General features: G+C 34.8%; 2 protein-coding genes across 2 annotated transcripts; both read right to left on the bottom strand.

The window, feature by feature from the left end:
- Nucleotides 1-13,745: 13,745 nt before the first annotated feature.
- Nucleotides 13,746-38,367, bottom strand: APOBEC1 (apolipoprotein B mRNA editing enzyme catalytic subunit 1). The gene is made up of 7 exons (XM_031940193.1): nucleotides 38,344-38,367; nucleotides 34,774-34,828; nucleotides 31,605-31,656; nucleotides 18,149-18,211; nucleotides 15,871-16,268; nucleotides 14,652-14,770; nucleotides 13,746-14,145 (listed from the first exon to the last, which is right to left on the bottom strand). The coding sequence occupies exons 1-7, from the start codon at nucleotides 38,365-38,367 to the stop codon at nucleotides 13,996-13,998; spliced, it is 861 nt and encodes a 286-aa protein (XP_031796053.1). The 3' UTR covers nucleotides 13,746-13,995.
- Nucleotides 38,368-39,696: 1,329 nt separating this feature from the next.
- GDF3 (growth differentiation factor 3) lies at nucleotides 39,697-47,227 on the bottom strand. Its single transcript, XM_003771207.2, has 2 exons — nucleotides 46,963-47,227; nucleotides 39,697-40,979 (listed from the first exon to the last, which is right to left on the bottom strand). The coding sequence occupies exons 1-2, from the start codon at nucleotides 47,225-47,227 to the stop codon at nucleotides 40,156-40,158; spliced, it is 1,089 nt and encodes a 362-aa protein (XP_003771255.1). The 3' UTR covers nucleotides 39,697-40,155.
- Nucleotides 47,228-72,089: the final 24,862 nt, after the last annotated feature.

Below are 72,089 nucleotides of genomic sequence, written 5' to 3'. Positions count from 1 at the left end.
ATTTAACTCCGTATTGTAGCGCCGAATCCAATGGGGTTGCAGGGGAGCTCTATTTGACTCCCTATACCCCGAACCTGCCACTAGAGCCCAATTAAACCCTAATTTCATTTAGGTACCCCATATCTAAACCTCATCACAGTCAGACTCTTCCTGTACCAGACCATCAAAATGATGGGGTTACCTACCAAATGATGGACTATGGACTGTTATCCTCAAAATATATTGGGGTTGCAGGCTGATTTCATGGATTGTCTCAAGTGAATTTGTGGACTTAAACATCCTCCAAATCAAGAGACAAAGATTTTTATTACGATTGAATTTTGGGGAAGAGATAGGGTGCAGGGAATGTAATCAAAAGTTTATTTGAATAAAAATCTACTTAAAGCCTAATATAATCCTATCAGTGCTACTTCCTGCTTGCCTTGAGGAATAGCTAGGCTTTCATATTGTTTATAGTGACTCAGGCTTTCTCTGTTGAAGACCTTAGCTTAAAAAAACCAAGGTCTCCCAGTGTAGCCAGAGCCATCCTCAATTGTCCTGATCTATATATGGCTGCTGGACCCAGATGGCTCTGGAGGGGAAATTGAGACTGGTGACCTTCACCAACTCTGCCCCACTTAAATCCAATTCATTTGTATGTTAATTTGCATGTCATAGCATCATCTCCTTAGTCCTCATCAAAAAAAAAAAAAAATCTATTTATGGGCCCCAAGATATTTTTTGAGCTTTCAGCTATCAAAATTTATATTCCTTTAAGCAGAGCACCTGCAGATAAGGGTATGATGTCTTATATGGACAGAAGGAAGGGAAGAGAAAGAAGAAAGAAAAGGAAAGCAAAGAACTGTGTTGAGCAACTGGCCAATTCCAATTGAATTCCCAGTGAGGTAACTCCTACTACTTACTATTCAAAAGGTGTTTGTCCTTTGCTCTCAAAGAAGACCAAGATATCAGGGAAGTGATCCATGACATATAAGTAAATTGGATTTGAGTGAGGGAGGGCTTTGCAAAGTCACCAGCCTCAGATTTCCCTCCTGAGCCAACTGGGGCCAGTGTTAAGATATAGATCAGGATGACTGGTGCTGGATGTAGCCAGAGACCTTGGCTTTTTTAAGCCAACAGGTTTCAGTTTGACTGAGGATAATGCTCAATCAGCGATTTAAGGCTCAAAATCATAGTGCATGAGACTCACCACTGATATTACTTTTCCAAGCCAGGCAGATAACATATTCAAAATAAAGACATTAAGTGAAATAAGAAAAATAGCAGGAGAATACTTCTCCCTATAAGCAAATATATATATCAGCACTGGGAAGAGTATACTCACCTAATGAATACGTGTGGCCATGGCTCATATGTGTGGAATCAACTCACGCCTCTAAGACTGCAGGACTACTACTTGTGGTGAATTCAAAGTCTCTAATCCAATTGAGTTTGCTTCATACTCTGTGTACTTTATAGTCTATATACTATGATGAGCATTGCCCTTGCTGGTCTTACCTGGTCACTATCAGTCAGTGTTTTGTTGGTTCTATAGTCACAACCAGGCAGTCTGGATGTTGTTAATCAGTTGTGACTCTTTGTGACCCCATTTGGGGTGTTCTTGGCAAAGATACTGGAATGGTTTGCCATTTCCCATACTCTGTTAGGTATGTGGTTATGGAGCTTATCTCGCTTATTAACTTCAACTGGATTCTTTAATTGATGTTTCTCCATAAAAGGATCAATAGGTTATAATTTCACTATTTTAGCTTATGCTTAGATGCTTTTATCAGTAAGGGAGATCGTCCCTTCACACATTCATTCATCAGAGTACGAAGAAAAACTATTTTTTCTCTAATAAGAATGGTATCTATTGTTTCCCAAAACTTTAGCTATATATTACTTTCCTCCCTCTAGGGATTAGGATTTTTTAAAATAAAGAATACCTAGGCAGCTAAATAGGGCCTATAGGCATTCTTTTAGATTATCTTTAAACCTTCTTCCTCCAATTTATTAGGAACACCAGCTGTTTGAAGTTTTTATTTGACTTGAAGTTGAAAATCCTTTTTAAAGTCTGTCAGTGGTCAATGTGAATACCTAGGATCTGCCTTTCAACAAACTGTCAAGGAGTGCCCAGATCTGAGACCCTGTTGTTTCTTTTAGTGTTTCAAGATCTTTTTGTTCTTTTACGCAAATGAAGCTAAAAGGGAAGGCAAAAATAACAACCAAAAAAGTGAAAGATAAAGTGGTATGGTAGAAATTGTGATATGTTTGGAATGAAAAGACTTCATTTTGAATTGTTGCTCTCTCTTCTAACCTGTGTGATCTTCAGCTAGATACTTGAAAGGAAAGGCACAAGCATTTATTAGATGTCTGCATATACCAAGCACTATGCTAAGTATTTTACAAATATTATATCATTTAATTCTTAATTTCTCTGGTTCTCTATTTCCTAAAATGTGAAATGAAGGGATTGGAGTAGGTTTACTTCTATGATTTCTTCCAGTTCTAAATATAGGATCTAAGTGGAGTTATTGTGAAGCATCACCTTCTGCATCAAACTCTTATTTCATATTCCTACTTTTACATTGTAATGTATAAAATGTTTGAGAGTTATAATTTCTGCATAATTAATCATTTTGTTAATCATGCTAGTGGGTAATTAATAAAAGGGGTCAGTAGCACTCTCAGATACCAAAGACCCTTGATGGAACCCACTCAACTGCTCCTGAGGATGGCAATCAACTTTGATTGGTTAATAATCAGTGAGAATGAATGAATATTATAATGAGAGGTGGACTTATTCTAATGGAGAGCTGAAGGAATGTAACTTACTTCCAGACTACCCTCAGCTTCAGGCAATATAGACAAAGGATCTACCACCCACTCTCCAACCCTTCCCAAGACTGAGTTGGACCTCACTTTGATGGGATCTGAACAAAATTGAAGACAAAGTTAACCCAATCTCATTATCAGCCACTTCTTTCAGGTGCTGACTTGACCCAGTAGAGAATGAGGCGATAGGAAGGGGAAAAACCCTGCATCTACCCAATAAGTGGATATTTAATAATCATCTCTCTCAACATATATGTATCTATCTATCTATATATATTTGAAAATCATACATACACACATATCTATGTATATACACCCAACAAAGCTCTAAGGCTTTGAGCTGCCATAAATTAGTATTTATCTTATTTGTCTTCATATACTCATATCAATGGGACATAAAAGTTCTTTATCCTCCTTTGACAAAGATTCTGAAGCAGATTAAGTTTATGTATATTGCCCAAGGTTTTACAGCAAAGCAGTAACTAAACTGGGGTGAAAACTCAGGTCTGACTTCCCAATTAATGCTGGATCCATTAGGTAGATTTTAGCTATCAGAAGGATTGTTTACAATCTATGTGAATGTTTCACAAGGATACTGTTGTTCCTAGGTTTATTTTATAGAGCTTCATAGTTCCAGGGCACAATTTAGTGGTTTCCCTTTTACCTCAGAAACCATTTCGAAACAATCCCAGGGGGTCTGCCCCACATATTTTGTTCATTAGGGCATCTCAACATTCTCTAGAATCCATTAAAAAAGTCTTTGAGAGCTGTGGATGCTAAGAACCTGTGATTTTTCCTCTTTTGCAGATTGGCAGACTAATGCAGACAATTAGGGAAAGAGCTTTCTTCAGCTCATACACCAGGGAGCTAGGGAGACATCAAGCCCAGCTAACCTGGTACACAGCTGGCTGTTCTAATCCTCAGACCACAAACTCTGCATGACGTAAACATCTTCTAGTTGAATGCATAGTCAAATGATCTCTCACCCTAAGGGTTTTTAATGTGTCATGGACCAGGGGATAAGTTTCCTTTTGCTACTCACTTAAATCCCAAGAGCTTCATGTATCTTGATTCAGACCTTTGGGTTCAAACAACTGATTCAGAAATATCTGAAACATTTATAGATATGAAACAGAAAACAAATCAAGAAAATGAAATACTGGTTCTTACATTTTAGAATCACAACCATAAATTGTAGCCCTGGAAAAAGTCTTTATAAAATTTTCCAAAAGTCAGTGTAATTGTGTTTACTTCATGGGAATAATTGGAGTTGACTATCAGTGCAATTCCACTCCAGTGAGTGAAAGTCAGGGGGTGCATGAAGTTATGAATGCTCGAGGTGGTACAGAAATAAGGAGATTGCAAGAAGCACATCATGAAGATTGTATCATAAGAATGTCTCCCACTTTTGTCATTGAACAAAAGATTATTAGGATTATCAAACCTGGCAGCAGTTAGAAAGCACTAGAGCATGACAACAATAATTTTTGGTAAAGAAAGTTCATGATAGAACAAGAAATATAAAAGGTTTTCTGAGAATATTGAGTGAAGATGAAATTGACAGCATTTACATTTTTTTTTAAATATAGAGGAATACCATGTTCATAATTGTGCACAAAAATAGTGACTTGCAATTTAAATTAGAAAGTATGTTTGAATTATGAAAAAATATATTTCAATACTTCACTGGTTCTGTGATCCCATTACTGTAGGTATTCACTATATTGGTACAAATCACAACTCATTCAGGCCTTCTGAAAATCATGCTGTCCATATTGTCTCTTATTCTTGCTACTTGATAATCCCAAATACTTTTTCATTCATATATTTCTTTTCTGATTATTTTTTTCTATAATGAATAAACTTCATCTTAAATCTGTTTCTTTTTCATTCCTTCCATTTTATGGCCCTCATAGAGGTATGATTCCTTCCTAGCATTAATAATATTTTTCCTAATACCCTTTTTAGTACTGCCTACATTTTCTCTCCCAGTTCCTGACTCACAGATCATGGTGGGACAGTTAGAATACACTTTGCTTTCATTTCCACTTTCAGATCCTTCCTAGACCACTTCACCAAAGAACCTCTCCTTTGAAGTTCATGCTATCAAAATTCATTACTTAATCCAGATCCTGGTGGCTGTTCTCTGTGGTATACTTTACACCAAAATAGTTATCTATGGTCTGCTTCTTTTCCCTTGCTTACTCATCTTTATTTATTTATTTTTTAGTAGCTTATTATTAAAATCAGAATTTAATTCTGAATTGTGGGTGCCCTAGGCTTCAATCCTCCTTCCTGTTATTTTTTGAATTCTGTTTTGGACTCAATCTCAGGAAGTTCTCTCCCTCCCAAATCACATTTAGGGTCCCCAGCCTTGCTATACCCAAAATATTCTTCCTCCCTGAGGTACCACATCTACCAGATGTGTGCTTGATCCTCTCTGCCCACAGTCACAGTCCATAATAACTTGGCAGTACCACTACTGGCAGTTTCTCTCTATGGCCTGCCCTTATATTAGGAAATTTCAACATACATTTTGATATTCCTTCAAATATCCTGCTTTGTCAGTTCTTCAATCTACAATTTCCATGATCTAGTCCTTCATTCCATCTCAGTTCCATATAATGATGGTCATTCTCTTGACGTTGCCATTAACTAAAAGTACTCCATCTCTTTATTTCTTAATCTGTTCATAATCTTTTTTGTTCCATCTTTCCATCTGCCTTAGGATACTTAAACCTGTTTTTCATCCTCATCTGGACCTTCAATCCCTTCACTTTCCAGTTCTTTTCCAGATTATTATCCCTATAGTGATTGCTTTCCTCTCATCCTATATAGATCCATTGGTGAACCAATATCTTTATTTATTTATTTATTTATTTTTTAATAGCCTTTTATTTACAGGATATATGAATGGGTAACTTTACAGCATTAACAATTGCCAAACCTCTTGTTCCAATTTTTCACCTCTTACCCCCCCACCCCCTCCCCCAGATAGCAGGATGACCAGTAGATGTTAAATATATTAAAATATAAATTAGATACACAATAAGTATACATGACCAAAACGTTATTTTGCTGTACAAAAAGAATCAGACTCTGAAATATTGTACAATTAGCTTGTGAAGGAAATCAAAAATGCAGGTGTGCATAAATATAGGAATTGGGAATTCAGTGTAATGGTTTTTAGTCATCTCCCAGAGTTCTTTTTCTGGGCATAGCTGGTTTAGTTCATTACTGCTCCTTTGGAAATGATTTGGTTGATTTCGTTGCTGAGGATGGCCTGGTCCATCAGAACTGGTCATCATATAGTATTGTTGTTGAAGTATATAATGATCTCCTGGTCCTGCTCATTTCACTCAGCATCAGTTCGTGTAAGTCTCTCTAGGCCTTTCTGAAATTATCCTGTTGGTCATTTCTTACAGAACAGTAATATTCCATAATATTCATATACCATAATTTATTCAGCCATTCTCCAACTGATGGACATCCATTCAGTTTCCAGTTTTTAGCCACTACAAAAAGGGCTGCCACAAACATTCGTGCACATACAGGTCCCTTTCCCTTCTTTATAATCTCTTTGGGATATAAGCCCAGTAGTAACACTGCTGGATCAAAGGGTATGCACAGTTTGATAACTTTTTGAGCATAGTTCCAAACTACTCTCCAAAATGGTTGGATTCGTTCACAACTCCACCAACAATGCATCAATGTCCCAGTTTTCCCACATCCCCTCCAACAATCATCAGAACCAATATCTTCTACATGATTCCCTTGGCCTTTGCCCTATTCCTGATCATGTCTGACCAAATCCCACCTTGTATTGTTCTTATCATATACCCTTTTTTCTTCTAGTCACATATTGAAATTATGACTTGGAAGAAATTATGAAACCATGTTGACTTTTGGCCACTACAAATTCACTTTATATAATCTCAAGTGGGCCCTCATTTAAACAAAACAAATATTTTATTGTTTCTTAATTGATTTTTTACCCAGTTTTTTTCCAGCCATTGTTCTGAACCTTTTAGTCTTTCCTAAAACTTCCCATGGCACTCATGTTCCTGTCTTGTTATCTGAGAACTTGACCAGAGCTATCTCTCCTGAGGGAAAAAGCAACATTTATAGAATATGGCCAAAGAAGTCAGGATGTCTCTGCTATAGATCTGACTTAATGGTTTTAAAGGTGCTATTAACCTTCTAAAGTGGAATCTAGTCTGAGTTTGCGAGAAAGCATATATATGTGTATATATACACACACGGAGCAAATATGTTTAATATAGTGAATATATGTATTATACATTCTCCTTTCCTCCCCCATTTCTGTCTATCTGTCTGTCTCTGTCTCTGTCTTCTCCCTCTCCCAATCTGTTTCTCTGTGGCTGCCTCTTTCTCTCTCTTTCTGTGTGTGTGTGTGTCTTTCTGTCTCTGTCTCCCTGTCTTTCTGTCCCTTTCTCCATTCCCATTTTCTCTGACTGTCTCTTTCTCTTCCTCTCTTTTTTTTCTGTCTCTGTCTTTATCTTTCCCTCTCTCTCTTTTTTCTCTTTGTTTCCCTCTCTTCCCCATTCTCTCCCTCTTTCTCACTCTTCCTCTCTCTTTTTCCCCCCATCCTTTCCTCTTTCCTTCTCTCTTCCTTCCTTTCTTCCTCTCCCAATACCCGATGGATTGGGTTAGCTTTTCTTCACAATCCCTCTCTGACCATGTGTAATTGAAATGTCTACTGATTTGTGTCTACTGCACTAGACAGACACAAAAAGATGGAAGTGACAAACTGGGTCACTCAAAGAAGAGAATTCCAGAAAGATGCATCAGCCAAGGTGCATGGACCAGAGTCAGGAACAGATATATGCTGGTAAATATTTAACAACTGGAATACATTTAATAATGTATGCAATTTTTAAGTTTAATCTGCCCTAATGATATTTTTCCCATTATTTTCTTGTCTAGACATTCAATAAAACAACATCAAGCTGTGATTTGCATTAATTATAGATTTCTAAGATGGATGAGAGACAGAGACACTCAGAGGCACACATGAACCACAAAGAGACCCTGAGAACTATGAGAGCGAGATATTGATACTGTAAAAGTCAGGATTTACAGTCTTTTGACAGTCTTTAATATTAGGAAAATTCTGTCAATCATAAGAACTATGTTGTGGAATACTCAGAGGAGGATACTTTTAAAGGGGAAAGAAATTATATTTAATCCTTATGTACTCAAGTACAAAACCTTTCTGTATTCCTTATTGTGTAAATTGATCTTTTATATGCATGATGCCTTTGTTAATTGGAGGACTTGCAGGAGAATTGATGGCAATTTTTTTTTTTTTTTTTTTTTTTTTAGTAGGGAGAGTAGATCCCAAGAAGAAAGTCCTATGGGATGGGAACTATAAATAAGACTAATTTACAGTTATCCCTAGACATTCATAGGTTTTATATTCCTGGTTTTGGTTATTCCCAAGTTGGCCATTGATAATTAGTTGGAGATTTGGAGTTTAGTAGAGAAAACTGCAGAGAGCTGCAGATGTAAAGAAAACAAATAGAAATCAGTAAGTCACAAATTCATAAACACTATATATTATTAATCTAGTTTATAATTTACTGCTAAAAGTATATATACATAAACAATTACATTTTGTTAAAAGTTTGTGCTCTAAAGAAATATGGCCTCTGCACTCTTTGAGAAAACCTCTTCTTTGTCATTTTACCAACCAGACTCAGTTGTTTGTTTTTCTTCCACAATGATCATTATATCTTCCGCTTTTCATGAGAGAAGGAAATCCATGAAGAAATTATTAGAGGTACACTGAAGGCTTGAAGACTCAGCATAGTATGTAGGGTACTAATCTCTCTCTCATAGAAACTGCAACTTCTTTATGGGTGTAGTGTGTTTTATTTGTTTTTTTTTTTTTGGGGGGGGTGTTAAATATCAGAATTATTGAAGATAAAGGTTTGGGTGGGGCCTAGAGTTATTGTTATTTTTTCACATTGGAGGAAATTCTCTGCCCTAACCTCTGTCAATGTCAAGGGTTGTTGTATTGTTTCATATACAGTAACAATTGTCTTGTTTTTTTTTTTTCTCCTCTTAAAAATGTTTTTTTTTTTTTTTTTTTTGGGGTATATTTGTTATTGAACTCCCAAATGAAATTTATCCCAATTTCCCCTGGTTGCTAGTGCCATCCCATTGAGAAATAACCTTGTATTTATTTTTTAGAAATTTTATATTGATATATCTGTGTCCATGTTGTGCCCTTTCAATTAATTCCTTTCCCCCCAGCAATAGAATGCAAACTCCCTGAGAAAAGGAACTGATTTATTTTTCTCTGTGTATCCACAATGTTAAGTGCCACATCTGGTACATAGTTACTGCTTAATACATTCTTGTCAAATGAATGAACAGACACTGAATATATATTAAGAAAACCAACAAAACAAAAGGCTTCCTCAGGTGGGCAAATTCTAACATTGCATATGTGTGTGTGTGTGTGTGTATGTGTGTGTGTGTTAGGTAATTAGGTCCTGACCACTTGATCTTTGGTGACAATTTTCAATTTAGCAATCATTAAAAAAATACAATGGAAGAAAATCCATATATGATAGCTCTCTTTGTCCAGGGAACTCTTTTTAATGGTTGTTCTTCTGTTTAGATTATGTCTGACTCTTTGTGACTGCATTTGGGATTTTCTTGGCAAAGACACCAAAGTGATTTCCCATTTCCTTTTCTCTTTTTTTAACTTCCCTTTTACTCTTCCTCTTTTGACATCTTTCCTTTCCTTTAGCTGAGAAGTTTCTAAAATAAAACTCAAGATTTGTTGATGATGATAATGGCTTAGAGGGCCACTTTAGAGGCCTGGGTTATAAAGAACCTTAGCGTGCTTTGTCACAAATGCCTTCATTCTTATTCTTTCTGCAGAGAAGCTGTGTGACCCTTTCAACAAATGACAATATTTATAAAGCACTAAGCTCTATGCTTAGAACATAGAAGGTTCTGAATAAATGCTTGCCTTTCTATCCCTTCCCCAACTGCATACTCCCAGATGAAATTATGGGGAGACTTTACAATAAAGATTATGTTATATCAGATAATAAATATAAAATTCTAGGAATTCTTCCAGTTTGATGCAATTTGACAATATATTCTTTGGATGTGACCAGATAGCAAATTTCAGGTACAGAGCTTCTGGTTGCTTATTGAATTATTCAGCAAGTACTCTAAATAGTTCATCAACAAAAAAAGAAACTCAGGGATTACCACTTGGGTCTGTTAACAAAGAGGTAGCAAAAAAAAGCAACTATGTCAACCTCTTTGTTAACATTTATTGCCTTTCATGGAAATTTCAGTTGAGTTATGCTGTACCTTTGATATGGGTTGTTACTTTCATTGTTGCCCTGAAAGTTTATTTTTCCTATTTGCCTCAAATTTTGCTCTTAGGCTCACTCAACTCAAATTTATCCTGAATCATACATGATAATGAAAAGATTATGTGATGGCCAACTGTGATGTGACTTAAGATTTTCGCAACAATGTAGTAGTGATTCAAGGCAATTTCAATAGACTTGGAATGGAAAATGCCAATCTCATCCAGGGAGAGAATAATGGAAAGTGAATGTAAATTGAAACATAGTATTTTTTACCTTTTTTGTTTATTTGTTTGCTTATTTTTTCTTTCTCATGGTTCTCTCCTCCCACCCCCTTTGGTCTGATTTTTCTTGCATAACATGACACATATGGAAATATATTTAAAAGTATTGCACTTATTTAACCTATATCACATTGCTTGCTGTCTTAGGGAAAGGGGAGATAAAAGAAGGAAAGGAAAAATTTTAAAACACAGTCTTATAAAAATGAATGTTGAAAACTATGTTTACATGTATTGTGGGAAAATACTATTAAAAATAGATATAAGGAAGTTTTTCCTTATATGGACTTTAAAAAAATGTAGTTTCCTTGCTTATCTCTTTTAATCATGTTTATTTTTTACTGTTGTCTTCTCTGAAATTGTGATTGCTACTCTTGATTTTCTTTTTCTTTCTTTCTTTTTTTCTCCCCTGAAGCAATTAGGATTAAGTGAGTTACCCAGGGCCACACAGCTAGGAAGTGTTAAATGCCTGAAGCTAGATTTGAACTCGGGTTCTCCTGACTCCAGTTGCCCCATTACTCCTGATTTTCTAAGTTCATCTATAGCAAAATGGATTTTATTCTAGCTTTTGATTTTAGCTTTGTGTGAATGTTTATGTTTTGAGTGTATTTTTTTTTGCAAGCGATATATTGTTGGATTATATTTCTTAGTCCGTTTTTGTATCTTTTTCTGTTTTATGAGTACTCACCTCATTTACATTTGCTGTTATTTAATTTTAATTTTGTAAATTTAGTTTAATTTTTATTTTGTATTTTCCTCCTTCCTGTATGCTTAGATATTTTCCTCTTTGCCAAAAAAAAAAAAAAAAAAAAAAAAAAGAAAGTACTGAAAGAGGAATACTTTGCTTAATACTAGTGATCTTTAATTAATGTGTCCATTTCTGTTCTATTTTCTTCCTCTTTTCTTTCCCTCTCTCCCATCTTTGGTTTTTGTTTCTTTTTAAAATTTCCTTTTAATTCTCTTATCATTCTTTACTCTTTTGATGTTGGTTTGTTTTGCTTATGACTACTGCTTCACCTAACCTTCCCTCCCTTATAATGCTATATCTACCTGTTCATCATTTCCCTTTAAAGATTAAGATATTCCTACACCATAGTTTTTGTATGTCTCGTTATCTGGTTTAAGTGAATATTAGGTTCATAGGGTGCCCAATCTCCCACCTTTTTCTACATGTTTATGTAGTGTACATTTCATATGTTCCTATTATAAAGGATAATACATTCTCCCTTTTCTCCTGCTTTAATCCCCAATACATTTCCCTATTCCTCCCATTTCCTTTTCCTAACACCATCAATAGAAAATAGAACCATACCCATGTCCTTTGCTTATTTTATTTAATTTTATATCTTTTCTTTAAAGATTCTATGAGGAGACTTATTTTTCTTCTCTCTTATTTAAATGTAACCAATTCATTGCTATTATGTAATTCTTTCTAATTGATTGATTGTCCCTGTATGTGTAGTAGATCCCTTCCTTTAGGGAAATTCCTAGGTTTTGGCTCAGTTTCCTGATGACCCAACTTAGATTTTGGCCTTGGTTCCTTCTCTCTCTTCTTCCTGAATAATTTTGAACAGAATTTGTTTTTGTTCCTTGGTGTGAGCCTGATAGATCCCACCCAGAGGTTGCTGATGGTGATGGAGCCAGCTTAGGAGGTACTTTGCTTCCCAGGTACTTCAAGGCACTTTCTTCTGTTATGCCTTAAGCATCAGCTAGTGGGTGCTGGGTTTCCTCTATTATATAGTACTGCTTAAGTGCTGAGCCATTCTGGTTTATCTGTTTGTGCCTCCCTTGGAGCTTCTTAGCCACTAGGAGCTGCTTTGGTTTCATTTCTTTCTATGACTTTGTTGATGTTGCAAGATCACTGAGTACTGAGATACTGAGACACTGTCAAGGTAGTGATCTGGTCCTATCTGCTGTTGTATTTTCTGAAATCTACTCAATTGTTAAGCTGACTGGGCACAGAGCTAACCTGGATGTTGATACGTGCTGTTTTTCCTAAATTGTGGTTTTGTCTCTTAGTCTAGGTCCAGACTCTTATCTACACAGTTTTCTTTCTGCTCTAAGCTTCCAGTGGATTCTAGCAATCTCTGTGCATTCCTAGACTGAATGAATCGATTAGCTTATAGCTGTTTCATCTTTGATTTTATTTGTCATTCTTCCTTCTGGTGCATTTTTATAAGTTTTCTTGGGGTGTTTGAAGAAAATTTGGGCTCTTTTAAATCCTAATATGACAAAGTTTCTTCATAATTCCGATGAAATTTAATAGGAATAAATTTAAAGTCTTTAAATAAAAAAAAACAAAATTCTTAAATACAAGATTGGGAGTAAGGTGGTGAGGAAACCTGACTATATTTAAATTCAATCAAAAAACATCTTGAGATTTTCATGATTTATTTATTTATTTATTTTTATTTTCATGAATTTTAAACTCAATATGAATAGTCAGTCAACTAATATTTATTAAGTCCACATTATATACTAGCTACTGTGCTAAGCATTGGAGTTACAAAGCAAAAAACAGTCCCTTCTTTCAAGGGACTCACAGTCTAATAGAAGACACTTTGTACAGGTAATATATAAATAGGATAAAATGGAGGTAATTTCAGAGGGAAAACCTTTAAATTAGGGCTTGGAAATGGTTTCTTTAAGAAGATGGGACTTTAACTGAGATCTGAAGGAATATAGAGAAGCTAAGAGATAGATATGAGAAGGGAGAGATTTCCAGGCATGGACATTACTTGTCTAGAATGTCATGTAGTCATAATTTGTAGTTGGATGAGGGAGAGCACATTCTATGCCCACTCCTCTGGATAACTCAATGAATTATCCTTGCATTTTGAAACTGGGAGGAAAAGAAAGGCCAAGGATGTGTAAGCAGCCCTGTGGTATTTCAAGAATTCTGGCTCAGCAGCCAATTTAAAGACTTTTCCATCAGTGTGCACTATGAACTCCTAAATCATTGTGGCCAATAGGCTATGTATGAGAGATATCAGAAAAAGTTGGTTATATGTATCTGATATCTATAGATGCCTTTTGATATCTACACATTCTCTGAGGTGTAGTGATGGTGGTGGTAGAGATAAAGCCCTTCTATTATGTATGACTAATACTATGCTTATCTTAAGCTTTCATATGTTTGCTTGGGATCCAGCTAAGCATCCCCCAGATAGAAGTCTATAGAGGTATTATACTCATATTTCCCATTAATATTAAATCCTTGAGGACAGAGACTATTTTTCTTGGTACCCCCAGACTTTGAAAATAGCAAATATATAATAAATGCCCTCTAAATTGAATTGAATTAAAAAGAAAACAATGAGAATATTAATGAATTTTTTGTGGCTTCTTAAAGTTGACTCCAGAATGTATTAGATGTTTTATCTAAGAAACGTATCCCAAATTGTGTGTGGTATTTGTGATATTACGGTTTGCTTTGTTTCTTGTTTGTTCTCATTTCCCAACTCTTTGTCAAGTCCAGGCATTAGTAGATCATCAGTACTGTGGTCTGAGATAAGAACACCAAAAACCCCCCATTTTATTCACCTCCAGGTTACAAATGGCCGGATTATTCCTGTGGCTACAAGAACATGATATGGAATCTTTTGATAATGGCAATCTTGCAAATCAAGGCTGAAGAGCACAAGCTGATCAGAATGACGCACTGAAATCTTTAAACATGGTGGAAGCCCCTGCAAGCAAAATAAAATAAACAGAAAATTAAGATCATATCATTATTGTTCCTATTCTTGTTTAATGTTTTACATTTTAATCATCGTTTAATGTTTGACTTTTAATCATTATTTTGTGTTAATTATCAGAAAAACATAATAATAGCTATTAGTAGTTGATCTAACAAATTACACACACATGCATACACACACACAGAGGAAAGATATTAAATATCAGAAGTAAAAATGGTTCCAGAACCTGATTTCTTTACTGTAGGAAGGGGTGAAGTACTCACTTATAGTTTATTCTGCATTTTCCATCCAATTATTCCCCACAAGAAGTTTGTTCCACTCCTACTTCTATGTCCCAAGACAGGTTAGCATGTCAAATAAATGGACCAGTCTGGTCCTGGAACTAAGGCAACTGAAATTCTGGGTATCATGAATACCAAGAATCTCAGAAAAAGATAAGACACAGGGATTTTTTTCTCTACATTTCATCCCTCTGTCTAAGTAGGATAACTCACTAAAATTATGCAGTGGAGCTCCAGGACATATAACATAATCCAAAGAGTGGGGTATTTAGGCCAGTGGTCTTCTTCCTCAGGTAGATAGTCAACAAAATTTCTCCAACAGTGACGATACTCTGAGGAAACAGAAATCTTGGTTAAGTAATATAAGTTACCACAAAGAGCTTAATATTATAAGGGTTTGCTGTTATGTCTATCCCTCTAAGATAAAAACAAGATTGAAACTCAAAGTTAGATCCCACTTAGAGAGGCTTTTTATCTTTTTCAGATGGCTATGATAAGCTCCCCCAAAAGTTCTGGAGCAGGAATATTCCCTGAATTATTGTTATTCATTTTTTATATTGCCTGAAAGAATGATTCCAAGAATACAATAGAAAAGGGGAATATATGAGATACAATCTTAGTACCACTACATTTCCTTCTTGAGGTATAGCAGCCTGATTCTTCCTCATGTCTTTTTTTCCCCTTTTAGGGTTAGGACAGCAATTTTTTTTGACAGAGTGAATATGATACCCAAAGTCAATTCCTCAAAAGGCTGGGGGTGACTCACATCTCAAAGTTCATTATAGCCACCTAAGCCTAAAAAGATTATCAGCGTCTTGGCCCTTACTCCTGGTTTTTAGCTTTGTCCTTGATTTCTAAAGATGAGGATCTTAGCAAGTACCTAGAATGTATAGCGATTGTGGTCTTACGTGGGAATTTATAGCATTGTTTCTATGGGGAAAGACACACTCTAATTTCTTAACAACTGATTTACAAGCAGGATTATGCGGGTAAATGTTTAACAACCAACTCTTGAGATGAGAGAAGAGGTTTTGGAAATGTCTGCATGGCATGTTTATAAGTTTCACTGGCATTTTAAAGATTATCTCCATCCCTTTCATAAGTCCAGAAAATAAACTAAACAATAAATCAGATCCTGATTTGTAGTGGATTTCTGAGATGAACATGACTACAACTTTAACACTACAAATTTATCAGTTATAAGCTGGTATGAGCTACCTCCAGCACATCCCTGCTTAGAATAGTAATTTGGAAACACAATTCTTTTGTAAATAGGCAAAGGGCTAATCATGCAAACATCCATTGATACAGATTAGATCAAATACAATTATCTCATGATTCCTCCTCTAAAATAGTGACTCTGTGGTATTCTTTCCTTCTATCCCTAGAAATGTTCCCTTTCAATTCCCCTTCAGGATCATGATCTTAATACCTGAGTAGTTCATAATTTGGATAGTCACACCAGAGCAGACAAGTTCCTTGAGTTCTTGACGATGTTGTTGTTCCATGTGCCAGTAAAGCCGAGATACAAAAATGACCAGGGTCACATTGGGGTATTGATTTAAAAACTCTCTAATGGCCTTGGAACATCTCCAACAAGGACTCCAGGAGAGGAACCAGGTAATGGAGCATTTAACAGATGGTTTAAAATTTCTTTCTGAGGTGAATTTTTCCATGAAGTTGATTTCGGCATGTTGAGTTGTGTTTTGATTTGAGCTTCTCCAGATATTGTGACTTGCACCCCACTTGATTTCATAGAGTAGACATGTCTCCTTACGGAGTTCTTGAGGGTTAAAGAAAGCTTCAAATTCCCAGGATTTGATTCTCCTCCTGAAACAAAAGAAGCAGCCCCATGTTGATATAGAATTTTTGAAAGGACACTGGTGTTTTTTATTCTCCTTCTGAACCGACTGTTTCAAGGAAATTTGCAATTATCCTAATATAAATTTCTCTGAGAAATGCTATTCAGAAATATCATTATGCCATTAGTCAAAGCTAGAATTTTTGTGTCAAAGTTTTCCAGTTGTTGTGTCCTCTCACTTTATTGGAGAAAAGAAAGGAATTTATTGTGAATCAAGTAATTTTTCAACATGGCAACAACAAAACACTGTAGAGATGAATGTTGACTTTTTTGAGGATGGCTGCTAACTAAAGTACTCTGACATCTCTCAGCATAGCAGTAACTTTTGTCACCCTCACCAATTCCAGCATGGTCCACATGACAATCTCCCTCATAAGACTCTACAAACTTTTAAAATGTGCATGTATATCTAATGCAGACTAATCTAGGCTGAATGATGTCACTGTACTAAGGTATTCACACATAGCTTTTGGATATATGTAATCCAAAGAATATTTCTTTAAGTAAATAAAAATTCTTCAGCCCCATGCATTGCCAGAGCACAAGTCCCAGCATATATGAGACTAGCAATGAGAAAGGTAGTTTTATTTTGTTTTGCATTTGCTGCAGGAAGAGATCGTCAGTATTCACTATAGTATCCTTTCATGGTTATCTATTCCCAATTAAATCTGTCTACCCAAAGCAGAGAAAGAAGGACAAATCAGTTCACTTAAGGAAAGGTACTAGGGAAATATAATCCAATAGAAGTCAAGACATAGCATTGAGAGAATGCTGTAGAGATTGCAGTTGATCTTAGTTTGGGAAGTGCCAATCTCTCAGCTCTATCTGCCACTTCTGTTAATTCCTATGTAGTCCTCTGTACTCTTCCCACAACCTCCCTTTTGAGGCTCCTTAGTTATTTTAAATTGCAAATTATAAACATCTTTGAGTAATCAAGAGTACATAGCAGGTGATGTCACAATGTTGTAGAGCTCACACAAATACTTAGAAAGTGTAGTACAAAGAAAAAATTTTTGCAGGAAACATGGCTCACTCAACCCCAAGCTTTGTAGGCCAAATGTGAACACAAAGCCCTTCACAAATATTTCATTTGTTTGAATTCAGATTTCTTAGATAGCTCTTCTATATGATTCCAACTCTAATCATTTCCATTACTACCCATTTGACCCTTGGTCTTTTCAGGCCGTGAAGCTCCACATTAGGTATCAGGTTCTAACAGGTTCTGAAGAATGGTTTTATGATTCCTCCACATTATACCTTTGTTTAAACAAAGTTCTTTTAAAGCTTGAAGACAATTTTGTCTTTGTAGCAATTTCAGCTTTAACATCCCCTGTGTATCTCAAAGTTTCAATTCAGGCAAGTCAAGATAGTTCTAACTAGCATACAATGTAATCAGAGAATGATCTTGCTGTGTCCCAAGAGTTTTTACTCCTCTCATTCTTGAAACAGATAATTTGTTTTGCTCATCATTAGATAATGCTTATTTTAGACACCACTTCTCTGTGATTCTGACATTTTAGAGGGACGGCTTTAGGGGAAAGTGGGTTCTGAGGAAAATGAATAGAAAGTGAAATAGGATAAGGAAGTTTCCAGGACATTTCAGATTGTGAAAACAAGAACTAGAGTAAGAAAGATAGTAAAGTAGATGAAGCATTAATTGTTTAAACAGAGTAAGAAGTGTAAAAACAGATGTAGATAGTGAAGAAAATGATTAAATAGCGTGAGATAGGAAACAATAAATGGAGAAAGGAGGATGACTGAGGTAGGAAAGACTGTGGAAATGCATTTGACTTTTGTGGCACTGAAATGTCCTTTAGTCCTTAGAATAACTGAATATTATTGTCCTCACCTTAGAGTGGCATCTCCCATTGAAGGACCTGTTGGCAAAAAGATAAGGAGTATTATATAGCATCTTAGTGAGAGGAAGATTATTGATAAGGTTCTTATATGATCTTTATGTCATTTTTCAGTAATACCATTAATATTATAAAACTGAGTTTGAGCCGGCACATATGTACTAACCCAACTTTCCATTCCCCTGCTTATTTTCATTTGAAAAGATATTGATAATCTTGCATCTAGTATTCTGAGGAGATGCTTTATCAACTATCATCTAATGCAAGGGTCAGAACTATAACCAGGGCAGGGTATTGAAATTTAGAGGGTACTGACAGGTCTTATCCTCTGTTAGCAAGTTATGAACATCTGAGATTAGCACTTAGTAAAAATGAGTAATTAAAATAAAAAGCCATCAGATAATATACTTCCTTCTTTGTGGCTGTATCCCTGACTTTGTCCCTCCAGAATTCTACATTGGGTGGCAAAGCAGTGGTTCAATGGCATACCAGGGAATTCCTCATCTATATCAATTGATTGCATCTTTTCAAATTGATTTGATAAGGGAAGACTTGTATGAACTGATGCTGAGTAAAGAACCAGAAAAGTAATATTCATAAGAATTACAATGATGTAAACCAGGAGTGAGGAATCTTTTTTTCTGCCAAGACAGATTTGGATATTTATATTATCATTTACTTATATTACTTGTATTTATTTAAATATATGAATAATATATAAATATATATTATATTATGAATATAATACATACTAAACAAACATTTATTTTAATATATAAATATTATTTATATTATATTTATAATATCATTTGCGGGCTATATAAAATTATCAGCTTAAAAACTCAAGCAATGAGAGGTGGTTGTATCTTGCTTTCAGCTCATCATTGCTTTGGCAGGGCCAGACCAAAGGATTTAATGGGCCTTATGTGGTCCACAGGCTGGATATTGCCCATCTCTGATGTAAACAGAAAGAATAATAAAATGAAACTAAAAGTCCTATGATGATAATAACAAAACCTGGACTTAAAGGAGAGTTGAGAAAATGCATCTGTCTCATATCTTTGCTTAGGTGAGAACCCATAGATGTGGAACATTGAATATAATGGCTGATATGGTGCCTGCCTTTGCTAAATTGATTCTTTTAAAAAATCTTTGTTACTTTTGTTATAAAATCTTAATGTTTTTTGTTTGTTTTTTGTTAGGGGAATGAGAAAGCACTTATTTGGAAAAGAATCTAATATAAAAATAAGAAAATGTATTATAAAACTTTGATTTAAGGGATTATTTCATTTTCCTGTTCTTAGGTATCTGAAGGATTAGTAATGGCTCTGGCAGGGGCAAATAAATCCAGACATGGATGCCATTCACTAATACTTAGAGCAACTTTTGGTGATCTATTGCAACTTCTACTATTCTATAAGCATCTTTTCTTTCCCCTTTATGTTTGCCATTCTTTTCTGTTTTTGTCCTTTTTCTTTCACTTTTTTTTCTTCTCTGTTTTTCTTTGTCTCTGCCTTAGGACTATTAGTGGCATCCCAAAGTATCATAAAGCAGTGCTTAGATGTGTTACAAATATTAGAGATAGAAAATCTAGAGCAAAAAATATTGGACTGGGGAGAGGAGAATGATCAGAAAACCTGTTTTCTAGTTCTGGTTGATCTCTAGATGCCTGTAATACCATTGGGAATGATCTTTAATTTGTCTATGTCTTAATATCCCCATCTCTAAAATGACCACAATATCTATCTTAGCTTTCTCACAGGCTTTTAATGGGGATAAAATATAACTGTTTAGAAAAGTGTTTAGAAAAATAAGCTCCTTATTATTATTATATTATTCATGCTTGTAAATATGATTATTCTATGTGTTTCCATGTATATGATTATAGTGTACTCATGGGAACTCAGTTCCCACACAAAACTCTTTTTTTCCATTTGAGAAAATATTTAGTTTTTATATGAGTCTCAAAATGCCTGTTACACAAAGGATGACAATAGTAAAGGAATTTATTTTCTTTAACAGTGCCAGATACTTAGAAAACGTTCTTGTAAGAAACTACATTCAGTCTAAAAACTGATCAGGCAGAACAATAACCTACAGAGCTTATATGCCTTATCTGTACAATGTGCAAAGGCTAGCCCTTAAATAAAATATTAGCTTTATGCTCCAAAGCAATTAATTGCCTTTATGTTGTCATCAAATATTTTCACTTCTTCCTTCAAAATAGTTATTGAAATCCATCTCCCACTCTCTTAGGTTCAGAGCTATGGAATTGTAGAGCTGGAAAATAATTCAGGGATCATCTAATCTATATTCTTATTTGACAAATAAAGGAAACAGGTTCAGAAGTTTAGTTATTTTCCCAATTTTATACAAATAGACGTGGCAGAGGAGAGATCAAATGCCACATCTTCAGATTTCAATCTTCTTTCTATATATTAAGCTTGAATCCTTAGAAGATAAATGCTTGAGATTTATGATTCTAAAAAGATTTTCTAAACTTTTTGCTATAACCTTAGGCCTGGATATAAAAGCATGTTTTATAAAAAGAATTGGTTTTTTTGGGGATAGAATCGTATCAAGAAGCTACCTTTCCAGATTACTTTTCCATTTGAAGTGAGAGCAAAAACTCTTTAGTCTCTGATCTTCACTACTTCCCTTACTTAGAATGACCTTGGAATATAGGTCCCTAAAAGTATGAATGAATCCTCCTAGTTCTATGCTAAAACCTCTGAGTACAAAACTGTCAATTATAGCAATTATATACTGTTTGTATTATTATTTAATATATTTCATATTTGTCTTTCAATTTCATATTATTTTACTATTTACAATGCAAGATTCCCAAGTTGATCACCTTTCTTCCTGTTTCTTTTCCTTTAATCCACCTTTAGTCACAAGATCATAGATCTAGATTGGAAGAAACTAATTTCAGAGGCCATCCATTCCTGTGACTTCCTTTTATGGATAAAAAAACAAAGGCCCATGATGTTAAGTGACATAGCTAATTTCATATAGCTCGTGCACAAAATAAGATTTAAATCTAGCCCTTTTAAATTCAACAGCACTATTTCCCCCATTTTACCATGCTGCCTCAACCGGTAGGTATTTTCAAGCATAATGTAGAGCAATGAGCTAGGTGTCTAGGATGACACAAAGTGAAAAGGAATCATATCTAAAACCATCAAAGTTAGCAATACAATTTTACATGATGATTACATCATAAAGCTCCAAAATATTAGAGACAAATGAAGTAAAACATACATCTAATACAGCTTTAAATGTGAATGAATTAAATAATCCAATCAGATGAAAAAGTAACAGATTGGATAAATAAACAAAACTTCACAATTTGTTGCTTACAAGAAACACATTAAAAAAAAACCAAACTACCTAGAATAAAAATAAAGAGCTGGAAAAGAAACACATTATTTATGAGATAAATAAAAAAATGCAGGAATTTTAATCATGCTATCAGACAAACCAAAAACAATAATTTAAAATATTAAAAAAGATAAACAAGGATGCTGAACAACCCCAAATCCATATTATGTCTAAATTCATAAAGGAAAAATTAACTTAACTATAAGAAAACATAAACAATAACAGAGTAATGGTAAGAGATTCCACTATTTCTCAGTTTTGGGATAGCTCTAATAGAAATAAATGAAATAAAAAATATAGAACTGAACAAATTGGAGGAAAAATTAGATCCAAAAGACTTCTGACATCTTCTAAATGAGATTGTTAATATGTATGTACGTGTATGTATATATGAATATGTGTGTGTGTGTGTGTGTGTGTGTGTGTGTAAACACAGAATTTAAAGAAGTCATAAGCTCTCTGCTCAAGAAGCTTGTAGCCATCCAGGGGAATCAAATATCAGCAGAGATAGCTATAATAAACAATCTTATGTGATAGTTGCATTAGAAAGCTTCAAAATATTAGAGACCAGAGGAGGAAAATATGAGCCTAATTTTCATAACTTTAAATTTGAATGGATTAAACAATCCAGCAAAATGAAAAAGTGACAGATTGGGTAAGAAAACAAAGCCCCACAATCTGTTGCTTTTGGGACACACATTTAAAAAGAAAGACATACACAGAATAAAAATGGGGGGCTGGATTTAATGACGACATTGAGACAGCTTCAAAGATTTACCAACAAGCTGTCCAATTGATTGCTTTATTTTCCTGGCCATAAGCTCCCCAAAGCTTACCAATACTAAAAGAATAGAATCCAGAGAAACCTGGAATTTAAGGATCTCCATAATGTATTATCAATCTGCTTTAAATTGTGTGCCTTATTTCTCCCCTATACAAACTCTTTACTCCAATTAGATTAGTTCATTTTCTCTCTAACACAATTAGTGGTTTCATGCCATACTTTTGCTTCTGCCATTGAATTCTCCTGAGATGGTCTCCCTTCTCATTCAAATTTTACCCATTCCTCACTGCACAGCTCATGTTCTCTATTCCCACTTTCCTCCTTAACCACTCTAGTCTCTGAACACTTAGAGTAATTATCTATATAATTCATTAAGCAATTGATGTATTTTATGACAGTCTATTATTATTTTGAACTATTTTTTTTTAAATTTTCACTGACTTTTTTGTATATGTGCCCTATAAAGTAGAGGTTATGTCTATATTTCTTTTTAATCTCACTATAAAAACTTGCATAAAGAAGACACTCTGATATTTATTGGCTGGTTTATTCAGATTCATTTAGTTTTTGTCAAACATGGTGATCATTGGAGAATAATAAATGTCAATGACAATAGTGACAAACATCAATATACCTAGAAAAAAACACACCTAATCAAGATATGCCCAGATGAAGTTTAAAAACTGAACATGAGTACAGAGTGCCACAAAGTTCTCTCCCTGATCCCTACACAAGAGGTTCTATGAGTTACCTTTTTTTTTTTTTTTTTTGAATCCGTGGCTTCTTTCCACTGGGATTGTTTCTGGAGCTGTGAGCTGAGTTGACTGTCCCTGCCAGCAACAATATGAACTTTGACTCTCTAGAAGCACCCAGTGCCACCTTCCTAGGCAGAGGAAGGTGACTCATTCAAACTTACCAGGATAATCAAATGAGACACAAATGAGGAAAATAATTAATGAGAGGGGGGAGGAGGCAGGGATATCATTTGGTTGCTAATATCATGATGTCTTTTAATGTCTAAATAAGAATACTTTTCACACTGAACATTAAGAATGATGACACTTGAATTTAATACTTTCTTCTTCCACTAAATATAGGTGAGCTCAGTTTTGCCCATCTGAATAATTAAATGACAGGGAACTAAAATTAAAACTAAAAACAAGGAATAAGGTTGTTTTCTGTTTCTGTTTTCAGAATATTTCAAGGCACTGATATTGTCAAGTAATAAAAAGAAAAAAAAACTTCTAATTTTTAACTAGAATTAATGTTACATTTTTTTGCTCACCAGGTATCACTCATCCTATTTTTTTTTTCATTCTTAAGATTTTGTCCTTTGACCGAATGACAGAAAAGAGTAAGGGAGGGGCATTGCCAGATGTACAACCAGAAGGACCTTGATCTTTGTGATAGTTTATCAGTTTATAATAGCCTTTAGAATTCTTGCTGTTCTTGTCTATAGTTGAAGTTAAATGTGGGAGTGTGTAATATGCCTCCTTCTGGTTTTTATATCCTGTGAATGATTGAATGCTATAGTACACATCTCCTGTCATTTTCCCTTTGGCTTGCCCAACTACATTTCTTCCCATTGCTATATGACAAATATCTTGTTTATTGTTGGAGGACTTGATTACTATCTTTCCCAATCAAGATAAATATAATGCTTGTGATTCAGTTATGTCAAAAGGAATATGACATGAAGCTACTGGTTTGTATGGGCATTCTGAAAAAATAGAACTCTTGGTTTCTGGTTTGTGCCATTTTGGCCAGATTTCACTCATTACAATGCCAATGCACTCAAATGATTAAGTTACTTAGACTGTTTTCTGAGAATCACAGTCCTTCCCTTAATCCCTCCTATCCAGAGGATGACAACCGAATTAGCCTTAAATAATCAGTGAAGATCCAGACATCATACTTTTACCATTTGGCGTAGGATCAATCCTAAACTCCTGCACACTCTTCCACTATTATAATACCTTCCCCTCAATAGAGAAAATCAAATCAACATCTCATTTTGGGGCCTAGGGCTCAGCTATCATTGCTTTTGCTAGGGAATAGTGCCATAGATTACTCTCCTGTCAATCTATTAGTCAATCAATAAACATTTATTAAGTGTGTATTATATGTCAGGGACTATGCTAAATGCTAAAGATACAAAAAAAAAGTCAAAAGATAGGCTCTGCCTCAAGGAGCTTACAGTGTAATAGGATAGATAACATAACAACTGGTATATAAAAAGCATACCATATGTGAAAAAAAATTAACAGCAAATCCCTTAATCTCTACCTGCTTTAGTTTCTTCATTTGTAAAATGAGGGCAATAATAGTATCTCCTTCAGAGGGGTTTTGTGAAGATCAAATGAAGTATTATTTATAAATAATACCTATACTTGGAAAATTTTTCTTCTTCTTCTCTAAATCCTTGTGATTCAAAGGCTCCTTAGGCAAAAATTTTCTTCCTATAAGACATCATGTATCAAAATAAAGTTAAAAAAATGGATGTAGGACCTAGATATAAAGATATTATAAGAAAATTCAAAGAACACAGAACATAGTATTTATTAGACTTATTGAGAGGCAAACAATTTATGAATCAACAAGTGACAGAAAGCAGGGGATGGTGTAAAATGGTTAATAATGAATACATTAATTTTAAAAGGTTTTGTTCAAATACACAAATGTAGCTAAGAAAATTGATTGAAAATTGAAAGCAGAAAATTGAGAAGAATTATTTTTATTTATAGACATTTTCTTTAAGGTCTCATGTGTCAAATACATAAAGAACTTTGTCAAATCTATAAGAATATGTCATTCCTCAATTGATAAATGGTCAAATAATATGAATAGGCATATGATGAATACAGTTTATAGTTATATGAGAAAATTCTCTAAATCATTATATTAGAGAAATGCAAATTAAAACAACCTTGAGATGTCATTTTATACCTATCAGATTGGCTAAAATGATTGAAGGAGGAAATGATAAATGTTGGAGGAGACATGGAAAAATTGAGGCAGAATTCACTGTTGATGGACCAGTGAACTGATTCAACCATTTTGGAGAGTGATCTGGAATTATGACCAAAGAATTATTAAACTGCCTATACTCAGCAATACTACTACTAGGTCTATTTCCAAGGATGATTAGGGGAAAAGGAAAAGAATACATATGTTCTACAATATTTAAGCAGCTCTCTTCTTGGTGGCAAAAAAACTGGAAATTGTGGGGATATCCATCATTTGGGGAATGGCTAAATAAATTATAGTATATGTTTGTGATGGAATAATATTATGCTACAAAAAATAATGATATTAGAAAAACATGGATTAATTTGCTTGAAATAATGACTAGAAGATTGAAGAGCAGAACCAAGAGAACATTATTTAGGGTAACAACAATATTGTTTTAAGAATAATTTTGGTTGAATGTTATTTTAACTGTTATAAATAATTATATATACCTAAATTAACTACAAAGGATACTTGAAGGAAGATGCTATCTGCATCCAGAGAAAAAACTGTTAGAGTATGCAATAGAATGATTTTACATATATATGTAAACACAGATATTTGTGGCTAAAGTAAGCCATATTTAGTGTGGGGCTGGGGAAAGGAAAAAAAAGAAAAAAATAAATTTTCATGATAATTTTATTATATATTTAAAAAGAATAGCAGTTGTATATAATGTTTGTATTTTCATGTACAATCATCTTTGTTTTATCATACTGACTTATGGAAAAGCTTGTTTTATTCTATAAAATAAAATAAGATATTCTAAAGGGAAAAATATATATATCTAGACAAAGTTCTCAGAATTGCAAGATAAATCAATTCATTTTTCTCAATATTTCTTGGAATTAAGGCATAGGAATACTTTTTGCTAAGTGTATATTAGTTGAAAAATTATTTCCAAAGGTTTAATCTGAGATTGCTTTTCTAATTTCTTTCACAAGAAATAATTTTAATAATGTCAAAGCAAGCAAATCCTTCCTGGCCCTGCTCTCCCTCTTACCCACACACCTGAACCTTGACAATAAAAGCATTAAGAAGCAAGAAAAAAACTCCTTCCCCAAGGGTAGCATTGCCAACACTTTACTGTGGCACCTGCAATTTCATTCTTTATAAACAAACTGCTTCTCACATTAAATATTTTTCGCTTAAACTCTTTCAACTTTCCTGAAATAGTGGAAACATGGCTCCCCCTAAAAGATGCTGAATGATGGATCAATCCCTTCTAGAACTGGATGCACATGTACATTCTTTCAGGATCACAGGACACATGTGTCTTGCTCCTCTCTGTTACTTATACAACCACTTATTCTCTCCATTACTTCGCAATCTTTGTTTAAGCTTCACTACAATTATATCCTGGTGGCTAATATCTAATCTCTAGACATTCCCCCTCCTTTCTGAAAAAGGCTCAGTACTTGGATCACTGTTTTCCTTTCTACATCATATCCTGCCCTTCTACTTGGAGATTTCATTATAAATATTAATATCCCCTCAAAAATTCTTGCTTCTCATTTCATCAGCTTCAACTCCCATGATTTGCATCTTCACTGTGCATCAGTGGTTTCCTGGGAAAGTCATAGTTCTGATCTCATCATCACCCAGAAGTGTTCCAGCTCTATTATCCAAAACTCTAAAATTTCCCTGTCTCCCTATAATTTCCCATCATTTCATATCTGCCTATGACTCATTATGACTTCTAAATTCATTCTTACTGTTCACTACCATGGTAGTCATTTGATTCCTCTTTCATTGTTTTTATTCTAGATTTACTTTTCAATCTCTTCCTAATCTTGAAACTCTAGTTAACAAATTTAACCCAGCATCATTACTGTCATTCAACATGTTCAAGTTCACAGTATTGTCTACTATCAAGTCCCTTTCCCCCTTTTCTTTTTGTTGCCCATTCCTTTTCAAACTCCAGTATCAGATTGCATCTTTTCTCAGTCTTCGTTCAGCTCTGTTAATAAATGATCAAAGAGTCATAGAGGTTCTGAACTGTTGTTAACTCTAAGACTGTGCTGACTTACATTTGTCTTTCTATCTCTAGTATTTAACATAATGTCTGACACTTGGTTCATGGAAGATTTGGCTTTAAGTCCTCACTTCATCCCTTACAAGGTGTAAAATCTTACATGAGACCCTTGGCTTCTCTCTCTCTCTCTCTCTCTCTTTTTATTATAGCTTTTTATTTACAAGATATATGCATGGGTAATTTTTCAGCATTGACAATTGCAAAACCTTTTGTTCCACCTTTTCCCCTTCTTCCCCTCACCTCCTCTCCCAGATGACAGGTTGACCAATACATGTTAAATATGTTGAAGTGTAAGTTAAACACAATATATGTATACATGTCCCTACAGTTATTTTGCTGCACAAAAAGAATCAAACTTTGAAATAATGTATAATTAACCTGTGAAGGAAATAAAAAATGCAGGCAGACAAAGATAGATGGATTGGGAATTCTATGTAGTGGTTCATAGTCATCTCCCAGAGTTCTTTTGCTGGGTGTAGCTGGTTCAATTCATTACTGCTCTATTGGAACTGATTTGGATCATCTTAGTGTTGAAGAGGTTGGCTTCTCTTTCAAATGAGGAAAAATCTGTACTTTTTCTTCTACCTCTGGCATTCTATAATTCTAGCAGATACTCATAAATACTCATTAAGTGATAACTAATATTTATGTTATCTCTTTAAGTCTCAGCTCTAAAATATTAAGCATTGTCTTGGAATAAAGGAGTCCACACTTTCAGATAAATGAGGAACTAAAGGCACTCATGGCATTTTCTCTGTCATTAAAATTGTAAAATGTATATTGTGCTCACAGGAACAATTTGCTTTAAATTGGCAGTAAAAGGGGTAGGGAAGGGTGGGGAGGCTAAATAACCACTCTGTATGCCATGCTTAGACAAGCCACCAGATGGCAAGACAAGCACTAAGTGATCAGCTCAAATAACTATGCAGGTGAGAACAGTGCCTTGTTGCTCTCAGTCCCCCAGACTCTTTTTAATTTCTCTGAAATGTGTTTTTGAAACCTGCATTTTCTACATGGTCCCCAATGTTTCCTTTAAGTATCTTACTAGGCTTTATTTAATCTAAAGGTATGAATTAATCTCCTTAAGATTTATAATTCACTTGGCTCACTTGTCCCCTGTCCCATAAAATCTTATTTTCTTTTTCAATGTGGTTACAAAAGATTAATCTTTCACATATAGATCCAAATACTTTTACTAAGAGAAATTGAAATATAAGCAGTCTAGATTTAAAGCCAACTATACTTAAATGAGCCATAGCCAACACAATTAGGGTCTGAATTTTCTAATTCCCTCTACTCAGCTATTTCTGCCTGATTTTTCACCAACTCAGCCAGAGACCATATTGATAGTGGGTTAAAATTACTCCACTCAAAAAGTTTTTGGTCTCAAAGGGGAAAAGACTTAGAACAAACATTCTCATCTCACCATATCAGTCTCCTAGAATCTGACTTTTCCTGTAATAGATGGCCACCATTCAAATTCCTAGACATATATTTGCCAATCAAGTCTTCCATGAGATACTTCAGCCAAGGGATGCAGTCAAGATCCTTCCCTGAATTTCCTCATAATGTGTAACAATTGCTCTCTGGAGTTTTCAGGGAAAGACATGTATCACTAATGTCCTAATTCTCCATTGAACTTCTTTCTGGATGGCCATCAGGCTACTGATATGAATCCCTGGGAAAGCACACTATCAACTCAGACTCCCAGCAGATTGAAAATCATGGTTCTGTGTTTGAGGAGGTAAGCATCTCTCTGGTTAGGGTTGAGGGAGAGTTGGGAGAGTTAGAAATGGAGAAATAGAGAGGAAGAAAGGGAAGGAGGAAGAGAGAGAGGGAGAAAGAGACAGAGAAATGGAGGGAAATAGAATTACAAAGTATTGACTCCTTTTAAATTCCCAATAGGGAATGACTTCTCATTTCTCTGTAGTTTGGTCCTTAAGAGTAGCCAAGAAGTTTTTTTTCCCTGCCCTTTCTCTCTTTTTATCTTCTTCCTAGTAGAAAATAAAGATAGCTGGGGTTGCAAGAGGCTATACAGTTAAATAATTCTATAGGTCTAGAGATTTTGGGTTTTCCTATTTTTTTTCCCTCAGTGTCCCAGAATCTTGACTGTGGCATCCTGGGGCAGATAAATTCTGAGGGGCACACCAGTTGTAACTGGGAGAAGAGAAGGTAAGTTCTATATTAAAAAAAAAAAAACTGCAGTATTGGAAAGCTGTTTGGAAATAGGTACATTATTTAATTTAAGGGATAGCGAGAAGATAATGACACCATTATTTATATAAATAAGAAAATGACCACAATGTACAAAACTGCTCATTCAAACATGGTTCTTGCCATGAAAAGCTTTGCCTAAAAATAGTTTCTCAAGCTTGTTGCAGCTTTACATGAGGTTTGTTCAGGTTTTACCTGTTAAGTTTCAACTTGCCATGACTTGAAAGAAGTTTGTGTGACTATGTTTCCATGTCACTGGTATTTTGTCCCTTCCATCTGTACCAATGAAAATTAAGTTGTAATCAATGGATGACAAAGGATATCACTTCAGTGTTCAAGTTTGCAGACTATTTGAACTATGTGAAAGTTTCAGGATTTCACAATAATTAATAAGTCCATTTAAAAGACAGAACAGTATGGTCAGTGAAGAATAGTGTTTTCTTTATGAAGTCTTTTCTGGCTTCAGATCACAGTATCCTTTGTTGTCTCTGAAATCTTATAGCAATTTTAGCACCCAATTGAGCATTTCAACACATATTGTCTTATGCATTATATAATGGTTTTATTAGTATTTTCTTCCCAATTAGATTGTAAACTCTTTGAAGTTAGAGACTATTTCTTATACTTATATAGCCTTCACAAGGGTGGCGCAATGGTGGATACAAATAAGTTCTCAATAAATGTTTGTTGGTTAGACTGTTATTGACAAGTAAAATTCAGACACTCTAAGCAAATTAGGAGAGCAAGGGGTAGTTTCCCCATCAGATCTTTGGAGAAGAGAGAATTTTATGGCCAAAGAAGAATTAGAGAACATTATGAAATATAAAACAGACAACTTTGATTATCTTAAATTAAAAAGCTTTTGTACAATCATAACCAACATGAGCAAGATTAAAAGGGAAACAGAAAACAGGGAACATTTTTTATTATAGCTAGTGTTTATGATAAAAGGCTTCATTTCTAAAATATACAAAGGATTGAGGTAAATTTATAAGAAGACAAGTCAATTATCAATAGATAAATGGTCAAAGGATACAAACATAATTTTCAGATAAAGAAATTAGAGCCACCTATAGTCATATAAAAAAATGCTCTAAATCACTATTGATTAGAGGAATGCAAATTAAGACAACTCTAAATACTATCTCATACCTCTCAGATTGGCTAAGATGATGGAAAAAGATAATGATAAATATTGGAGGGGATGTGGAACAACTGGGACACTAATGCATTGTTGATAGAGGTGTGAAATGATCCAACCATTCTGGAAAGCAATTTAAAATTATGCCCAAAGAATTGTAAAACTGTGCATACCCTTTGACCCAGCAGTGTCACTACTGGGTATGCATCCCAAGGAAATCAAAAAAAGAGGGAAAAGAACCTACGTGAGCAAAAATGTTTGTAGCAATTCTTTTTGTGATGGTAAAGAATTGGAAAATGAGTAGATGCCTATCATTTGGGGTATGGCTGAATAAGCTGTGGCATGTGAAAATAATGGAATATTATTGTTCTATTAAAAATGAGGAACATTTTAAAAATGAGGCTGATTTTAGAAAGGCCTGGAAAAAGTTAAATGAATTAATTTTGAAGCGAAACAAACAAAACCAGGAAACATTGCATACAGCAAAATTGTGTGATAACCAACTATGATGGACTTGCTTCTTCTCAGAGGTTCAGTAATCCAAAACAATCCTAATAAATTTTGGATGGAAAATACCATCCAAATAGAGATAGAGAACTATGGAGACTAAATGTAAATCAACACATGCTATGTTCACTTTTTTTCTTTTTCTTTTTCTCTTTTGATTTTCCTCTTTTGTTCTGATTTTTCTCTCCCAATATGATTCATAAGGGAATATGTAAAAAATAAATGTACATATATAACTCTCCCAAAATGTTATTTCTACATGTAAATGGAGAAAATAAAAATTTTAAAAAGTAAAGTACAATTCAGGGGATAGCTAGGGGTTGCAATGGATAGAGCACTAGCCCTGATACCACATCACCTGAGTTCAAATCTGACCTCAGACACTTAATATCCATCTGATCCTGAATACTCACTTCATCCTTACTGCCTAAGAAAATAAAAGAAAGAAAAAAACTTTCCAGAAAGACAGCACAAGGAAACATAAGTATAGGTACTGCTTCAATTTTCAGAGGTAAATTATGGTTGTTCCATTACCACCACCAAGTATTCTATCTCTCAGTTTTCTTACAGCACTTTGTCTGATTCTTCCTTTGCACTATCACACCTTACTTCGTATTATGCTTATTTTTGTCTGTTTCATATCTCTTAGAGTAGAAGGTAAGGTCCTCAAGGGTAGGAGCTGTTTCAATATTTCTTTTTATACTTAATATAATTCTTTGTAGTTACATAGTAAATTCATAGGATAATTGATTTAGAGCTGAAAAGGATTGCAGAGGCCATTGAGTCCTCTCATTTTACTGATGGAGAAACTGAGGTATAAAGAAGTTGAGTAACTGGCCTAGTGTCACAAAGCTAGTTAACATCTATGATAAAATTCAAATTCAGTTTTTCCTGAATCCTGCTCTCTAAAACTATGTTATTTAGCTGTCTACATTTAATAAATATATGTTAAATTGAGTTGAATTGATAATATCAGTATCCTTTGGATAGAGCAGGTCCAGAGGTACACAGCAAAAACACAGGGAAAAAGGGGTTTTTCTTTTGAAGTCCCTAATCCAATCTCTGTTTTGCTTTTCCCTAATCTGTGACAGAGAGTCTAGAGCAGAGTCAAAGAATTTTAAAGATAGAAGAGATCTTAAAGAACAATTAGACTAGAGTACAGACTCCACAATTTACAAAGGAAAAAACTGAGACCCATAGATGTGAAATATTTTCCTTGAGGTCAACAAATTCTTTGGTACTAGAGCTGGAATAAGAATGAAGGGCTTCTATTCAGTACTCTTTGAGCTAAATAATGAGACCTGATTCTAGTGCACTGATGACTTAGAGGATTCAGGTTTTTCATTTTTAAAAAAGACAACTGTAGAAATTCTCACATTCAGGACTCAGACAATTTTAAGGCATAATCACTGTGACATTTCTATCTGCCTCTAAGATAGGAAAAACATAAAAGAATATGAATCCTACATCTTAGAATGAAATTCAAGAATAATTGTTCTATTTCTAGTTTATGTATTGGAATTCTACACTACTAAAGTAGTCCTCAACATCTTGTACCCCTTTGCAAAATGAAAAGATTACAGAATCTGAAAGATGCGTATATTTTATCTTACACCCTGATATATATATATATATATATATATATATATATATATATATATATATATACATACTTTGATTACTGAGTTATTACATGACTGGAAGCAATCAGAGGATTCATCATCTTGAATCATCATCATCAAATGCTGAGTCACCATGTCCCTGGAGTCCCCAGAAGTTTCCAGGGAGAACTCTAGGCAAACATTCCATAGGATGGCCCCTCTGGGGTAATTCACTTATTGCTATACAAGTATGAGGGAAATCTCATATAAAGCCATGGAGATAGAAGATGGACTGTTATATTTGAAGAATAGAAAATAGGCTAATCTATACATATAGAGTATATAAAAGGAGGTAATGTGTAAAGGTCTGGAAAGCTAGACAGATTATAAGCTTTGAATACCAAGACAAGTACTGGAAGCAAAAGGAAACTATTGGACCTTTCAAAGAAGGGTCTGAAGTCCAATTTGTGTTTTAGGAAAATCCCTTTGGCATTTATGCAAAGAATGAATTATTGATGCCCTCAACTTTCTTGAGATATTTTGACATAAACTAAATCAAACTTTCTTCTTAAAAATGGCTGTAGAAATTCATTAAAAGGAAAAGTATATGTTAATTGTACTCTTTAAGTAAATAAAAAACACAAAAATAGACCTCAAAAATTTTATACTAAAGAAAATAGTTATCTCTTAAGGAATAATTATTTTGTTTAATACTTATTTTAAACTTCCTGCTTCAAATCAGTTAACCTTAACAATGGCAACTATTTGTCAAGAAAATCCCAGAATACATTGAATAAAAAAATACAGGAGGGAAACAGTACATTTTCAACATTTCTAATGATCTCATGATTACATGTATAATTAATAACATCTACTTTCTTGCAAAATTTGCTCATTTAAAGTTTGCTTTCTTTTTCATATTTATTCTTCATGTGGCAAAAATCATGCCACATGTATATTCATTCTGGAACAGAATATACAATTTACAAAATACTAGTTTGTAATGTCCAACATAAAACTGGTAATTAAAAAAAATAAATTCACCAAATTTTGATATAACTTTTGTAATTTGTTCACATGGAGATTTGGGGGCATACATGGTAGAGAACATGTCCTGATCATGACAAAGGAGTAAGCCAAAAAAGAGCACTGAAGAATCTTGTGTTATATGTAACCTAAAGAGAGAGAGTGGAAAAACGGTACTGTGTTTTACAGCTTGTGACTTTCATTGCACTGTCTTGGCAAGACTGTGATATACTACTTGGACTTGTCCATTTTTCAAGAGATATAAAAATTGCATTCAATGCGCAAGCAAAAAATAGAATTGGAAGTCAGGGAGGAAAGCCAGATTACCTGAGAATGAAATTGAGCTTGAAGTCATCCAGCTTGCTCAGCCTGTGCTACCAATAGAAGTTGTTGTATCAGGCCATATGTATTTAATTTAATTTTTATTTTTTAATGGCATTTGATTTTTTATAATTATAATTAAATTAATATAATGTTTTTATTTTTATGATATTTTATTTTTCCAAATACAAGCAAAAGTAGTTTTCAACATTCACCTTTGTGAAACCTTGTGTTCCAATTTTTCCTCCCTCTATCCCTCTTCCCCCTCCCCAAGACAGCAAGCAATTCAATATGTCAAACATGAGCAATTCTTCTAAATATTTACATATTCATCAATAGCATTTTATTTTTCCAATTATATGTAAAGACAATTTTTAAACATTTATTTTAAATAAGATTTTGAGTTTGAAATTTTCTTTCTTCCTCTTCTGACAGTAAGCAATTTATTAATCATGTTGTTAAAGAAGAAACAGAAAAAAGAAAAAAGGCTATAAAAATATGGTGAAAATAATATGCATCAATTTGCATTCAGACACCATCAGTTCTTTTTCTGGATAGGGATATAATTTTTCATAAGTCTTTTGGAATTGTCTTACCAAGGCAAATTTGTGAATGGAAAATGCTCTGGGTGCAAGTCCGGATGCTCACTTTCTGGTGGAAGCAAAAATAATTGAATTTATGAGCTTGAATTTTGTCTATTGCTTTGGACTACACAAAAACTTCTGATGTGGCCAAGTGACAATTCAGCCGAGCTACTGAAACAATCTTTTTAAACACAAGTCTGACTGCAACACACTTCCATTCAGAACTTTCTGTGACTCCTCATTGCCTCTAGGATAAAAAGTGAATCTCTCAATCTATCAGTTTTTCTTTCCAGATTAATTACACCAAATACCACTTCATGTTGAAGACAAAATAGCCTTCTTGCAATTCTCTAAACTTAGCAGAACATTGTCCACTGCTATGTCTTTTTCCGGGCTGTTATTCATTCCTGGAATGTATTTCCATCAAGTCAAGCTCTTAGCAAGTCGAGGCCCAATTCAAGTCTGAAGTTTTTCAAGTCTTGGTTTTTGTGCCACCTTTTTCTTATCTGCCTCATTGTTAATTTGCTTTTGTTCCTCAAATTATCATGTTTATACTTCTTTATTTATTATATCTCCTCCAGATGAAGGGATTATGGGAATTGAGTTCATCTTATGCTGGATCTAGTTCAGTTCCCTTTCTATTCAGTTATGGGTCTAGTCCAATTTCTGTCTTGTGAGAAAAATTTATTCAATTGTGGGAACTGGGAGAAAACTTTATTCCATTATTTGAACCTGCCCCTGTGTGACTGAGAAGTTGAACCACCTCTACTTGTTTAGAGTATCTTAACTAAGGACTTTACATTATTTTGATCAGAAACCCAGTTATATCCAAAGATTGATGTAAGTTTTCTTACAGTTATATGTCTCAGGCAACCTATATGTCTTTTCCGAAAATGTACTCCATACCAGTCAATCAGTTATTGCTTCTATGTCCCTTTGACTGAATTCAGATTCTTGGGGGCAGGGGAGGAGAGTGAGACACCACTTTTTCTGATTTCAGGGAGTTGCAATTGCTCACTCCCCCAGTGAGAATGCTTCTAATCTTTCTCCAATTAGAATCAGATTGCCTAATTTTATATCCTGGTTTATATAGCATTTTTTTAATGCATAAAAATTTGTCTCTTCCCCTATTCAGGGTTCTGTGCCTAGCTTGCTATGCAATTCGTGTGCATTGTTTAATAAATCGATATGGTTGGAAGCTCAAACCTTTGTTTCCTCACTCATTTTTATTATTGTTCATTGTCCAGTTGTGAATGACTCTTTATTCTTTGTGACCCCACAGACCATAGTATAACAGGCTCTTCCGTCCTCCATTATTTTCCTAAGTCTGTCCAAATTCACGTTTGTTATTTCTATGACACTATCAACTTTGCCGTCCCCTTTTCCTTTTGTCTTCAATCTTTCCCAAGATCAGGGGTTTTCCAGTGAAGCTTTTATAGTACAGACTATTTTTCATTATGTTTTTGTTTTGTCAGCATTTAAAATAATCAAACATATAACAGAAACTCAATAAATGTTAGATTACATTGCTGTACCTGAGTGCTGCCAACTTTGATGTGAAGACTTTTCTGATTTTCCCCAGTGATTAGTGAATTCTTTCCCAATTAATTTTTTTATACTTATGTATATACATATTGTTTCCTCCAATAGAATGTGAGCGCCTTGAGTCTAGGAACTGTTTCATTTTTGCCTTCCTTTAAGCAAAGCCTGGCACATTGCATGACAAATAATAGCCACTTAATGCTTATTGACAGAATTGGATTGGATGTTACAGGAACACGAGGCTCTTTTACATCTTTACTGTTCCCTTTTCTCTCTCTCTCTTTTTTTTTTTTTTAAAGTTTATCCTTCTGAAAATGTACTATCCAGAATCAAATAAACCAATCAGATATGGTCTGACCAGGGCAGAGATTAAGTGATCAATGCCCTAATTCTGGAGATTGCACCTCATATGACAAAAAGATTCCAGTAGCTTTCTTGTCTGCCATATCATACCGACCCATATTAAGTGTGAATGCTAATAATATACTCTGATTTTTTTCAGATAAACTATGGTCTAATCATATCTCTTCCACATTGAATTTGTGAAACTGATTTTTTGAAAAATGTAAGCATAACCAATGTTTTTTGATGATGTTAATTCCATCTAACATGGAAGCCTTTGTATCGCTTACCATGTGGATGAGATAGCCTCCTTTGATTGGCTGTCTTTGTCTATAAAACTGGTGAGAATGAGCCAATCAATCTCTTTCTGCTGCTCTTTTAAATTACTCTTATTATCTGCTTCCAGAGAATGAAGATGATGTTCACTTACAGTATAGGTGCCATGAACTGATGTGATAAGAAGGAAATGTTCTTCCTTTCCCTGCTCTTTCTCTTGGACTCAGAAAGAAAGCTGTTTTCATTCTGTGTTGTTTGTCCTCCTCAGTTTCTGGTGCTGGAGTTGATCCCCATGGGATCCAGAAGTCACTTTGGAGTCAGGATTGCAGATACAGTCAGCCTGGACAAGTCAGCGTTGGAAGCTTTGAGAAGCTAGGAAGCCTGAGGAGGGGTTTTGATTTGGAATTGTGAACATGCTTTATACAAATTGAACTTAGTTATGAAGGTAATTCTTTTCTCCTCCCCAGAGAAGTAGAAGAATTACACCTCCCATGTGTGTGGGGGTGTAAATTTATATATTTTTGTAATTCTTCCTTCTGACATGAATATTTCAGATTGGCTAATGGTTTAATGGCTAATGGCTAATTGCTAATGGAACTTTCTGGGAGTGCTATGGAATAGTAACGAATCTGGTTAAGTTTAAGACTTTACATAGATCCTTATCATCCTATTAGATTAAGCCATATATTTTAATGTAACAGTACCAAGGTGATTCAGTGGATAGAATTTTGGACTTAGAGTCAGATTTGAGTTTAAATCCTACCTCAGACACTTACTATCTAACTCTAGGAAAATCATGTAACCTTTGCCTACCTCATTCTCCTATAAATGGGGCTAATAATAGCACCTAGTTCCCAGAGTCACTGTGTAGATGGAATGCAATATTTGTAAAGGGCTTAGTGTAATACCTGGAACATAGTAAAGGCTTAATAAATGCTTGTCAAATGTTATTTTTAAAATATCCTTTTGGAACTTGTCTCTGTCAAACAATATGTTAACTATTTCTTAGAGCCATCTATTTCTATATGTAAGTCATGGTACAAAATGGCATAATAGGATCAAGCACAGACTTCTCAGGATATCCTGCTGGAGACCTCTTTCTAAGTTGACATCAAATACAGAATTCTTCCCCTTTGCATCTGATTATTTAGCCAGTTCTGAATCCAACTAACTGCACTATCATGCTGTACTGTACATGGAATCACGAGATCTGTATTTTAGTCCTGGTTCTACTACTTATTATCACCTTAAGGTTTTGTTTTTTCATCTGTAAAATGAAAGGGATTACTTTTACCATATCCTTTTGAGCTAATATTCTGGGATGGATTCCACAATCCAGATGGGCATTTGGGTTATCTAGCAGTGCTTTGGGACCATGAATTCCCTGTGACAAAGCCATTATACCATAAGATACATATATACCATTACCACCACCTCTAATGCCATCGTCACGAGCAGCAATGACAATATACTTCAATACCCCTGGATGGTCTGAGGTGTACTCTAGTCCAGTTGAGGATGAAGCAATAGAGATATTGGATTATTGTGCTGATGTTTGACTAAGAGGAGATTGTGAGGGGTAAAGGTAGAGGAGAGGGAAATTTATGAGGAAACAGTTAAATTGTAATTAAACTATAGGTTCTGAAAGCATTAAAAGATTTTGGAAATATCATGGCAAAATGGAAAGAGAACTGCTCTTGGTACTACCTTTTGCAATGTTCAAGATCATTTAGACTTTTTGAGCCTGTTCCTTCATCTATAAAACTGGGATGATACTTAAATGATTTACCTTTGCTTCTGAGAATGAAAGTAGATAATTTATATGAAAACATTTTCCAACTTTAAAGCATGCTGTTTTTTCCATACCCATATTACTCACCCACATAAATATACCCATATGATCATATCTATACTCATATACCACCTTCTATTCCATAAACACGGGCTCACACCCACTCACATATATTTTCATACCTACCTCTAAGAACACACAAACCACCCCCACACCTTCCCTACATACACATTCCATTGAATACACATATCCTCCCACACCCACATTCCATATCTATTCACAAACTCACAAACGCACATACAGGGTGCCATATACCCTTATATTCACATATATCCCAATTATACACTCTAATTCCATACAAACACTTCTTCATACATCTATATTTATGGACAAAATGAACAACATAAGATACATTTATACATATACAAACAGTAAAATACATATATTGATCTGAATATGTATGGCCATGTAGATAAAATTCTAAGTTAGATATTTAGTGGATCTGACCAAGCATCCAGTGAAGGGAAATGGGATATCAAAAATAACTATTAAATACAAGTCTGTAAGTATACTTAATTTAGCAAAATAGAGTAATATGAGACACAATTATAACATGTATTTGATTTATGTGTTTTACTCTGGAATTCCTTTGATTGGTGCATTTTGAAAGGCTGACCCTGTAAAGGGCTGAAACTCTGAATAGGTGCACTGGAATCAGACAACTGAGCACTTAAGGCTAATTACCTATTAGATAATAACGCTATTTGCTTGGAAAAATAGCCCTTCTCACTATTCTGTGCTGACTCGATCTTTTGGTATATACAGATAATCGTAGGAGGGATTAGGAGGTGGAGTGAGACAAGCCAAAGTCATTTTGGAGAAGGACAAGGAGAAGGGAGGTTGGTGGAGAGCTTTTGGCAGTTTTGTCCATCTCCTTCACTTCTCCCCCTAAAAATCAAGGACTTTTGCTTATCCTGATTCCAGCTGATTCTGAGGCCTCCAGGGAATTAACCCGGACTTCACATGACCGAGCTTGTGGTTTTGGAGAGAATTTGACAGGAAGGGAGGAGAATGGGAACAATGAACAAAAGTAGAACAAAATATCAATGGTTTTGATGTAGAAAACCCTGATTCCCTGAGTAGATGTGGTGAAAAAGGTGCAAAGGAATAATGAATCTTGAGACTGGAAGCTATTTGTTTTGGCTGTTCTCCTGGTTTCTCTTTTGTCACGTTCTCTTTAGATGTCATAGATAACAGTATAAGATTAAGGTCTAAAGAGTCTGACAAGTAAGCGATTAATCTGGTTTACCCTCATACTTCCACCATAGTCTTGTATCATAATTTCTCTGGTTATACTAGAGATCAGAAAACTAAGGGGTAGGTAGGTTTGTTAGGCTTTGGGACTACCATTCACATCTATGTTCCATCCTCTCTATGCTTCGTTACCCACAACCACATTCATCAACTACCATACTCTTATGGTGCCGAAGAATGATATTGCCATCACCATCATAGTAAAGCATGGACATGGGGGAAAGTTTTGTGGGGATACAAGTAGCTTTGGGGATTTCAGGTGTTCTAGAATTCATGATAGTCTGTAAGAAAGCATAGTTGGAGCTGTTAAATAAGCTCATAAGTGATAAAGGACAATCTCCTTTGCAGTAGTTGGTCCTAAACTCCTTGGGAGCAATGATCCACTGCTGCCAACCCAGTTCTTTAAAGCTGATGACCAGCTGGTGACGTCGGCAGAAGTTCTCAGATGTAGGTTTTGGAAGAATGGCTCTCCTCTTCCTGTGAAATTGGGGAAAGTGAGAAAAGCGGGGGCATTCCTTAGGGGTTAAAGTCACCATCATTAGAGACGCCTGAATGGACTGCCTCCAGTTGTCACAGTTATCTTGAGGGCGTATTGTCCCTGTAAAGTCACTACCCCCTTTTGGAAGCAATTCTACCATCAATCCCAGGTTACTCTGGGGGTTGGAATTCCATTTCTTAACCACATCCAGCAGGTCAACATGAAGAACACCTTGAGGCCAGGGAAGATAGCTCAACAGGAGCTTTTGGTCTGACTGACAGTTAGGTCCTCGGACTAGAGACACTATTAATTCCAGGTCTTGTTTCAGGGCACTGTAAGCATTTAGCCCCAACTTCAGATGGAGTTGGGCCATCATTAGCTGCTCATCTTGGGTGATGACTGAAAGGTTGAAGAAAAGAAACTTCTGTGTGCATGGCGGAGCTTGGTCCACTTCCTTGGGATAAAAAAGGTCACCTGAATTAGGACAAAGGGATAATACATATCAGCATCTGTGAAACTTTATACTCTCCTCCTAAGTGAAATTAATCTTGTAATTTTGAGAACCATTTAGTGGGATTGTATGCCAGATAAGAGAGAAAAAAGATATGGATTTATAGAAAGGAATAACCATCAGGAGATTAATCTCTGCCTTTCTTTCAGAGAATTAGTTTTATAGCACCTTACACATTAAGAGTTTAAGTCAAGCTTAAGCTAAGTTCTCTTGTACAAGAAAGTAAGTAAGTCCTTGAGAACAAGAAAAAGAGAAATACCCCAGAAACTTAAATATGGATTCTGTCCTGGCCCTACTTTGTGTAGGGCCCCCTAGCTTCCTTTATATTTTCACAATGAGATGAATTTCAAATCTAAAATTCTGTACTGAACCTGTTGTTTGTTCGCTAGATAACTCTATTATGATGTCCTGCTGACACCTCAAATTCACCATGTCCTGAACTGAAATCACCTTTCCTGAAAATGTGGTCACTATCTCACTTCTCAAATTTTGTTGATGATACTGCTATTGTTATCCTCATTCAGCTCAATAACCTCCATCATCTTTGCCTCTTCCCTCACCCATACTGCATATATCTAGTAAGTTTTGAAGTTCTATACATTCTATTTTCCCAAAAACTTGTGGATCAGTACTCTCCTTTCAACTCCCACTGTAACTATCTTAGATAGGACCTCATGTCATCTATCCTATTGCAAATGATCTTCCTGTTTCCAGTCTATCCATATCCCAATCTACTTTTCATACTGTTGCCCAACCAATTTTCCTAATGTCAGAAGAAATTCTTCTTTCCCCCCAAATCTCTTATTTCTGATTCCTATATCCTATATTAGAGAAGGGAAGCAATGATCATAAACAGAAGGGATAAGTATACCCTCATGAAGAAAGTGGCCAGTGAGATGGACTTTGCAGGAAGAATTCAATAGATAGAAATAGTGCATTCTGGCATGAAGAATTCTCTGTACAACTGCATAAAGGAGAAGAAGGCAGAAGAATAGGGAATGCATTCTCAAATTCAAATAGCATGAAATAAGACTGAAAAGTCAGATGAATCCCGATCATGAAGAATTTTAATTATTATAGCAAGGAATTTATATTTTGTCCAATAGACAATGATGAACTGCTGAAACTTCTGGGCAGGAGAAGACTTAGATAAAACTTGTTTATTGAGAAAATTACTTTGACATGAACCAAAAAAATGGACTGGAGAGGGGAGTGACTGATAGCAAAAAAATAGATCACATGAGAATTAATGAAGATCTGACAGGGTGATAGTGTAGACAGAAGAGATCAGAGAGAGATGTTGAAGGAAGGCTAAACAGGACACAGAGCATAAGGCAGATGAGGGAAAAGAGATTTGATGCAAAATGATTCCTAGATTTCAAAACAGATGACTGAGAAAGTAGTGATGATTTCAGAAAAAATAAAAAAAAAGTTTGGAAAGATATCAGTTCAAGTGAAAAGATGATGTATTCAGTTTGAGGCATGTTGAATTAAAAGGGTTGCCAGGACATGCTGGCACCTTGTACATAGCATCTAGTAGGTATCTAACAAAGATTTGTTGATTATCCATTGAAGTTTAGAGCATGAAAATAGTACTATAGGTCAGAGGGAAAGCTGGGGCTGGAGAGACAGTTTTGAGAATCATCTGCATAAAGGTGATAATGAAGATAAAGAAGAGATGAGATTGACAATGGATATAGTATAAAAAGAAAGGAGGAGGGACAAGGCCTTAGAGGAGGCCATTGAATAAGAAAAGGAATTAGAAAAATGAAGCAGCAAACTAGACTAAGAAGATATATATGCTCATAAACATAGAAAATAGAGGAAAGACCAATATCATAAAAGTCAGAGGAAATTAGTTTTTTTTTTTAAACAACTTTCTTGCATTTATAGTTAATCATTTGCAGTTGCAGTTTCTTCAATTTTTCTTTTTGGCATTCCCAATGAGAAGGAAGTAAAATTGTTCAGGAAAAAAAAAAGTGTGTGTGTGTATGTGTGTACATTTGCATTTAGTAGATTTGAAATAATGCTCTTGTTCAAAGGGTAAATGAATGAATGAATGAAATGAATGAATGAATAAATGAACAAAAAAGAAAAGCAATGTGGCACAAGAGGCAGCAAGCTGTTTTTGTTGTTGTTTTCCTTTGTTCTCCAAGAAGACCATGACATCAGGGGAGTAATGCCATGACATGCAAGTGAATTGGATTTATGTGAGGGAGGGCTGTACAAAATCACCTGCCTGACTTTGTCTTCCAGAGCCAGCTGGTTCCATTGGCAAGATATAGATCAGGACCTTGTAATTGTGACCTTGTCAATTCACTTTTCTGTTCTGGGGCTCAGTTTTTTCCTCCATAAAATGAAGGAACTGAACTAAATGAAGCCCAAGATCCCTTCCAGCCCTAAATCTATGAAGATGGATAGTTTTATAACTTTCATCTTGCCAAGTAACTACCTAAAAAGAACTCATGAATTCACAGTTCCATCCATTTGTTCATGGTGCTGCCAATATTGAGAAATAACACTTGGTGTGTGTTGGACAGAGATTTGGATTCAGACTTTGCCTCAGACATAGGACTTTGAAAAATTATTTAGTTTCTCTGCCTCTGTTTTCTCAAATGCAAAATAAGAAGTTGGCCTTGGTGGTCCTAAAAGTTCCTTCTAGTACTAAATCTATGTCCCCATAATCATTTTAAACTATCTTTGCCAATGTGATAAGTATATGGAATTATAATAATTTACATTTTTTTTCTTATTACTAGAGCATTTAAACAACAATTCAGGGAATTACCCATTATTTGTTTCCTTTGAAAATTAATTGTATCCTGAGGAGGACATTTCATAAAAATTTATAAAGAAAAGATAGGGATTTGGAAGTTTTTATTAGAAATACTTATGGTAAATCTCTCCCCAACTGATTTCTTTCCTTTTTAATTTTATCACATGGGCAGAACACACATACTAGTTATTTTAAATACAGTGTTTTTTTTAAATTTACAAAATCAAATTCATTAATTTTATCTCCTATAATTTTAAAGTGATTTATTGAGGTTCTTCTCTATATGTCAGGGGTATGTGATTATATGAGAGACAAGGAGAGGGAGTGGGCAATGAGACAGTATATAGAGAACATCTATGAAGTCATTAAAAATCTGGCTTACCTTCTATTTCTGACTTGTTTATTTGCTAAATGACCCTGGGAAAGTTACTTGGTGATAGGCAACTAAGTCTGTGATAAGGTGCTGATATGCATTGGTAGAGAGTTTCTGCATAACAAATGTTAATTGAGTTTACCAAAGAAATCAGGCTCCCATCTCCAAGAAATGTCAGAGAAAGAAAGTGTGATGCATCTGGAGCCAGGAAAATCTGAATTCAAATTAAACTCTTCAAACTAGCTGTGTGACTGCCCGTCTCTGAGGCTTGGGAACTCAAATTGATGGATTGCAATCTGCTCATATTTCAAATCTTTGAACGTGACATGTTGCTATCTTATATGATTAGAATGAGGAAGTAAGAAAAATGTTCGAGTCAAATCTGTTTTGTGCAAGAGAAATCTTGACCCTCCCTCCCTCCCTCCCTCTCTGTCTCTCTCTGTCCCTCTCTGTCCCTCTCTGTCCCTCTCTGTCTCTCTCTCTGTCTCTCTCTCTGTCTCTCTCTCTGTCTCTCTCTGTCTCTCTCTGTCTCTCTCTCTCTCTCTCTCTCTCTCTCTCTCTCTCTCTCTTAGCATTCTCTGTCTCTGTCTCTCTTTGCATCGTTGTCTGTCTGTCTCTGTCTCTCTCTGTATCATTGTCTGTCTGTCTCTGGCAATTGAAGTTAAGTGATTTGCCCAGAATCACACAAATATGAAGAGTTGAGTAGCTGAGGCCCAATTTGAATTCAGGATCTCTAGACTCCAGGGCTGGCACTCTATTCACTAAGCCATCTAGCTGTCTCAAATCTTGACCATTTGATGTATGATGGGGATGGTGCAGTATACAAGGAGGAGATACCATAAGTGCTCATATTATAATTAGCACCAGGAAGGCATATATTTCTTTCTTTCCTCTTTATTCTTTTCTTCACTTTGCCTTCAAAGCTCTTTCTCTAAGATATTATTTACTCAATAAATGAATAAATGAAAGCTGGAACATCTTGGGAGAAACAATCCCCTAAGGAAATAGGCCAACCAAAATGCTCCTTCAGGGTGAGGCCACATATCTGGTTGATGCTCATGGCTGGTAGGAGAGCCCAGATCTCCTCATTTTCTTAATAGAAGACAAATAATAATAATTAGCTTTTACACAGATTCTTCAAATATAAAACTTTAAGGCTTTCAAAGTGCTTTATATATGTTATCTCACTTAATCTTTACTACAATCCTGAAAGGCAGGTGTTATTATTACTCCCATTTTACAGATGAAGAAACTGTGGTTGAGAGACTTTCCTAGGCTTACATAGCTAGTAAGCATCTGAAGCAGGATTTGAACTCCGATTTTAAATCTTCACTCTATCCCTTGTGCTACCAAATGATTTCCTTTCTGCCCCAAAGAAAGGAAAAGTGCCTTCTGGTTTCTGCCTCTAAAGAGCCATCTTTATTGCTTCTCATCCTCAATTTCCTGTAATAAGTATTTAGTTTTTGTTCTAGTTCTGTTCTCAGTCTTGTCCAACTGTTTGTGACCCCATTTAGCAAAGATACTGGAGTGATTTGCAATTTTCTTTTCCAGATCATTTACAGATAAGAAACTAAGGCAAACAGGGTTGTGTGACTTGTTTAAGATCACACAGCTAGTAAGACCTAGTAAGCTAGGAAGATGAATTTCCTGATTTGAAGTGGAAGGAATAAAAATTGGTCTTTGCTATCCTTCCTCTCCCATCCCCTTTATAGAATTCTAAGTCTTTTTTTCCCCTTAAACTCTGGATTTAAGAGAGAATGTATGAATATGAACTCTCTAAGTGGTTTTGTGTTTCTCTGCTTGTGTATGTGTGTTTGGGGGGATATTTGGGTTCATCTATCTTGAAACCTTTGTTTCCCAACGGATAAACCTCAGCTGAGCAGGCTCGTGACTATTTCTTAAGCTTGGTGTGTTACCCGTCTCTATAAAGCAACCTGTATTCAGAAGAAAGCTGGTTTAATAGTCTGGACAAGTGAGTTTGCAGGCCTTCCTCTGAGAAGTCCTGGTTTTGTGATCTCCTTGGACAAGTCATTGAAGCCTTCAGTGCCCTAAGTGAATCTCCAATACAGTAAACTGCATTGGTTGAAGAAGTATCTTAATATTACTGAAACTATACAGATCTTATCTTTAGAAATATCTCTTGTTGAAATTCATAACATTCATTTATGCAATCAAAGGGAACTTTTAATGAAAAAAAGCAATGAAGAAATATTGAATGCATTAATACTAGACTGGGTGAAACTAAGACTTTGAGAGGAAGAGGGAGAATTTTTAGTTTAATTCAATACAACTTATATGAACAACCAGTTTATTATGAGCAAAATGTTATGGCAAGTGTTGGGGAAGATAATGAAAAAAGTTAATGTAATTTTGCTCTCTTGTGAGTTTTTAATCTAGTAGTTATCATAATTGCCATAATTCCTCTTCCATTTCAATATTTATTACTGCTCCAATCCTAAATCATATATAGTGGTCATATGCCATAAATACCATGATTTACAAATAATTATACCACGCAATAAAACACAGTAAAAGCACAATATAGGTACAAATTAAGTAACTAAGGAAAGACGGTACTTTGAGGGGAGGGAAGTGGAAATGAAGGAAGTCTTTGAGTTTTGACAGTTAGAAGTAGAGAACATTCCCGACATAGGGAATTGGGGGTTAGAAATTAGCTACTAATACAGTTTTTTATAATATTTATAGTGACTATGGGTTGCTCTCAGAAACAAAGGACAGCCTTCCTTTTTGTTTCTTGGACATTCTAAAAGAGCAAATAAAGAACATTCTTTCTTACCTTGGTCTTGGAAGAGACGGATTAAGTTTCCAGGGACCCCAAACTCCTTCACATAGCAAAGCTTTTGGTATTGCCCTGTGGCTGCAGCCTTCTGTCTCTCCTGAAAGATCTTCCTCAGGATGAAGGGCACAGGTTGGACTATCCGGGGTGAGGGTACCTTCTTCAGGCCCATAAACTGAAGCAAGGTAGCTTCCTCAAACTGTGATGTTTTCTTCAAGCCCAGAGTCAGCTGAAGACCTAGGATGAAGCAGAAGAAAGGAAACATGATCTTAGCCAAGAGTGAGAAGATAGAGGAGGGGAAAGAGTGCCTGTGGTGGAACTGCAGGAGCTGTTATATCTGCTAGGAACTGGTCATCCTGATCATTATCTGATTAAGGATAGGGGACCTCAAATTTCTCCCCTCCCAGTTATTTAGGAAGGCTTAGTCCAATTACCTTCTACCTCTCATACCACCCAAAATGTGAAAACTTAAGGTGTATGATGATCATTTTAAAAAAATGAATAAGGACTTTTCTGATGATATCTAGAAAAATTAGTCCAGTTTTATAGAATAAAACCACAGAGGTCTAGGAGCAGGAAATCCAGGGCTAAGATATTTACCAGTAGTGACCAAGGGCCAAATCATTTAATCCATCACTGGCTTGGACTACTCTCTAGCATCAATCTATTAAATAATAGTTGGGTTGGATTTGAATTGGAGGAGGGAGTTCCTATCTATTAACATATAGTTAGGTGATACTATAAGTACTCTTCCCTCTCTCCAATCACTCAAGCCACAGTTTGACTTCTGAATGCATTTGTCCTAATATAAGTTAAATGCATCTCATTTACTTGAATGGATTGAAAACTCCTCAAAGATAGACCTTATCTTTGTGTTCCTAGAGCTTACCACACTACTTAGCCCATGTAGACAGTTATTAAATATTTGTGGAATTGAAATAGGAAAATTTCAGTTCTTTCTAAAGTGAGCCAAAAGTCTTCAATTACCTATTGTTCATTCTTATCGGAGTCTTAATGAGGGCAATCAGCTCTTAAACCTCTCCCATCTGGATAAGCTGGTAGTGATAGTGTAGAGTCTGCTTGGGGGTGGAGGGAAGAAATTGATCTAGGTCTTATAGAACCAGAGAGCTGGAAGTGACAAACTGAACTTGTTGACTACGAACAAATCTCCAACCATTTCTTCCTAGTTTTGGTTTAGATTCTGACTCAGAGTCTTCTCTCATATTGCTAATCTGTCATGGAACCTTTTGGCAATCTGGTGAAGTCTCTCTCTCTCTCTCTCTCTCTCTCTCTCTCTCTCTCTCTCTCTCTCTCCCCCCTCCTCCTCCTCCTCCTCCTTCTCCTCCTCCTTCTGCTCCTCCTTCTTCTCCTCCTTCTCCTCCTCCTTCTCCTCCTTCTCCTTCTCCTTCTCCTTCTCCTCCTTCTCCTTCTCCTTCTCCTTCTCCTTCTCCTCCTTCTCCTTCTCCTTCTCCTTCTCCTTCTCCTTCTCCTCCTTCTCCTTCTCCTTCTCCTTCTCCTTCTCCTTCTCCTTCTCCTTCTCCTTCTCCTTCTCCTTCTCCTTCTCCTTCTCCTTCTCCTCTCCTTCTCCTTCTCCTTCTCCTTCTCCTTCTCCTTCTCCTCCTTCTTCTTCTTCTTCTTCTTCTTCTTCTTCTTCTTCTTCTTCTTCTTCTTCTTCTTCTTCTTCTTCTTCTTCTTCTTCTTCTTCTTCTTCTTCTTCTTCTTCTTCTTCTTCTTCTTCTTCTTCTTCTCCTCGTTCTCCTCCTCCTCCTCCTCGTTCTCTTCCTCCTCCTCCTCCTCTCCACCCCCCCCCCCTTTTTAAGTGCATAAAATAAAATACACAGGAAACCAATTATATTGAAATATAGTTGTCAGGTTAATGGACCCTAGATTAAGAACCTCCGTTATAGTTATAAACTGGAAATTCACCAGATGTGATCTGAATTTCAGATCTTTATCTATAATGCTTTGTGACTCACAGAGACTGGCTAAAAAGAGGGTCAAATGGCATGGGATAACCAATTTACCAGGTGAGAAAAGGTGGAAGGAAAGACGCTACTGGGCACAGAGTTCTGAGTTCTCTTAGGGAATAAAATGATGGCTATATATCACTAAAGAAAAAAATAAAAATACAAAGATGTATTTTCTCCAGACCTTTTTAAGAGCAAGTAAAAGGTATATAGGGTAGCACAAATAATTGTAATGACTACTAGAACATAAATATATAAGAAAAGTGATACTTCTGTATCTTCAAAGATATCCTGAAGATATATGAAAGAGACAATGAATAATCAGATTAAAATGCTAAAACTATTAGGGAGAAATTTGTTTGGTGTTTAATTGTTGGATTAAATGGTTTAATTGTTCTTACATTGGTTTTATTGCTGTAATTCACTTTTTAACAAGGACTTCACAGACATTGTCTCTTTTGATAATCCCAACACCAATAATGTTGATATAATGTGAGATAAAGAAGGTTTACCTTGGTTTTATTTGATTCTCATTAATAACTCTGTGGTACCAAGATGTTTTGGGCAGCTAGGTGGTATGGGGATACAGCACTGGGCCTGAAGTCAGGAACAGCTGAGTTCAAACACAGTTTCAGATACTAGCAGTGTAACCCTTAGGTAAATCCCTTAATCCCCTATTTGTTCCAATTCCTTATCTCTAAAATGTAAATATATAAAATGTAAAATATATTGGAGAAGGAAATGGCAAGCCACTCCAGTATCTTTGCCAAGAAAACCCCATGGACAAAAGTCCATAGAATCACATACAGTTGGATATTGCTAAAGAACAATAACAATCAGTATCATTACTTTTACTTTAAAGCTGAGGTCAGAAAGTTTACTTGTCCAAAATCCTGTAATTAGTCAGGAGCAGAGCCCCAGTTTAGCTCTAGCTCTCCAGTACTGTCATTGAATACTTTCTATACTTTATCACTGTTAGATTTCAAAACAGGTCAAAACATATCAATTGTGTATCAAATTGCTTGCCTTCTCAATGAAGGGAGGGAGAGAATTTGGAGCTCAAAAATTAAAAAAAATAAAAGAATGTTTAAAATTGTTTTTAAATGTAATTGGGGAAAAATAAGATATTAAATAATATCCAAACAAAATAGATATATGCTTAATCATGGTGCATACCCACAATTCCTTTTATTGGGAAGACTGAGCTGATTGATGTCGTGAGCTTTGAGAAAGAATCAGAAGTGAATTTATTACATTGTTATAGCAATTTAATAAGTTAATGAATAGAGAGGCAAGGTGACATAACAGCCTAGCTTTAGAGGAAGGAAAAGTTAGCTTCAAGTCTTGCCTTTGATACAAACTGTCTCTGTGACCTTAGGAACTTCACTTAATATTTCTGCAGCAGGCAATAATCTTACAGTATGATTTATGGGAAAACTATTGATTAACATTGGTGGAGGGAATCTTCTTATCAGGAGTTCCCTAAACCAGTAAAATCATAGATCCAGACCCAAACTTTGTTGTTGAGTCACGTTTGACTCTATGGCACCATTTGGGGTTTTCTTGGTAGAGACATTGGAGTGATTTGCCATTTCCTCTTCCAGCTATTTAAAAAGATGTGGAAACTGAGGCAAACAGGGTGAAATGACTTGCTCATCATACAGCTAGGAAGTATCTGAGGTCTGATTTGAACTCAGGAAGATAGGATTTCCCAACTTCAGGGCCAGAACTCTAGCCATTGTACTACCTAATTGCCAAACTTAATAAGTAGAAAAAAATGTAACATTTCTTTTGTCTTCTACCTTAGCTTTTTATAGCTAAGTCCAGGGTTTCAATTCTACTTTAACATAGTTCATTTGGACTTTTTTGTTGTTGTTCTTTGCCTTAATTGTTGGTATTTAGTTATCAATATTTGATAAAGTAATTAAGGATGGTTACATGTGAAAAAATATGCATGAATATTAGCAAAACATTTCCCATGTATTGCTTAGTTTTTTAGTATCCAGGAGGGCACTTAGCATAGCCACCAATTCTGAAACTTCTGTTTTTGTTTTTTTGTTTTTTTTTCCTTTGCCTGGGCAAAGTTACAGAAAAATGCTGATTTGGCTACTACCATTAATTGTGAAATTTAGAGCTGATGGGGCCCCAGTTTAGCATCTAGTTCAGGGGTTCTTGATCTTCTTTGGTGTCATAGACACCATAAAGTTTTTATCATTAGAGTTCTTGGCCCTGTTAAATGATTCAACATCAGAAATTGATATAATTTTATCAGTGGAAATGACATTGAAAAGTTGTTCTTTTCCAAAGGGAAAAGGACCGTGAGATTTGCACCTGAAACCTTTCTTAGGTGCTGTATCCTCCATTAGAATTGAACTTTTTGAGAGAAGGGATTGTTTTTTTTTTCTATTTGTATTCTCAGTGATTACTGCAGTGCTTTGCACACAGTAATAAATGAGTTATTAATTTACAGATCATTCAGAGTCCCTTTCTCAGAATGCTTTAAAAAAAATTGAATGAAATGGTAAACTTCAATTAAAGCTTAATGGAAAAAAATGTATTTTTAAAAAATCAAGTTCGTGGAATCCCCTCTTTTCCCCCCAAATAAATCTATGCACATGGGGTAAGTGCACATGGGGTCAGTGGACCTCAAGTGAAGAACTCCTGATCTAGTCTAACTTTCTCGTTTGAGTGATAAGAAAAGTAAGAAGTAACTTGTCTATGGTTAGATGCAATTCATAATACTAAGTAAAGGCCAACATTAAAAAACAAATCCAGTACTTTCCCCACTAACTTCAAGACTTCTCTATCTATGATCCTACTCTTCCTTACCGCCTATGTTTTCATATATAATGTTTTATTTTTCCCTAATTACATGTCAAAAGATTTTTTTAGCATTTAAAAAAATGTTGAATTCCAAATTCTATTCTTCCTTCTCTTTCCCCTCTTCCTTCCCTGAGGCTGCAAGTAATCCAACATAGTTTAAACGTGCAATATGATTCTACTCTTAAAAGAATCTTTTTTTTTCCTGCTCTACAATTTGTTCTTTTTATCTCCTAATGATTTGGCTATTGTACTTCCTGAGGACAGCTTATCCTAAAACTTTTCTAGCTAACTCCAGCCTCAAATCTCATCTTCATTTCAGTCAGGTCATCTTATTTCCCTCTAAGACAAAAGCCCTCCTCTGTGAGTTACCTCAAAGTGATTCTGAATCAACAATATAATTGAAAACAGGATGTTGTTTTGGGATTTTGTTTGTTTTAAATGGTGCCAGGGGGATGGGGGAAAGAAGATAAGCAAGGACAGGACCATAAGAAGTCCACAGGTCAACAGACCAATATGAAGACCAAACATCCCAACAATGCCAACAAGCATTAAGTGACCAATATGTTCTAGACACTGTGCTAAGCGCTGGGAATAAATTTTTAAAAAAGAATGGAAGCAAGCAAGCAAAAAAGCAAACAAAACCTAATCCTGACTCTTATGGGGCACTCATCCTAATGGAGAAGACAAGATTTGAACAACTATATACAAATAAGATATATACAGGTTAATTTAGGGGTAGTCTCAGAGGGAAACTAGTAAGATTAAGTATCCCAAATTGCTTCTTTTCATAAAATGGGACTTGAATTGAGTTCTGAATAAAATAAGGGAAGCTAAGAGTCAAATGAAGAAGAATATTTCAGACATGGAACAAGTTAGGGAAAATGCTCAAGTTGGGAGATGGAATGTCTTATGTGAACAACATTAAGGATGCCAGTGACATTGGATTGAGAGTATGGAGGGCAGTGGGAAAAAGAATACTAGAAAGAGTCATCTGAACAGAGGATTTTATTTTTGATTCTGGAGGCAATAGGAATCAATTGAGTAACAGAGTTATAGAGGGTCAGATTTGTGCTTAAGGAAGATCAGTTTGACAGCTGAAGATTTGAAATTACAACAAATGTATTTTGACATATAAATATCTATATTAATATTTATTTTTTAAACAAACACCTATGGAATCCCTTCAGCTTTTAAATGAAAAATTTCCTTGTATATTAAAATAAATTTTTACAAAAACAAAAGAATGAACTCTGAATGTTTCATTTTCCCTATTCCCTCTCTGTTAAATCATAAAGAAAAAGTATATGAACATGAAACTTATCCAAATGGGTAACTGAAAATTAGTTATATTATTCTTGAACAAGCTATTTTATTTAATCAAAAATTAGCTGGAGGATGATGAAATATTATTGACAGAACTGTAAACCTATCTTAGTATTTATTGGGCCTTACTTGAATTGAGCCATTGCTAAGTGATCACTCCATGTGAGATGACTATTTCAAGGTTTTTTTTTTTTTTAATTGAAATTTAGTCCCTTTTTCAATCCCTGAAGATTACATTAGTAACTTAACTGAATTGACTTTTACATTATGAAGGGTTGGAATGAATTCCTTTCCTCCATTCTCCATATCTACCCAAATCAGGTATCTTCTCCAAGAAGCCTTGCCTGAAAATTCCCCTTTTTTTTCTCTTCTCTCACTCTGACCCCAAGCTGAAAATAATCCTTTTCAAATTTCTTATAGCACTTCACCTGGATTTTTCTTTTGGACTTGTAATATTCTCTTATAGTTCATTATTAGCTCATTTTAAGGCTAGGATTTAATTGGTTCAACTAGCCTAGCCATTACCAGGTAACAATTACAATGTTCACTAAAGTCCATATAGTTAATACTCTTCAGTTTTAGGGAGTTTACTCTACATGAAAAATCATAGTTCAGTCATAGTATCTTATCCCTTGTTAGGAAAATCCAACATTTAGGTAGAAGTTGAATCCTTTGTCTAAATTTATATTTAATTCTAATTAACTCCTGGACTCTGTGGTTGAGAGAAAATCTAGCTGACAGCAAACATTTGGGCACTAAAACAGCAGATTATTTTATGGTGTCTGAAGAAAGAAAGGATCTTGGAAGGGAAATTGGGGAAACAATTTTTTTTAATGAGGATTTCCTCAGGCTAATGAGATATTTTTAAATTTAAGGATACTCATAATATTTTCTTTCCCTGTCACAACTCATTCCTATTTTTCTTCCTTAGAGGTGTGTTGGAATTCTTTCTCTCCTACTTCTACTTGAAATTTCTGATTCAAGCTACCTAGAAGCTTTAATATAGGATTTAGAGGGTGCATGATGAAATTCCTTAGCCACCTGGGACAAGATTTCTCTATGGTATCATTTCCTTTCATCACATGGTTATCAAAGACTTCAGTCTAAGGACTATGAGTAAGAATGAGTGAGTGACTGGACATTTTATCATTTACTTTCAGTGGAATAAAAATGAGTAAGCCAATTTCCCAACTCTTATTTATACATATTACATTTTCTGTTGTGTTATGATTATTTGTATACATATTTTATTGTTGCTCCTCTTCTCTTCTCCTCCATTTGATACCAAGGATCCTTGCCATGATGTCCAAATATCCCAAATCATATACTGAGACAGAGGATACATTTTTTTTTATTAGTAAATACTTCAATATCAGGGTAGAATGTTCTGAGGCTTTAAAGAGAGATATCACGCCCTCTCCTAAGCTGTAGGTCATGGTTATGATCATCTCATGAACCCATGGATAATTTATGATGACATTTGCATAGAACATAATATTTTTAAAATTTTATTTAAATTATATTTTTATTAATATTTTCTATTTCTTACATAATCATAGTTTTCCTAAGTATCCCCAAGAGCTATATTACATAATTAATAAAATTTTTAGAGAGGAAAAAGCCCTAACACAACTGATCAATACATTGAAAAAGTCTGAAAACATGTGCAATGTGTAACACTTAGATTTTCCACCTCCAGGATGGGGTGGGTTGGATGGTTCTTACATATCACCTTTTCTGAGACCTGCTTGATTTGTTAAATTTTGTTACCTTTATTTTTGAGGTTTTTTTGTGTGTAGTTCATTTCATTTACATTGCAATAGTAACTGTGTATATTGTTTTCTTGGCTCTGCTTATTTCATTTTGCAAAAATTCATATAGATAGTTCCATGCTTCTCTACATTTATCACACACACATATATATATTTTTTGTAGCACAGTAGTATTCCATTATGTTCAAATATTACAAATTTTTAGCCATTTTCTAATTTATGGACATCAACTTTGTTTCCAATTGTTTGATATTACAAAAAGTACTGTTATAAATATTTTGGAGTATTTGAAGAGTTTCTTCTTATTGATGGTTTACTTGGAACACAATGCCAGAAATGGAGCCTCTGGTTTAAAGTATATAGATATTTTAGTCACTTTATTTGTGTAACTCCAAATCATTTTCCAAAATGGTTATGCTGTTTTACATTAGTTTACCAATCCTGCCATATTGTTGTTGTTCAGTTATTTATTTTGCATAACTCCAAATTGCTTTCCAAAATGGTTGTACTATTTCACAGTTTGACCAACAATGTGTTAGTTTATTTATCCTTCCATGTTATTGTTCAGTGATTTTGGTTGTGTCTGAGTCTTTGTGATCCCATTTTCTTGGCAAAGATATTGGGATGGTTTGCTGTTTCCTTTTCCAGCTCATTTAACAGATCAGGAAATTGAGGCAAACAGAATTAAGTGACCTGCCTAGGGTCACACAGCTAATAAGTATCTGAGGTCAGATTTGAATTCATGAAGATGAGTCTTCCTGATTTCAGACCCCAAACTCTATTCACTGTGCCACCTAGTTGCTTTCCACAGTCTCTTTTAAATTTATTATAGCCATTTTAAAAAAAAATCATTTTTGTCAGTTTGCAGGATATAAGCTAAAAAATCTCTGGGTTGTTTTGATTTGTATTTCTTTTGTTATTGGTGATTTGGAACATTATTTCTCGTGGTTGTAAATACTTTGCAATTCTTTTAACAACTATTTGACCACAAATCTATTGGGAATGGCTATTAGTCTTACAGATATTTATTAATTATTTATGTTTTGAATGCCAAACCTTTATCAGAGAAATTGAATATAAGTTCTCCTTTCCCCCCATTCCAACCACTTTCCTTTTTATCCTAGGTGCATTAATTTTGTCTTCACAAAAGCTTTTCAGCTTCAAGTAATCAAAGTTATGTTTTACTTTTTGCAACTGCCTCTCTCTTGGTTAGCAATATATCTCCTATCCACATCTGCAAGAAATATATGATCTATTTCTCTTGTAATTTTTTTATAGTATGATCTTTGATTATTTAAGTCATGTATCTTTTTAGAATATATTATGGAATATGGCATAAGATATTAGTCTAAGTCTATTAACTATCAGACTGCTTTTCAATTTTTCCAAAAGCTTTTTTTTTAATCAAATAAAAAAATAATTAATAATAAATAAATAATAAAAAAGTTTTTTCCTGGGTAATTTATGTTTTCTCTTTACCAAATATTGGGAATTTTGTCATTTTAAAAATCAAGTTCTATAAAGTATCCCCTTGGTAATTGTATTGATATAGCATTAAAAGTACAAATTAATTTTGTTAGTATTGTCATTTTCATCATATAAGGATGATCAAGTCAATGAATATTCTTCTAACTATTTAAATTGTTCTTTATTTCTTTAAAGAGTACTTAAAAAGAAAAAAATTTTTTATTTACAAAACATATGCATGGGTAATTTTTCAGCATTGACCCTTGCAAAACATTTTGTTCTAAATTTTCCCCTCCTTCCCCCCATACCCTTCTCTAGCTGGCAGATAGTCCAATACATATTAAATATGTTAAAATATATGTTAAATACAATATATGTATACATATTTATATAGTTATCTTGCTGCACAAGAAAAATCGAATCAAGAAAGAAGAAAAAAACTGAAAAAGAAAACAAAATGCAAGCAAACAAGAACAGAGAGAGTGAGAATGCTAGGTTGTGCTCCACACTCAGTTCCCACTGTCCTCTCTTTGGGTATAGATGACTCTCTTCATCACTGAACAAATGGCAGTGGTTTGAATTATCTCATTGTCGAAAACAGCCATGTCCATCAGAACTGATTGTTGTAAAGTCTTCTTGTTGCCATGTATAATGATCTCCTGGTTTTGCTTATTTCACTTAGCATCAGTTCATGTAAGTCTCTCCAGGCCTCTCTGAAATTGTCCTGGTGGTTATTTCTTACAGAGAAATAATATTCCATAACATTCATATACCACAACTTGTTCAGCCATTCTCCAATTGATGGGCATCCACTCAGTTTCCAGTTTCTTGTCACTACAAAAAGGGCTGCCACAAACATTTTTTTATATGTGGGTCTCTTTCCCTTCTTTAAGATCTCTTTGGGATATAAGACCAATAGAAACATGCTGGATCAAAGGTTATGCACAGTTTGATAACTTTTTGAACATAGTTCCAAATTGCTCTCCAGAATGGTTAAATCTGTTCACACACCCACCAATAATGTATCAGTGTCCCAGTTTTCCCACATCCCTTCTAATACTGGTCATTATTGTTGGATTCGTTCACAGTTCCACCAACAATGTACCAGTGTCCCAGTTTTCCCACATCCCCTCCAACATTGGTCATAAAATTTCCTGTCATCCTAGCCAATCTTAGAGGTGGGTAGTGGTATCTCAGAGTTGTCTTAATTTGCCTTTCTCTGATCAATAGTGATTTAGAGCACCTTTTCATATGACTACAAATAGTTTCAATTTCTTCATCTGAAAATTGTCTGTTCATTTCCTTTGACCATTTATCAATTGGAGAATGGCTTGAATTATTATAAATTTGAGTCACTTCTCTATATATTTTAGAAATGAGGCTGTTATCAGAACCTTTGAATGTAAAAAGTATTCCCAGTTTATTGCTTCCCTTCTAATCTTGTCTGTATTAGTTTTGTTTGTAGAAAAACTTTTCAACTTGCTATAATCAAAATTATCTATTTTGTGATTAATAATGATCTCTAGTTCTTTGATCACAAATTCCTTTCTCCTCCACAGATCTGAGAGGTAAACTATCCTATGTTCTTCTAATTTGTTTATATCATTCTTTATATCTAGATCATGAACCTATTTCAACCTTATCTTGGTATACAGTGTTAAGTGTGGGTTAATGCCTAGTTTCTGCCATACTAGTTTCCAGTTTTCCCAGCAGTTTTTGTCAAATAGTGAATTCTTATCCCAAAAGCTGGGGTCTTTGGGTTTGTCAAATACAAGATGCTATAGTCATTGACTATTTTGTCGTGTGAACCTAACCTATTCCACTGATCAACTGATCTATTCCTTAGCCAGTACCAAATGGTTTTGATGACCACTGCTTTATAATATAGTTTTAGATTTGGCACAGTAGGCCACCTTCATTTGCTTTTCTTTTCATTAATTCCCTTGAAATTTAAAGAGTATTTTTTAATTGAATCTATATGTCTTTTTTTCTTGGATAGATCAAGTCCCAGTTATTTTACACATTTTACAATGATTTGGAATAGGATTTCCCCGTTATTGTTTCTGTTTATTGAAATGCTGTTCATTTTTCAGGATTTATTTTGTAGTCCGAAACTGCTGAAGTTATTGTCTCAGTATCTTTACTGATTCCTTAGGATTTCCCAAGTAAACCAGTTTTTCATCAGCAAATAAAGATTTTTTTTTCTTCTTTATCTATCTTTATGCCTTTAATTTGTTTATCTTATCTTATTGCTATTGCTAATATTTCTAGAATTCTGTCAAATGATAGTGGGGAGAGTAAGCATCCTTGCTTACTTCTATATTTATAAAAATTTTTTCTAGCATATCCCTCTTGCATATGATCCTTGCTTTTGGTTTTAGGATAGAGGCTTTTTATGATAGTAAGAAAAATAAGTCCCTCTTTGCCTGTACTCTAGAGTTTTTAACATAAAGGAGTATTGTACTCTGTCAAAGGCTTTTTCTGCATCTATTAAGTTGATCAGATGGTTTTTTAGTATTTTGGGTTTCAATATGATTAATTATGTTGGTTTTTTTTCCCTAATGTTGATATATCTTTACATCCCTGGTATAAATCCCATTTGCTCATATTGAATGATTTCTTGAATAAATCTATTTGATAGGATTTTTTATTGAAAATATTTGAATCAATGTTAATTCACGATATTGATCTATAGTTTTCTTTTTTATGCTTTATCTTCTCTGGTTTAGATATTAGGAGTATATTGATATCATAAAACAATACTGGTAGGACAAATAGAACATTTTAAATTGAGACAACCAGAAAATTTGGGATTCCAGTATACTTGCTTTTGTAATATATATTAAGGTAAAATCCTGAGGGCAAAGGCACTCTTATATTTCCCTGTTTACCAGAAGTGGGTTACAAATCCTTCTCTCCACCCCACTGTTTTCTTTATTATTGATGTAACTATCAACCACACAAATGCTTGAAATGGAAGACTATACCAGTAATCAGGAAGGATAGCCAATATTAGACTATGTCAGATTATAAGGCACATCAGTATTTGAGATGGAATCCAGGAACAAAAATCCTGGAGAGCTGATGGGAAGGGCAGCCTGGAATTCAGGTATCGCTCAGTGGTTTGGTTCTAGGTGAGGTTAAGTTGCAATTTGCTGTACTCATAGTATCAGACATTAAACTTGTCAACTGGAGTATAAGCCTTACTTTCCAATTTCTTTTGAATTAACTGTCCTAACTGATTTATATAGAAACTCTGGAATCTATGTAGTAGTATACTCCATTTCACCCCATCCCCCCATTTGTATTGGGTTTCTTTTAAATGCTTTGGGGAAATATGTAAGATAGAAGATTTGGGCAAATTGACTAATCCTATCTTATCTGTGACCTATTGTTCTCCTTTTGCCATTAGGTTTGGTAGGAACATCAAATTTTCCCTATGCCTTCAAGAGAAAGATAATTTATCTTATCTCACCTTAGAAGTATATGATATAACTCACTGCAAATCTTTGGAAATCCGTCTTCCAGGTCTAAAATCCTATGAATGTATCTGTGTAGAAACAAAGAAGACCAACAATTCCATCCTTGAAGAGACATAAGGAATTTGTTTTAGTGATGGGAGAAAAGGAGACCAAAGACCTAAATTTTGGTTTAGTCAAGAAGCATTTATTAACAACTTACTAAAGTGGCAGGAATTGTATTAAGTGCTAGTGAAATAAATAAACGTAAAAAGACTCTCTTTGCCCTCAAGGAATTTACATTCTAACAGAAAAATAACATATAGAAGAAGAAAAGAAGAGGAGGAAAGTTAGGAGGGTGGAAAAAGAAGCATGAATAATCAGTTTTAGTAGAAAGAGCACATTTTTTATCAGAAGAATTGGGTTCAAGTATGACTTGCTGTGTGACTGTGGACAAGTCACTTTACTCTCTGAACATCAATTTCTCTAGCTGTAGAATGGGAATCAATCAGTACATATTTATTAAATATCAACTAAGTGTCAAATACTGTGCTTGTTCAGGGTTTACAAATACAAAAGTTGTCCTAACTATCCTGTTCCTGTCCTCAAGGAATTTACATTTCTCTAGGGGAATAGACCAATTTCATAGAAAAGTATACAGTTGGAAGGTAAGTATGGGGAAGTGGATCAGAACAAATCTAATTAACTGATTTCCACCGCTAGCCTAGTTGTTGTAATCACTGAAAGTAAGGGAATTGTAACAGAGAAAAGAAGGCATTAAGGTTTGTAAAGAAGGGTTTGGCAGAAAAATGGTGTAGTCAATAGAATGTTGGACCTGGACTCATTTTCATGAGTTCAAAGCTGATCTCAGATACTAGCTGTATAATCCTGGACAAGTCGTTTAACCCTGTTTGCCTTAGTTCTTCATCTGTTAAAATGAACTGGAGAAGGAAATTTCAAACCATTTCAGTATCTTTGTCAAGAAAAACCCAAATGGGATCATCAAATAAGACACATTAAACAAACAAACAAAAAAGGCTCCACACTGTTAACTCCTTCTATTTACAAGATATCAAGAGGTTCTCAGTAAAATTGATGGAATTAGAGTGCAGATAGCTTCCCTGGTGACTTTTTAAAACCAAAATACTTTCCAGAAGACAAGAAAGGGTGATGTAAAATGCTTGCATGTAATACAGAGGCAGACAGAACCCTAATTGTGATGTGTAAATTAGCTGAATTGGTGTTCCATTATAGAAAGAAATATAAAGAAATAAAGACATTTATATGTTGTTGTGGTGGTTTACCCTCTGTTTTCAAAGAGGATCAATAATATCATAAGATGCTTGAGTTGGAATCATAGTTTCACAAAGTTTTCAGCCTGGCCCTCTCCTTCAGAATCATAGAACTCCAGTGGTAAGGCAAAAGTTGACTGGTGATGGTCCAAGATGCAGTAGATGACCTTGGGTCTTTGATGTCTGACCAAGCTCCAAGCACTTCACAGTGCCTACTTCAGTCACCTTCATGGCCATTGGAACACACTGTTCTCATTGCCCAAGTCCTCACACACTTGGGGAATATACTCCCTAATTCAGGGCTTCTTAAACTTTTACCACTCATGGCCCTGAGAAATTTTAATGTGACCTGGGGCATATACAAATCAAACCTTTACTGATAATAAATCATAATTTTGTGACCCCCACATTCAGTTACAAGAATCCATATGGAGTTGTGAACCACAGTTTAAGAATCTGGGTCTCAACTCATTAACAGATTTGAGGCTTATTGGTTACCCTCAACCTGGTTTAGCTCATCTGCTGAGATGCCAGCTTCTTGGAGCTATAGGGGACAGCTGAGTGCCAGTTGGACATCAAAGATGGATTAGTAGCCCTGAAAAGGGCTCAGTCCCCACACCAGAGATGCAAGTCAACCTTAAACATCTCATATACCCCAGTATTATATAATTCAACAAGGGCATCCTTTCTTTATTTCTCTATAGGAGGAGATCCCATATTCCTAATTTCAAAAGTCTCACATGGAGACTCAATTTTAATAATTCATGCCAAATGTTTTAAAGATTTGATCTCCATTCTTTTTTTTTTTTTTTTTTTTTTTTTTTTTTTAGCTTAAGCCATAATCAGAATATATACAACTGTTACTATTTAAGAACATATCCAGGCAATAGTTATAGTAGAATAATTCATCTTCCCTATAAAAAAAATAACATAACCTGACTCCTCCATACTCCTGCTTTCCAATTATAATCTAGGTAAGGAAAAAAAAGTGCTATAAAATAAAAAAAGAATCCAATGAATCCTTGCACTGTGAGAGAATTTGCAATCTGAGTTCTGGGATGAGCCTCATTTTAATCTTCTCTGAAGTATATTAGGTACTTCCTCTCCTTAATGGGTTCCCAAAGAAACTATCCCAGATTCAAAGTACTTGGTGAGTCAGTATCCACTCAAAATCATTATTTACAAAACATGAATAATATGTTTTTTTTAATCAGCCAACCAGTAGCATAATATCTCTATACAAAAGGAATTTAGTCAAATACCATAAAATATAAAATGTCAAAAAAGACTGCTCCCCACCATCCAGAAACAGTTAATAATATCTCACAAATAACTGTATAACAAGTAAAGGCACAGATCATATGAAAAGAACATGTATGAGTGGGGAACACACATGGAGAGTACAATCATAGGGAACATATTTGTCCTGGAAACATGCATGAAAGTACACACTTCAAAAGCCTTTTTTGCGGCCAAAATATATTCATGGAGGCACATATTTCAGCAACACATGTGGTTACAGAGAAGGCTTTTCATGCTATAAATAATTTCTTTAGAGATTATACACCAAAGTAGGGTCACTGACTCAAAGAATATGAATAGTCATGTAACTATCTTATTAGAATTCCAAATTGTTTTAAAAAATAGTTTTTAGTGGATCCTCTGATGATGAAATTGTATATTCCTTTTCCTATAGCTTTGAATACATTGAATTTTTCTTCCTTTTACCATCATTGCAATTTAATGAATTTGAGATAATACTTCTGAATTGCTTTGATACACATCTTATCAGATGACTACAGATAGCATTTTTAAATTTGAGAATTATTCATTCATATTATTTAACTGTTTTTCTTTTGGAAGGAAGAAAGGAAATAAGTATTTATTTAATCTAATATACACCTAATATATGCCTAATATATGCCAGGCACTATGCTTAGCACTATTTACAAGTATTATCTCATTTGATTATGATAACAACTCTGGGTTTGATGTTATTATTATCTCCATTTTAGTTGCCAACAGAGCCTAAATGCTGCATATATTTTGACATTTATTACTAGTCTGATTTTTTTCTTCTTAGTTTTAGCTGCACTGATTTAATTGGAAAATTAAAAAAAAATTATCAAATTGAACTCAACTTTAAAATATTTATCTTCATAATGCTGTCCTTTTAAATATTCTTTATACTACACCAAATTACAAATTCTCCCCCAAACCACATATGTGAAAGTTATCTTCTATTCTCCTCTAATTAAAAAAAAAAGTGACATTTTATATGGAGGCGATTTATCCATTTATTATTTATTGTAAGGAACTGATTTAAACCTGTTTTCTTTGAACTTGTGATCCTTCACTCTTCCAGGTGGCAAAGTGGATAGGATGCTGGGCTTGGAGTTAGGAAGACTTATTTTCATGAGTTCAAATCTGGCCTTAGATATTGACTAGCTGTTGTGTCACTCTGGGCAAGTCACTTAGCCCTGTTTACCTCAGTTTCTTCATCTACAAAATGAGCTGGAGAAGGAAATGACAAGCTACTCCACTATCTCTATCAAGAAAACTCCAAATGGGGTCATAAAGACTTGGATACAATTGAATAATAATCATAACTTAATATCATATATTAAAAAAAAATAATGTTGCCTTCTAAGTCATCCTTTTTAAATTCATTGCACTGATCTACTTTACCAGAATGTATCCAGTTCCAGAAAATTATCCTTATGTTTTACAATGTAGTTTCTGATTTAGCAATGTTAACCTTCTTATCCTGTGTGTATATATGTTTCTGCATGTAGAGATAACACCAAATTTATGTATGTATACACATATAGGTATATATATTTATATATGCATATATAGGTAGATAATTTATATTGAGTTGGGATTGGGATTTATTATTTCATTAGTACAGGGAATTTCTGGTTGAGGAGCTCCCTCTACCAATATAGGTTGGCATTTTTTTTTTTCAGCTTATTGTCTTAGAGAGCCTCTGAGCACCTAGAAATGAAGTGCCCAGGGTTATGCAGTCAATATGTAACAAAAGTGGTAGTTGAAGTATTTTCCTGAATCCAGATGGGCTTTCTATTCATGATGCATGTTTCATCTCATATGAATGTGTCTATGTATACAAACATACATGAATGTGCATATATGTAAACACACATGTGTGAAAGTTTGTATATGATTAAAATTAGCAAAAGAAAAAATAATCTAAGTAACCTAGAAGTTTACTTAATAGGAGACAGTTTGTATAGCTCATAGAGCCAGCTTCAGAGTTGGGAACAATTGGGTTCAAATCTTGTCTCACACATAAGAGTTATGTGACTCAGTGCAATTTATTTAATTTTTCAGGACGCTGGAAAGGGTTCATTGAATTCCAAAGTAATAATAATGATTCTGATAAAAACTCATGAGAAAGAAAAATAGAGCAAATTATTGTGACAAGAAAAGACCACTCTAGAATTAGAAAGATTAAAAAATGATTTCCTATCAAATTTTAACAGACATTTATTTAATAATTTCATGCTTTTCAACAACAAAGAAAGAAAATCCCTTACTAAACTCTTAATGAAACAATAGGATTCTGATCCTTAAATCAGTGAGGACAGAGAAAGAGGCCAATATCATCAGCAAATGCTGGTACAAAATAATTAAGATACAAACAGATTATAGTATATTATAAAAAAATTCATTGTGAAAAGGTACCCCAAGAATGTAATAGTTCAGCATTAGGAAAACAATATTTGTAATAGAAATTTATCTGCTTCATTTAAATTTTTAGGTTTTTGGTCAATTTTTTTTAGTATAGTTGTTTCAGATCATTTTTATTAATTTCCTCTTAATTGATTGAATTTTGAAGATGTTAACAATTATGTTTTGCCATCTTTTCAAATTAGTCAATGGTTTATCAGTTTTGGTTGCTTTGATTTATATCTTGACATTTCAGCTGTGTAGTATAGGCTAACAATAGGATATTAGTGTAGAAGTGCCTTCTATCAATATAAATCAGCAATTCTCTTGTAAATTACACATATAATCTTGTAGGGTCTGTAACTGAAAGTTCAAATGACACTGTCAAAAGAAGGAATTGAACTCAATTTTTCTGACTTAAAAACTGGATTTAGACTTCAAACAGCTTTTCATTAATATTTTGCATATGGCTTCTTGTTTTGTTTAATAGTTCAAATGTTTATTTTGGTCACCCCTGTGAGCCAATATCTCTGGTTCATTCTCCCAGAACCAGGCTGGCTATTCTGCATCTCAGGGTTCAAGAGCAACCTGAGGGTTCCAGGGTATCTTTTCTTTATTGCAATCAGCTTGAATCCTTACTGGCTGTGTTATCCCATAATTAGCTCTCAGTGACTAGCACCCTAGTTCCCTTTAACCATTTAGCATCAACTAGTTTTTACAAAGGAATCTTTACTTCAAAGATATAGAAAGAACAAATACATAAACCATTTTCCACCATTTCCCCAACATCTTGGGAACACACTTTTTGCTCAGTTCTTTTATAACATTAGCCCTACCAAGTTCACATGCAGAGAGAGTCTGTCCATTGGATAAGTCTGAATTTCAGCTTATACCTGCCTGGGTCTGAGAGGTCACTCCTTGCCCTTCAAGACTGAGCTGGTTGTAGACCCAAGTTATGGAAGGTTAGCACACCATAGAATCTTTCTCACCTTCTGAAACTCACAATAACAGAAGGTTCATTCCCTTTACCCTAAATGGAAATGAACAACCATAGAAGACCTAGAGTCATTTCTTGGGGCCACAAGACTAATGAGGAAGTCTTAATCTATTAGGGAAAGAATTCATCCTCAAATGGAGAAACAAAAAGCTCTGAGGAAAGAGATGGCATAAGCCATTTGAAGCTTTTTGAATGCTTCTGTAGCCAGTTGAAAAATCTCTTATTCACCACATATCTAGCTGATCTGAACTAGTTACAGAATGTTTTTGCCCACTGCAGTTTCTCCAAGACACTTAGATTTCACATCATCACAACTCTCCCAGAGATAAGCTCCTCACTTTCTCATTCTGAAGAGATTCCATCCTAGGTGCTCCATACTGGTCAGACTCAGTTACTCTAATAATTTTCAAGTTCTTTCCTTTTTTTTTTGTTTGAAGATATTTATAAGACTAGGTCTGGTGATCTTGAGACCACTGTGACACTTTCCCTTTAAGAGAAGCTGTAGCTTATGGAAGCTATGCAGGGAAATCATTGCTATAAAATTAGGCCTAATGATTTTGAGGTCATTATGACAGGCTCCCCTTTAGGAAGGCTGTAAGCTTATAGAACATACTTATGGAAAAATACTGACAAGAACTTTTTTTTCAAGGTTGGTAAAGCTGTATTCTGCAAATAATATTTTGTTTGCCATCAGCTTGTTTTTCTCTCTGATAACAAATCCCAAAATAATATTTTGCCATGACCTTTGATGCACAATTTGGTCAGCTCCAGGGAAGATATCCAAAATCATTCTCAGAAGAACATTTTGGAGTTTATCCTTCCCTCTACTGCTGCTTCACTTCTTTCCTTTGAATATCCCCTCCCCTTCCAATTTCTGCTGCTTGGACCCTGCCTCTGAGTTTCCTAATGCAGGGCTGCCCTTACCTGAGTTATATTTTCTATATTAATGTAAAAGTCTAAATTGGATGTTTGGGTCTTTTCCTCTTTTTCCTTTTTCCTGTTCCCTATTGCTCACAACAAAGCTTCCATTGAATTGACTCCCACTATTTTACAAGATATCCTCAGCACCCAATCTCTTTAAGATGTGGTTTTCCCTATGGTCCACTGGTCTTTCCTTAGATACAAGTACATCAATAAGTACAGGCTGTGAGCCAAGTTGTAGAAAGCAGAATCAATGGTGGGGTACTTTCCTTTCCTTCCAGAAAGAACGCTCCTATGCCCGAGGACTATCTCAAAGCAATTGTCACAGTGGACAGGATCTCATAATAGAGAGTTATGAATTTGCTGGTTTTCTTGTTTCTAAATTGCATGCTCAATTAATTAGTTCTATCATTTTCTATGTTTAAACTTAATCCTATAAACATTGGTACATTCTCTCATTATTCTACTCCTTTAATACATATTTGTATTTGAAAATTTCCTTTATGATGGAGAGAGAGAGAGAGAGAGAGAGAGGGAGAGAGAAAGAGAGGAAGAGAGAGAGAGAAGAAAAGAGAGAGAGGGAGAGAGAGGGAAAGAGAGGGAGAGAGAGAGAGAGAGAGGGAGAGGGAGAGAAAGAGAGAGAGCTTAATATAGTCTTGAGGTTATGCCAAGGACAATTACCATCAGAGCTTGTCTTTTGTCCTTCCCTCGGTGTGGTCCACTGCTTTATAGTAAATATAGTAAACAGAATGCAGTAAAAACCCAATTTATCTTTATTCAAGGATAAAGCTCATTGCACAAGCAACAAAACAAGTAATATTTTCAGAGCTGGAAACTTCCAAGGGTAAACAAAACCAGTTTGTCAAGACAGGAATGAAGTTTTTTGGGGAAGAGGAAGGTACTTAAATTCACCAGGTCCCAATAATGATGGCATCAGGGCGATAGCAAGATATTGCCTGGGCAGTTCACACTTTAAAGAGACTGAAATCAGTTATCACACAGGACTCTAACTGTTCATGATTGTATTCAATTTGGGTCAGGAATACTTTTGGTTTATAATTGGTAGGTAAATGGTACACACCTGCACCCTTTGTTTTTTGTCTTCTCAGAACCTAGAAGTTCCTGAGCTTCCTTCTATCATGTGTGACTACCACCTTCCATGATCCTTTAGCTCTCCTTCTATGGGAAAATTATTCTTCTCATTGGCCTCTTTGCGAATGAGGGTCAAGAGTTTTTATGATTTGGTCTTTTTCAGTCTGTATTTTTTTTGGCTTTGTTTTTTAATTCATTCAAAAACTCAATTTATGAGTAAATAAAAAAGTGAAAACTGCTAAATTTCTTTTTTCTTTCTTCAAATATTATTATATTACCTTTAAAAATTCATCATAGTCTGTTTTGCTTGCAGTAATCCAATGATAATTTCTTCATTCACCTACAGACCCTCTCTACTTTCTCACAATTCCTAGGATCTTGTTCAGTCATGTCGTGGAGTTTTCTTGGCAGAGATATTGGAATGAATTTCCATTTCCTTCTCCAGTTCATTTTACAGATGAAAACAAGTGGGCAAACAGGGTTAAATGATTTGTCCAGGGTCACACAGCTAGCTAGTTGCTCCTTTACACTCTACATTTTTATACTCCTTCCTCCAATATAGTTTTTTTTTTTAAAGTATTACCCTCTTTCTGCATCCCTCATATTTATTTGCCTAATCTTCATTTGAGAAGCCTGAAATAATAATCCATTGCTCATCCTAAACTCTTCACTTTAGTCTTCCTTTTATTCTAGTTTTGTCTTTTCTAAGGAAAAGCCAGGAGATTAGTTTTTGTCACATTCCTAGCCTTTGTATTTTCCTTTAACATTTTGTTAAATGTTATCTTAAAACTCCAATAATCTTAATTACTTCATTGAGTAGATAAACTTTGAAACATCGCTTACTTTTTAGTTGTTTTTAAGTTTGGTTTACTTGATTAAATTTCTGTAGGTTTCTGGATTTACACATCAATTGTCTAGCCAAACGTTATGTTCTTTATTAGAAGAGAATACATTTCTCTATGATTGAAGAAATGCCTTTTCTCATGATAAATTAGGGTGGTGCAAAAGCTGGTTTTTCTTGCTTTTTGGTATATAACATATTCCAACCTCTTTCATTTCTCATATTAATTGAGTAACTTTGTGAAAAATCAAATTATTACTCTTTGTCATTTGACATTGTCTTTTTCTTTTTCTTTTTTTTTTTTTTTTGATATTGAAGCTCTGGGATTTAGTGACTACATTTCTAGATCAGTTAAATTTATGATTCTTTTCTGTTGGTATCCTGTGAATATTACTGATATGAATTCTGTCCTCTGTTTCAAGTACATCCAGGCATTTGTTTCTCTATATTATCTTGAAATATAGTGTTCCTAATCATTGTTTCATTAGATTTTGAGGGAAAGAGGATAATCTACAAATTGCTTTGGGAAATTTGTATTACTAATTCTGATCTTTTTATTGAGTTCCAAATCTGTCCTTAACACATCTAGTTGTCCTCTGGCATCCTAACCATAACATATTTAAAATGAAACCTAACATTTAATTCTACTTCTTCCCCCACAACCTATTCTTCCTCCCAACTTTTCTATTTCTTTTAATATTACTACTTAGAGAATTATCATACATCCATGTTTATATCCTCAAAGTTCTTTTTTAACATTCCTCTCTTCCTCAGGCAACTGCCATTCTCAAGTTCTTTTGTTTTCATTTCTACAATGTTTCATCATCTTCTTCCTCATCCTCATATCTTCCTTCTCCTTCTCCTCCTCCTCCTCATATCTCTTTCCGATTTCCACTGCCATCGGCATAGTTGAAGTCATCATCTTTTGTATAGTATAAATACAGTCTTAGACTTCAGGGAGTCTACTTTCTAGTTCCAGTCCCAATTTTTCAACTAATGTACTATGTGATCTTGAGTCAAACATTTAATATTTTGGAGTTCACATTTATTCATGTGTAAATTGAAGATTTTGAAGTAGATATTTAAGTTCCTTCCAATACTATGGTTTTATGTATTATTAAAACAGAACCTCAAGTACTCTTCTTGACTTCCATTTCTTTATGAACATTAGAACCACTTAACCTAATGGTATTCTAGCATAAGTATGTTGTTGTCCAGTCATGACAATTATTTCTGATTCTTCATTAGCCTATTTGGTTTTTTTTGGGGCAGAGATACTAGATTGATTTGTCATCTCTTTCTCCAACTCCTTTTACAAAGATGAGGAAAATGAGGCAACAGGGTTAAGTGATTGAATAGATTCACACAGGTAATTAAGTGGCTGAGGTCACATTTGAATTCATGAAGATGAGTTTTCCTGACTTCAGACCTCAAACTCTATTCTATCACCTAGCTGCTTTCCACAATCCCTCCTCGATTTATTCTTGCTATTTAAAAAAAAATTGGGCAAGCCATTTAAGCTCCGCGGGGTCTAAAATGAAAAGGTAGGATAAGATGATGTCTGAGGTTCTTTTCCCCTCTAAATCTGTAATCCTATAGTCTTATGTGACTACTTCCCAATTGATGGGTATCTACTTTACAATTCTTTGTTACTATTTAGAGTTGGCTATCAAGTTTCATGTAGCTCCTTATCCATTATATTTAAATGTACAGTTTTCTCCTTCCCTCTCTATTTCACTTTAAAATTTTTCATTAGAAGTAATTTTTAGATCTATGGACTTAAAGTATGGATAATTTCCATACTCTTTAACTAGCAGTGCTATTTTGATTTTTTTGTTGTTGGGTAGCTATATATAGTGGATATAATGCATTATATCCAGTCATGGAGCCAGGAAGACTCATTTTCCTTTGTTCAAATTTGTTCTCAGACACTGGCTATGTGACCTTGGTCAAGTCACTCTTTGCCTCAATTTCCTCATCTATAAAATGAATTGGAAAAGGAAATAACCAACCATTTCAGTATCTTTGCCAAGAAAACTCCAATTGGCATCACAAGGAGTCAGCCAGGACTGAAAAACAACTCTTTGACTACAGCAACCAAATGTACCTGTTTTCTTCCCATTCCTCCAAACTATATGGAGAAATTGTGTCACATAAGAGTAGATTCCATATTATTCAACACTTTATATATCCCTCCAAAAATACTTCCTTATGCTGCTAAAAACAGTTGTAAAATTCCTTGGTATGAGGTTCTTTTAGACAAGGATTATAAATGTCTTTACATTTTAACTCATTTATAGTTTTTTCCCTTCCCAAGCAATTATCTCTTCAGTTTTTCTTTTCACGTTACTTAAATTGAAGGAAGTTCTGAAAATCAGAATTATTTTTCACAATCAGTTGTGAAAACTATCAACCTAAGAAGAAATGAGTTCTCTCTCTCTCTTTCTCTCTCTCTCTCTCTTTCTCTCTCTCATTCTCTCTCTCTCTTTTATTGAGAAAGGAAGGAGGGAAGAATAGAAATGAAAAAAAATAGGGCTTCATTATATCAATCTAATTTTTTGTGTTTGTTTACAGAAAGCAAGAATAAAAATCAAAACTGAAAGAAACAAGAAATCCTTTTACCTCTGATCTTTAAACAACCATTTGGTCTTCACTGAGAAGCTATAAGGTACATATTATGCACTTATGGGTCATCAGTTTTATCTACCAGTGATATGGATAGATCCATTTAATGGATTGTAGACTACAGTACTAAGTAGTTTTTATTTGTGGATAACCAGCCACATCATAAACACACATTGTAGACAATTCTTTTGTCAATTCAAGAATTTCTTTCAGTCAGCTCAATAGCCTAGACTTAGGGGAATTCCATATCTCACTAATTAATTCCTCATTCCATACTGAACTGCCTAGAGTTAAAATTGGAAAGAAAATATGTCATGGACTGGAACTTCCCCACATGCTTCAGGCTGTGCCTTCAAGGAACCCACATGCATTTGGCCCATGTTTGATTCAAATGAGGAAAGCAAAATAGACATGAATTCTACTGACATTTGAGATTTGTTTGTCCTAGATGTAATACTGCTAGTGGAACTGGGGAGGTGATCAAGTGCTGCCAAAAATCTAGGAAAGGGCCCAAGACAAAAGGTTCATGCTCAAGGATTGGCCAGAAGTACTAGACAGAGGCTAGGTATCAGCTATCAGAGATACAGAATGTTGAGCTGGGATTAAGCTGGGATAAAGAATTAGAAGCCTGAGCTGGGTCCTGGATCAGAAGCACTGGATTGCTAGAAGGATCAACAGATCAACAGTGGATGTGGTCTGGAGGTCTGTGTAAAGGGATCCAATTTATGAAGAACAGAGAGGATTTGAATTGTCCCCATAAAAACATAGGTGTTTTTATGCTCCAATGTTAAGGGTTAATCTCAGTATCCAGCTTGCCCTATTTAGCTATATCTAAAGTTGCTTGAAATTACTATGAGAT

The sequence above is a fragment of the Sarcophilus harrisii genome, chromosome 5 (genome assembly GCF_902635505.1).
Source record: "Sarcophilus harrisii chromosome 5, mSarHar1.11, whole genome shotgun sequence".
NCBI lineage: Eukaryota > Metazoa > Chordata > Mammalia > Dasyuromorphia > Dasyuridae > Sarcophilus > Sarcophilus harrisii.
Note: the sequence above shows the minus strand (reverse complement) of the source record. Positions and strands in the feature narration are given on the sequence as shown.

Excerpts from the sequence above, each read along its gene's own strand:
- APOBEC1 (XM_031940193.1), bottom strand. The coding sequence starts at position 38,367 with ATGGCATTAGAGGTGGTGGTAATG. Across the intron at positions 31,657-34,773 it reads CCATTCACAAATTTGCCTTG|GCAGTAAGGATGAAGTGAGT; the intron begins GTAAGACAATTC and ends TTATTTTCTTAG. Across the intron at positions 16,269-18,148 it reads ATGGGAGATGCCACTCTAAG|GAGGAGAATCAAATCCTGGG; the intron begins GTGAGGACAATA and ends CTTTTGTTTCAG.
- GDF3 (XM_003771207.2), bottom strand. The coding sequence starts at position 47,227 with ATGTTTCCTTTCTTCTGCTTCATCCTAGGTCTTCAGCTGACTCTGGGC. Across the intron at positions 40,980-46,962 it reads CCGTCTCTTCCAAGACCAAG|GTGACCTTTTTTATCCCAAG; the intron begins GTAAGAAAGAAT and ends GTCCTAATTCAG.